Source organism: Strigops habroptila, chromosome 11 (assembly GCF_004027225.2).
Source record: "Strigops habroptila isolate Jane chromosome 11, bStrHab1.2.pri, whole genome shotgun sequence".
In the NCBI taxonomy this organism is placed as follows: Eukaryota; Metazoa; Chordata; class Aves; order Psittaciformes; family Psittacidae; genus Strigops; species Strigops habroptila.
The window spans coordinates 9,956,322-10,010,622 of record NC_046360.1 but is presented as its reverse complement, the minus strand read 5'-3'; the positions used below and the strand labels follow the sequence as shown (position 1 = coordinate 10,010,622).

Genomic DNA, 54,301 nt, shown 5'->3' with positions numbered 1-54,301 from the left:
CTAAGAGACTGTCCCTTTCCTATTGCCTCCTTTGTCACGAAGAGCTTGCATGTCCTCTTCAAAAAAATCTCTTTGTTGTTCCCTGTATATTTCTCAGTCCCATTACATATTCCTTCCACACAGCTGCACAAACCTGTTCCAGCTGCATCCTAGCCCTGGCCTCTAGCTTTATATTCAGGAGCTGTTGTGCAAGAACCACCAGCTGACACCCCCCACCCTCCCCAACAGCAAGTGCTTGCTAGACTGATAAAAAAGTGCAGTGGTTTTTTTTTTGAAGGGGAATAGAACACATCAGTTTTACATAGAATTTAATTATGTTACTGCATGTGTTGGAAAAAATAAATCTCACTCCCATTTACAGTTAAGCCTGCTTTCTGGGAGACAAGGCTTATACAAGCCTAAAACATGCTTCTGACTATTCCCAAGATAGCTAATTTTGTTCAAATGTGGCAGAGATTGATTTCCTGTTTAATGAGACTTGTGATTGCATAGAACTCCATTGGTGTTCCTAGAGAAAGAGGGACCTCCATAAGACAATCTGCCTGGAAGAGACACAGTAGAACCAGGCTTCTCCAGGTCAATGAGATTTTTAACTTGACATCAAATCAATTTGATGAGAACATCTAACCACATACAACTGTCTTTTAAAGTTTGTAGCCATACAACAACTATAAATGTTCTAATTATTAGTGCTGAACCAAGAATTTCTAATTGGTCGAAGAAATGTCAGTACTATTAACCTCCCACCGCTGATGGGATCTGTGGTGCAAGTACAATGCAGAACCTAATTGGAAGCTCCAAGACTTTTAACATTTTCCTCCAAGAACTAGGTGTAATCTTGCTGCAGGTTAAGCTGTTGCTTCCTGCCTTATGCCACTGAGGAAGGAAAGAAATAAAAAAAAATCCCATCTCTTCCATACCAGCCTCCCTCTTCAGCCTTCTCTCCTAGAAGGGCCAGAATGTCTGTTAGTTCTTATAGTCTCTTATTTCTTTAGCCTTTTTCCTTTGATGCATCTCTAACCTGCCTATCTCTTTCTCAAAGCAAAGGGTCTGAGGCTGGATGGAGCAGTCCTGCTGAGGCTTACTTCTTTCTTGTGCACAGCAGAAGTGAAATTGCGCTACTCCCAAGCATTGTTTTAACTCTTATTTGTGTTGTAACCCACAATAGCTCCTCAAATCCTTTGCTCTTTAATGGAATATTCTTTGTCTTTTGTGCAGTTTGACTTACTAAGCAGCTATTGAAAACCAGTGAAAAGCAAGTGTTTCAGAGGCTGAAAGTTATAATGTACCTCTTTATGCAAGTTTTATTTAAAAAGTTTATATGGATGCCTCAATTGTGAGGTATGGAACTCTTTCTGTGGAATAAACCATAACCCCACTAGCACATGTTGTGGAGACCTTTCCTGAACTGTGACTAAGTCATGACAAAGATGCCTTAAAATTAGGGTCTTGATTTTCCACTGTGGTGAGCCCTGGATTCTACAAAGTCAGAGGAGGCTTGTTTTCAACTTGCTCCTTTGTTGTGCAAATAGTCCCATAACAGTCAACAGGATCTCCTGGAAGATAGGAAATCCACAGGCTTTCTAAAATAAGCAGGTTTTATCCAGAGCAGAGGACGTGGCAGACCTGGGTAGGGTCTTACATGAGAGGAGTGATTTAAAGGGGTCATATGGTGTTTGTTGAGGGGGTGTTCGCAGTGAGATGTGTGTGGGGAAAGCTGGTTAAAAATGCTAATGGGGATAAAATAAATGGTTTGTTAATCTCTCCACCATAAAAGTTGCTGTGATTTAAGGGCTTTTCTATTCACGCCATTCCCCAGACTGAGGAAAAGAGGGAGAGCTTTCTATAGCTTGTGCTAAATGCTTGTACTGCAATGGTGTAATTTAAACAGATACTTTTAAATGGTGAGAACCTCTGCATAGACATGCTTAAGTTGATTGTGTGGTGTCTGTTGATTTTAAGTCAGTTTCTTCACTATAGCACCCTTGCTGTAAAAAGTCAGCAAGTAAAAAGTCAGGAGATGAATTACTATATGCCAGTATTCATCGACAGCCCATGTTAGTGGATTACATCTCCTATATCCAAAGATTCTGAAAATAATGAAAATTCTGAAAAAAATCCTGAAATAAAATCTGTACAAACAGCCTTTTCAGGGCATGTTTCCTATGTCAAAGCGTTAAAAACAAACTCAATGGATAGCTCCATCTGTAAGGAGAGGAACTCTTGTTTGTAATATTGATGAACCTTTTCTTTAGAGATTAGTTGAAAGCAGGTGGCATGATCCAAAGCATTTAGTCACAAATCTTACTATACTTGTTAGTGGTAACTTGGAAAAACTTAGACTGTATTTCCAATGAACTTCACAACCTATTTTTTCTGCTGGGTACAAATAATCACTGGTTATTCGCAGCTTGCTTACATAACAAGAAAAACATTTCCAAACCAAACTTTCTTCTCTGAAAACATCTGATGTAATTCCCAGAAGCTGATGTACCAGGTTGGAAATCAGATCCTGAGACACCACAGATGCTCTTGGGAGTGTGCTTTATTTTATGGCAGCTATTTTACTTCTTTTGCATAGAATAATATCTCTATCTGGGAGGTCCTTTTCCCTGACTAGACTTACTAGGAGGTTCTCTACTGAGATTTCCATTACATCTCCAGAAGAATTGTTGCACTGTACAATTTCACTTTCAGTATTTTTTTCTTTTATTATGGCTGGAACCTTTATTCCTAATTTACTGTGCTATGTTTTGACTCCATATCTGCTCAGGTCACAGAAACCACATATCTAACTTTTCCTCTATCAGTCTGCAACTCCATATTTCCCCAGCCTCATGGCTGATGCTCATGTAACCTTCTTAATCCTGCTTTCCCTTGGTTTGTCTTCTTAAATTATTTTACTTGGTCCTTGCATTTCTGATACTCTCCTCTGAGCTATTTGCCAGCAGTTTCCTGATTGTGAGGTGCTTAAAGCCAGAGAGGTCTCATTCAGGAAAGCTCAATAACAAACTGTTTTATCTGTGGCATTGGGCAGTACTCATGGACGAGACCAACGTGGGTCCAGGGCTGTGAGCAGAGCCCTATGTATGTATGTTCTTCTGGCAGGATTTGGGCCCTATGGACTGTTAGCAAAATGTTTTTAAACTTTGCAAGGCAGACTATCAGAAAAGTTTGTTCTGGTCTTTTTTTTGGGTTTTGTTTGCTTGGTTTTTGGTTTGGGTGTTTTGGGTTTTTTTAATAGAAAAAGATCTTCCTATATCTAGTAGGTCTTAAAACTGAGTGGTGAAATCTCCTGTGAAAATGTTTTGGTATTATCAAGAAATAAAACTCTAGCAAAATGAATTTCATAAAAAGAAATAGTAAAAAAGGAGTAAAACACAGAAGAGCTGCAGTCTGGTTTTCATGTTTCTTTTTTAGTTCTATTGCAACAGTGTTTCCTGTGTTTTCTAAGAGAGGCAAATTTCTCCCCTGAACATTCAAAACTTGGTGCTGGACAACTGTTCCTTAGGAAAGTTGCTATCAGTGACTGAGCTTTCTTTTTTCCCAAAGTTCAGCTTGTTGAACTCTGCTTTTATTTCCATGATGGATTTTCCCTTGGTCTCAGGGAGATACAGGTAGATGAAAATTGCTGAGAAAGCAAGGATTCCCAAAAAGATAAGGAAGCAGAAGGGTCCAAGGTTATCCTGCAAGCAGAAATGGGAGACACTGTAGGGAAAATAAGAATCCAATTTCTATTTCACTGCCCTCGAGTGCAAGCCTGTGTCCAACTAATTAAAATTCAAAGGCGTGCTTAATGCAGAGTCCAGGGTGGGTGTCAAACCAGGAGTTTCCATGGGCCACATCTGACCTGAGTCCAATTGCTGCTCCTCTGACAGGCCTGGGGGATTCCTGAGCAGGTTTGGTATTTGGACAGAGCTCTAAGCTTTGCATGTCATTACAATTTATTGCTATTATTTTGCTCTCTGTCAGCACTCAGAAGTGGATTAGCTGGGAGGGAGGGATCCAGTTAGAGCCACTTACAACAACCAGTGGAAAAATCATCCCAAGTACAAACAGTCCCATCCAGTTGATGCAGCCAACAATCAGAAAGGCTGATGGTCTGAAGGACTGGCTGAAGATTTCAACCATGACAGATATAGTAGCTCCAGCTGAAAAAGAAAAGCAAAACACAAACCAGGTATACTTGTTTCCTTGATGCTGCCAAAGCCCCTCACAATGGCAGTGATAGAAAATGACAGACAGGCAGAATAGGTGGCCTGGTGGCAAGTGGCCTTTGCTATGAGAGTGAAAGACCTTGATTCTGGAAAGGGACTACAGCTGCTAATTCAGTTTTCTCTTGTACATACTGGAATCCTTTTCCTGGTGCCAGTGGATCTGTGCAGTTCCATATTGCACTGGTAGCAATTATTGATGTAGTAATTTGTAAAACGAGCTCCCCTTTTGGCTCCTGTGATCAGTTCCACCTGAAGCATGTTGGTAGGCATATAGCTTAACTTGCTAAGTTAATGAAGATGATTACTATAATACACATGGCAATGCCTAGAATCCTGCTTTTAGATGAGTATTTTAAAAAATGGTCAGAAGTTTCTGTCTCAAACCCTCTGGAGAAGATGATACTGTATTTTAAATTATTTAATCTTGTGATCAGAAATAGCATTTGAGGTGTCTGTATCCATTTCCTGTCTCCCACTTGTACAAGTCTGCCCTTTCCTCTTTTAATTTCCAGAACTTTTTACTGTGGGACTAATCTGTTCTTCCTCTCCCAGTTGTGTCACCAACCAATATGATACAAAATTTCCTCCCAGTGTTGCTGTTGATGTACTCACATGGTCCAATTCCATAGAAGGTAACAAACAGGAAGATCAAGATAACACTGAAGTAATGCATCCAGAAAAACTGGTGCTAAAAGTGAGAAACCAGTGATATCAAACCATTAGATAAATGTCAGAATAGCAGAGCTCTGTATTTTCTGCCACTCACTCAAGTTTTTCTACATATCATGTGAGCCAAGACGAGAAGCGTGGGCCGATGCTGAATAAGTAGGCAGAAGGCTGTTGCCTCTTTACCTGCAGTGACAGAGTCATGGTGAGGAGTGCTAGCACAGAGCACATCAGTGTGTATCCTCCCCATAGCAGCACCTTCCTGCCAAATCGGTCTATGAGAGTGCTCTAAAAAGCAGAAAACACATGTCGTAAATCCCAGTTCTCAAATGAAGTCATTCTTGCTCACTCCATGTGTTCTGTGAAGACTTCACTGAATAATAGCCAGAAATCAATGTCATTTAAAAGTTTCTTAATTCCTAATGAATTTAATCAGCTTCTTCAAAGCTAATTCATTAAACTGTGTTTATTAGTCGACCCTCAGCTGTTGCTAGACAGTTCCCTTTCTTGACTTCTGGTATATATCAAATCATGCACACATACGTACACACACAGATCTAGTACAGAATATCAGAAAAATATTTTACAGAATAAAAATGAGTCGAAAGACATACAGTCATGCAATAATCTGGTGAAAGAGCTGCCTCTTATCCTGCATGCGGTTTTGCAGAAGCAGGAAGATGTGTGTTAGGTTATGCAAATCCGTCCTGAGCACAGTTATAAGTAAGGAAAGTACAATTGTTGACCACATCAAATTTTTCCTTCAGACTCAAGTCTGAAAAGACTTACACACAGTATAGACGATAAGCATTCACACAATCCAACTCCCAAGGACACGTATGGGATAAGGTATTCTTCAAACTTGGCTGTGTGGAATACTTCAAAAGAATAGAAGTATATCTGAAAAATGCAGAGAGGAAATGCACCTGTGAAAAAAGTGTTGCAATTGTAATGCAGTTCTAAGCTGGCGTAATAACATGAATTTGGAGAGGTTCATAACGCTGCCTAGTGTTGTCTCTTGCTCTGGAGATAAAGAGAACACTCAACTGCATTGATTCCACAGAGCTGCAAGGTCGCCATGACAATGATCAAAATGTAAAGTTGCCAGCGCAAAGATCGCTCTTTTATTAATTCGAGGACACGCAAGGTTTTCATGCTCGTCATTGCAACCTTCTCCTTCATAATGTCATCAATTTCTGCTTGATGGTCTCCTTCCCCCCAGAGCTTCCTGATGGCTGTTGGGTAGAAAAAAGGGAGCATATTATTCTACCAGTATAGCTCCATCACAAGTGGTTACATTAAACGCTTTAATCTGCCTGTCTGTTGGCATAGGTGGTGGGTTGGTACTGTCTGCTTCTGGAGAAGCAGGAAAAAGGAAGAATTTTGTTTCACTGGGTTTTGGTATAACATATCTTTCTAATTTGAGTTGACTTCATGTTGTGATTTAACCCCAACTGCAACCAAGTACCATCTATCTGCTCACTTCCTGCTCCTCAGTGGGATGGGAAGGAGAATCAGAAAAAGGTAAAACCCATGGGTTGAGTAAAGAACAGTTTAATAGTTGAAATAAAGTAAAATATAATGATGAGGATAATAATAATAATTTTTTTTTTTTTTTAATAAAAAGAGAGAGGAATAAACCACAAGAAACACAAGTGATGCACAATACAATTGCTCACCATCCGCTGACTGATGCCCAGCCCATCCCCAAGCACTGATCTGTGGCTCCTGGCCAACTACCCCCAGTTTATATATGGAGTGTGATGTTCTATGGTATAGAATATCCCTTTGGCTAACTTGGGTCAGCTGTCCTGGCTATGGTCCCTCCCAGCATCTTGTGCATCTGCTCACTGGCAGAGCATGGGAAACTGAAAAGTTCTTGATTTAGAGTAAACACTGCTCAGCAACAACTAAAACATCAGTGAGTTATCAACATTATTCTCAGACTAAATACGAAACACCATTATACCAGCTACTAGGAAGAAAATTAACTCTATCCCAGCCAAAACCAGGAGACATAATTGTAAACAAAGTAAACATTTAAGTGGATTTTATTTAATAAAAAAAGAGCTGTCTAAACCCTTTCCTTTAAAAAAACAAAGTAGTGCCCACCAAAGTGGGACATGTTAAACATGCCAGTACATTCCTATCTTTCCTGTCTTAACTGATTCAATTAGTGTGAGTGAGGACCCAGGTTAATACAGTGTATTGCCATAGGTATCTCAGCTGTTTTATTTAGAGCTACCTCTATTACTCCATGGCACTGCACTGTGCTGTACATCTCTGCCCTTCTTTCTTGTCTTCTGCGGAGGCTGTCATTCTAACATATCAAATAAGGTGAAGTAAGTGAGGGAAGTAGGCACTCTACCTTTCCTGCAGGCTTCCTCATTACCCTTCTGTATCAGGAGGTAGGATGGTGAATCAGGGAAAAATGGGAGGGCAGCCAGTTGAACCAATGCTGAAATTCCACTAGATGCTAACAACCACGGCCACAAAGCTTCGCTTCCTAAAATATCCCTGGAAAGTGTATGTGAAACAAAATTATGCTGAAAAAATGGAATGAATGTTCAGGAAGTTTTTCTGAGTGATGAAGATTGCTTAGATTCCATTCAAGGGTGCAGTGGAGCAAAACCACAAATTGATAATTTGGCAAATTTCACGAATTTGGCTATTTTTATTTCTGACAATCTTAAAGGAATTATCTGGCATTTTAAAAAACTTGCTAAATACCATCAGGATCCAATAGAACATCTAGAGGGCTGCTGAGACATATTTGACCACTGTTTGAGCACAGGACCAGAACATCTTGCTAAGACTTTTCATGTAAATGTAGTACATTTTGAATGAGAAATCCCCTAGTAGAAAGGTTGTGGAGATAAGAAGAAATCAGATTCTGAGTAATTAATTTTCTGTCTCCTATATGTATAACTTTATGTTTGCATCAAATATGATCAAGACTTTTCTTCTGACATAAGCTAAGGCCTGTTTTGGGGAAAGTGAGAGAGTTTCTTAGGCGGAGATTAGGTTAGAGGGTGGAATTATAGAAAGGTTTCAATTACTTTTAGAGTAACCTGAGAGAAAGATTGGAGAATTTACCGTAGTCCGATAACCTGTCCCATGAATTTTCCCAGTGTCAGAAAAACAGCAACTGTGGAGTTGGTAAATCCACGCAGCTTCTTGGGTGAAATCTCTCCTACATACTGAGGATGTATAGTGAGAGAAAAACCTTAAACACAGAAAAGGATAAATGATCATTAAAAGATTTAGAAAAGCATAACTTTCTGACTCCATCCTCTTACCCTGTTCCCGTTCACTCTGACATTTGGATTACAATTTCTTGCAAGGGGGATGATGCCTTTAATTTATATTGGGTGTCTAGTGTATTTGCTTTAAAAATCATTCTCCAAGAATGGCAACATCTGTGGAGACAACCCTGGGACAGCAAGGATGCTTGCACTCCACAGTGGCACGAGCACATACCTGTACCAATGCCATAGAGAAAACGTCCAACCAGGATCATCTCAAAGGATTTGGCTGTTTTACTGAAGGCCATGAAAAGTGCAGCTATCAGCATGATCAGGTTGGTGCACATTTGGCACTTTTTTCTGGGGAAAAAAACCAAAGAAGCCCATGAGACATTAGTGTGAAATGAGAACCTCTTTTACTCTTTTGACTGATCTTGCTGTGAGAGGAAGCATAGTACAGCCATTGCTGGTTTGAGCAACGGCTGAAATAATTTTGACTTTGAGTAGTCAAAATGGCTCCTTAAAATTTCTGGATCATTTAGATTTGAATTCATTAATATTTTTTAGCTTAGAATTTAAACATCTGGAACACTCCATCAGCATTTCCACAGTACGAATAGGGAAAGAGATCAAAGAATTGGCCCAGCGTGTCACCAAGATTTTTGAATGGCTGGAACTCCTTATAAAATGCCAGGTTGTTCCCTAGAAATAACCTGAGTCAATGGCTCCCATTCTAGAATGGCTCATATTAAAGACAGTTTTGGCTAAATGGAAGTGATAGAAAGTGTTTTTAAAGACGTATTTCAAAAGGCACTCTGTGTGAATCATGGGCTGGGATGTTCACAGCCCTGTGTATCAGGCTCACAGTCTTTTGCACTCACTTGTTTTGCCATGATGCTTGCTAGACAAGAGTCCTCTTTCACACATTAAGGATTCACAGACATCCTGTCTTTGGAAGACCATGATTCAGCAATTAGGTTACCAGGTGTTAAATAACCTATGGTAGAAGTGCGTGACCATGTTTCCAGTCTTGGGAGGCCCTCTGAGTGTGGGATGAGGCAGTGTCCCACAAGAAATTTCTTGGGGGCACTTACCTGATAAGAATGAACACAATTGCAGGCAGGCTAAGATGGTTTGTTGAGACCCATGAGGGGCCTCTGGATCAGTGGGTTGTGGAGCACATCTTTAAGTGGGTCACACCAAGTAGATATGTTTGCCAATTTCTCTGCAAATGAAATTAGTGGTGTTACACACAAAGCACTGAGAACAGAGCAGACTGGTAGGAATCCTTTCTCCATCCAGTGGGAAAGATAGTTTGGAATTGACTTTCAGTAAAATGGACTGCGAAGAAGAGAGATGTCTCTTGGAGAATTTATGTTGGCGCCAATTGTATCTTTACAGCATAGTTACAGGCAATTCATTTTTTCCTATTCTGTTCACATTTTCATCAGATTAGATCTGAATATTTAATATAATTCCATCACCCCAAAATGAGTGTATTTAAATGGAAATCTGGCTTTTCTTTGACACTTAAGGATATCTTCCACACAGTGATTTCCAGGTGGTTAGAGTAACTATATTATGTGTTGCAAAACAAGGCACACAGCTCCTTTTTGGGGGTTTGTAAAGCTTGGGAGATCTTTGCGAGAGTCATAGGGGATCTTGAAGAGAACATGAGGCAGGTATACTGTTCTGCTACTCCCAGAGGCACTGATCCAGTGATGTGATGGTGAATGCAGCCTTTACAGAAACATAGTTCACTGGGGAGGCAGATGCAGAAGCAAGACTGCTTACCACTTGAAAGAGGTGGGTGTGCTAACAAACCCAATCAGTTGTCTTCTATCAGGCTGCTTCAACCAAAAAGAAGAGTTTTATGTGTTCACCTGGTATTTCCCTGTACTTTCTGGCTATTGAGCTGTACAAGAAGCACTTACTTCCTGTATCTTGTAGTCAGGTAGCCACAGCAGAGGCTCCCCAGGAGTCCTCCAACCCCATAAACAGACACAATGAAGGACCACAACAGCATGATTGTCTCAGGATGGAGGGGAGAGCCATGTCGCTCTATCCAGGTTTCATTAATAAACTTCCTGATGTGCTGAAAAAGAAAATGAGATTTGACTGGATAATGGGTATAAAATCCCATTATTAGTCTTATTTGGCTGTTGTACTTCAGGTGTAGCCTGTGCTTCTAATATTGAACTTATTTTGAGACTAACTTTCTTAGTAAAACTAGTTAGCTGAGATCCCAGTGCAAAACCTCAACTTTGTATCAGCCAGGAAGCTTCCTGGGAAGCATGCTAAAAGCACATTTGCTGCCTTCCTTTGGAGGCTTGAATGCTGCATGGTAAGAAGGTATTTAAAACAGAAAATGCTTGAAGAAGAAAAGGTTCTCTACATGTTTGATGTTACTGTTAGCCAAAGAAAAGGCATTGATATATCAGCTGAATGGTCAGTAAATTTGAGTTTTTTGTGAGCCTGAAGAGCTCAGGCTTTCCATTTTGTGTTTTCAAATGTAGCGAGATGGCTACTTACCACAGAAGGATAGTTGATGACAGAAATGTGAAATCCATATGGGAAACTACCACCAATTCCCAGCACTAAGATCATTTGAGCTAGTCCCTGGAACTGAACCTGCAAAGCAAAAATGAAATGCTCCATCAGCTTCTCATTAGTTTTCTTGAGGTACGTGATACCACTGGTCATCCCTCCTGTTTCCAAGTGCCTGCAAGGCTAGGTGGAGTTATCCTCGAACAGTTAAGCCTGTACCTAGCAAACCAAACCCAGGACAATTGTGATTTTAGCCCCATCAGGATCTGTGCAGGGTTCTTTGGGGTTCAACTGTCTCTCCCTTTTTATTCAGCACATCACAGACCAGGACAGTAACATCATCTCTGTAGAGAGGAGAGTGTATTCTGTGTTCTTTTCATGTCACATATTAACTTCATGAGCTCACAGCTTTTTGGAGATCAGTGCCTGGATGAAGAGAAGCTGCTAAAAAGTGCGATCAGGCAGGAACAAAGTAATGCAAATGTGAATAGTGCTGGACTTGGAGATACTTAGAAAAACACTCCTTTAGTTATTCTTAGGTCCATATTTCAAAAGCCTGTGACTTAACTAGTCCACAGCTGGATTCCAAAAGTTATCACATGACAAGAATCAAGAAGGTGTGGACCAGAAGACTCTGAATTTCCTTATAGCTCCTGTCCCAAATACAGTGGATTTCCTAATTGGCAAAAGCATCAAACAAATGAAGAACTCACCCTCTTACTTTTCTTTTTCTAGTTTTATTTTTTTTTAATAGACTTACAAATTAACAATTTTAATACTTAAAAAGGAAAGTAAAATAGCTTCTTGCTGGCAATTGAGAAATAGAGCAAGAAATACTTGTCACTACTTCCCTTTTTAAGACTTGGTGAATGATACTAATTATCTTTGTATGAAATGAGGGAAGTCAATTATGTTAATGTGTATGTCATGATTTCTTAGCCTTTTGCAGTACAGTTAATCTATTCCTTACTTTGGGAAGTTATCAGAACGCTTAATAATTAGTATTGTTTTCAGTAATTCACAAGACAAAAGTAAAGTAGCATTGTGAGTGCTGCAACTGCCAGCAATTCTATTCTATTCTATTCTATTCTGTTCTGTTCTGTTCTGTTCTGATTCATGGAACAGACCATGCAACGTAATTTTCATGGCCCCAAGCCCCATTGTTCTTGGTGATGTTTAAATGCAGAAAAGAAAGATGTTCTCTGTGCCAAAAGAACTTACAATCTATAAGTAATCTGGATTTTTAGAGTGATGTTAGTTTTGTCTTTTCTAAGTCAGAGCACTGAGAAAAAGTGAGCAGATAGATACTCACCAGCTCAGAGAAGAAGGTGGCCATCTCCTATGGAAGAGCTGATTCCTGCTGCTCACTAGTACCTGCTAAAAGAACCAAATGTGCACATTATACAATAGCAGTGTCAGTGTACTAGTCCCATGTTATTGAAGTTAAATTTTACTTCAGAGGTTTTTGAGTTAATGATACATATTTCAGCTGTTGTACAAAGTTTAGAATTGTTGGATTAAATATTTCAACCAATGGTTGTGTCCAGCCCAGTAAACAAAATGGTTTCCCTTGTGGGGAACCTGTATCCTTCATGAACTCTGTCTTGTGCTAGGGACCAGGGAACTGAAACACCAATTCTAAACAGGATGCCAATGATCATAACTTGCTTAGTTTCCAGTATAAGCTGAGAAGCATAAAGGCAAAGTTAACTGTTGGGAATTTAGATAGGGCTTGGACAGTGAACTATAGGACTTTGACATATAATAGGAAAGAGTATTCTCCCTTCATGTGACAGCAACTGGAGCACATGGTAACTTAATCATTACTTAAAGGAATTTAAATGCTCCATCATTTTGGAATGAGATGCAATATGAACAATTATGCAGTGGCACACTAGGCTTGAGCAGCTACGTATTTAATAGTAGCTGATTTTCCTTTGCTAGGAGAGAAAGATTCAACCTCATGCGGTTTTGTCTGGCATTTCTGTTAGCCAGTGTCTGTGAAGAAAAAAAGAAATGCTTTGAAACTGTCCTGTAACCTCCATAGCTGGATTGATGTGCCTCCCTTCAGACAGAAAATTCCCAAGCTTTAACTTAATTTATTGCCAAATTAGGAGGGGTGTGTATGTATTAAGTTGGTAAATGGCTTATTTATCATTTGCAATTTATGCTTCAGTTAAAGAAAAGGATGAAGAAATCATAAAGAGCTTATTGGATGCCAGCAGCTGTGTTTGATAGAAAATACATGACATGCAAAGAATTCTGTAGCTAATGTCTGAAGTGTAGCAGGTAGCACCACCTGGCCACTTGTCCCATCATTATGTGGTCCTTACCATGAAGCTGACTTTGTTGTTAATGTGTGCTGAGGGTTCATAGCATTATCTTTTTCCAGATTAGGTTCTTCAGCAGATAAGGTGTTGTTAGAGCACAAATAAGACTGTAGACTGTCCCTCTGATGCTAAGAATTAATTTCCTTTTCTGTAAAGTCATACAAAGTTGAAACAACAAAATGTGCATCTGACAAAGGAAGGAAATGCTATGCTATGTTAGCTGCTAGTGTCTGCCTTGCTTGTATGATATTGGGGAAAGACACAAACAGGCAATAATATGTAGGTACCAGCGTGGGTCATTCCTTTGAAAAATGCCACCTCTTGCACATATTTCATTATGTTCTACTTAACCTACTTCTACTTGGTATACTTTATGCATATAGTTCCTTTCATTCTTTGCTCTTGTACCTTAATTTAGGATTCCTATTTTGGTAGATTAAGAGTCTTCCTCCGGTAATGCCCTTCGTGCGTAATGTCTTTTGCATTTGTGTTGATTGGTTACTGTACTGCTTCTGTGCTCTTATTGCACTGTGCTGAGGTCACCTTTATTAGATATGCAATTTCATAGCTAGTGCTAACAAGTAGTTAACAGATATCTTACAGATACCCTTTAGTTATAATTGTGATCAGGATAGGAAATCTCACAACATCAGGTAATTTATCTTGCAGTTTTACAGTCACATGTAACACATGTGCAAAGCTGTGCTAAGCCTTCCTTAACACAGACCAGCTAGACCAGATATATGGTTTTTGTGTCTAGCTGACAGCAGATCCAGTTTGTAAGTGTTTATATCTGCCCCAATTAGAGCCAGTATTTGAGATGTATCTGACCTATCAGCGAATATCTCTGGAAGAAAATGTACATGTAGCATTCCTGAAGCTCCTGAATGGCTGTGCTCTTTGTCACCTCCCGTGTATAGTTGAACTGTACCTTTTTGCTCTTTCATTCCTTGATCAGGCTGTTACCAGAATACAGCTCTTGCTCCACTGAGCACAGGCGAAGGCTGACCTGTGCTCCAAATAGCTGTTCCACTTCGTTGTCACATTAATGTTCCATAGGGCATCTGCTCGCTTCCTGTGAAGATCTTATGGGAAAGGCTTTCCTAATAACATCTAATGAATAACTGAGATCAGAGAAGTGTCTCACTAGAGAGTCACACCAGCAGTGCTATACAATGGCACTCTGCTTACATTTCCAAAGAATTCAGGTGCTGTTGTAATGGAAGGAAGGATGTTTTCAGCATGACTGGTTAGGAAAAGGGAATTCTGTTCTGCAAATGTTGAGATTTCCTTTTGATATTAGCAATTGTCTCCAAATGGCTGTCATGTTTTTATCATGTTATATGTGTACGGAACACTACAAAGTTATTGAGCTTTTCTGACTTTAAGGACACTTCATGTTTTGTAGATGATTATCTTGTAGTGAGAAGTCTTAAGTGCCCCTCAATCCTAAAGACAAAGGAATAATGAAAAACCCCAGTCATGGGAGGATAAGCACACCAGTAACTTTTTAGTAGTCGGCTGTCCCTAAGGGAGATCCTGATGTTAGGAAGGAAATATTTATGGAGGCCAGAAGTTTTATCACAAGGCAATATGTGCCATCTTTATTATGTTTAACATTTCCAGTTCAAAATAACCAACAGTTAAGATGAACAATTGAATTAATATTTTGAATTGCTTTATTGCAGTTGAAGTAAATATGTCGGTCAAAGCAATAGCAGAGATTTTAAATTGTAGTGTGCTCCACTATGAGCCTTAGTTTTGTTCGTGTTCTTCTGAAGAGTATAGCTTTGCTACTAGGACTGTGTGAGGGAAATGCATGCAATATTAGACACTTTATAAAGAAAAGAAAAGTCCCATGAGTTTAAATATTAAAAAAAAAATAAAAATCTGGTGAAATGAATCCCTGTGGTACTTTAAAAGGTCACTCTATCCTGTAAGGCTTACAAACTCTTTTGTCTTGAACTATGTATAGCAGGAAGAAGAATTAGGAGCTCACTAGCACATTGCTTTGCAGATTATTCACAGTTTGAAAGCCTGCAGTATGTGAACTCAAGCATGGATGTTGATTATAGATCAGTGTAGAAAATTATATTGCAGCCATTCCTACAACAGAGATCATTGGGAATGGTATATCACACTAAACTGTTAAGTTAGAAAACTTGCATATGATGTGTTGTAATATAGTCTCTCACTTTGTTTCCTTATCTTTGTGCACACTACATGCTTCTAAAAATCGGCAAAACTCCTATGAGAAACTGTAAATCAAACCATAAATTATTGGAAATAAGCTTAAGTGAACGCCTTAGAAGTTCATACGTTAGAACAACATTTTCCACTTTTACTGTAAATCTTGTAAAGCCATATGAGTACAACAAAATGTTCAAGGCATAAAATATTTAGAGTCATCTCTGTAGCCGTCAGTCAGCACCTACACTTGCAGTGAGAATAACTGAAGAGTCTGTCCTGATTTCACATCCCTGAACTATGAGTATGTGTAATCACTTCTTAGTCATGGTAGAGAAATACACCTTTGGCAGGAGCCCTGCACGGATCCAAGAGCTGGAGGACATGACTGAGCTTTTGCTGACAGTCTGCTGCACATACATTACAGCAACTGTACAGATGTTTTTAGGAGAAACTGTAAAGCAACAGGTATTCTGTTACAGCCAAGAGGTTCAGTCTGAGGCGGTTCTGGCAGAATTTGGGCTCAGCTAGCTGGAAGTCACACAAAGCAAAGTAGCAGATAATTGCCCTAGGATTCGTAGTTCATGAGATATCTGTGGGAACTCTGATCCTGGAAGAGGAGCTACAGGTTCAAGATGACAATGGTGATGGGCAAGATAGCACAGAGTATCTAAAATGGCTCTAGGTGCTTGTGTTTTATGGTGACTGGATTCCGCTCATAAGTCCTTTAGCTGTATTGACACTGAAAGACACTGTTCCTTGTGAAGAGTTGTAAAGGAATTTTTCCCCCATACTTTTTCATGAACAAGTCTGGGCTTATAATCAAATGGCTGATTTTTTTGTTTTAAGCAAAAAACCAAAATTTAAGTTGAAGAAGGGGTGGCTGCTGACATGAAAAACTTCAATCCAGAGGGTTGAAGTCTGTCAGGCTATGTACAAAACAGAGACAACATGGCATTATGCATGGAAACCTGGCACAATTTGATTATTCAGTTGAGTGTAGAGAAACAAGGAATTTCTCTCCTACTCCACTGAGCTTTCTCTTGAATCTGTACCTTAGCCAGAGATGGCAAGCCAGGAACATCACTATTCTGATTTCAGGGCTGTAAAAACACTGAGACATCAGAGGGAGAGACTGGGGATCACAGGTATTCATTTTCTCTGTGGTCAACAGAGTGTTTATCAATTCTACATGTACTTTCTGTGTGTATGAGTTGCTGTCTTCACAAGAGATTTACACATCAGCATGTCAAGCCAAAATGCTTGTAATTCATGTGAGTCTATCCTGTTAATGTCAGCCATCATCCCTTTTCTAAGCTGCCCGGCGTGGAGTGCTTGAGAAAGGTGCTGGTTGGGCAAAATGGGAACCTTATAAGTGATAGATGCAAAAGGTGACGGTTCACTTGGACAAACTTCTAGCCAGAAAACAATTGTCTTTTTTTTTCCTTCCTTATCAGAAAGCCTGACTGCCCCTAATGGCTGGTCAGAGCCTGGTGCAGAAGGTGTAGTCCTCTGTGACATGGTTTGGAGTTGTTGGAGTTGTTGGAATACACTTCTTTCTAAAGTTTAGCTTACTAAATTCTTCTGTGATTTCCACGATTGATTTCCCTTTTGTTTCTGGAAGGAACAGGTGGATAATTATCCCTGAAGTGAAGATTACTACCATAAAGATGAGGAAGCAGAAGTGCTTGAGTTTTTCCTGCAGGGAAGAGCAAAGTAAGAAAGAGAGCAAGATGAGCTTGTAGTGTACTTTCTTGGCACGGTGTTTGTATTTGGGTCCTGAAGTACTTTGAATTGGACAAGGAGCTCTTTGCATTTTGACCTTTGACAAATATTTCAGTCTGAATAAGTATCTTGGCCATATCAGAACCCTTCCATTGCAAAAGTGGACTTGGGAGAGCAGATGCCAAGACCACTCTAGACTGACATGGCACTGGCATTTCATGCTGCTCTTCTTCCTGCTGCCGGGGCCAACTCAAGCTTAGTGCCTATTGGGAGTGTCCCAGGGAAAGTGACTCACCACAATGAAGGGAAAGGTTGTTCCGATCACAAAGACGCCCAACCAGTTGAGAATGGCGCCGATCACAAAGGCAGATGGTCTGCATGAGAACTTGACAATTTCAACCCTAACGGAAACTGTGGCACCAGCTGAAAGACAAAGCACAATAAGAATGATGTATGTTGCTCTTTTTTAGAAAAGAAAATGTTTGTGTCATCATAAACTGCTAAACATCAAGTTTGTAAAGTGGTCAAATGTTCAAATACATTTCTTGTAGATATTCAAGAATGAAGTAGTTAACACTTAAGAAAGTCTGACATATTCTCATGAAAGAAGCTGTGTAAGGATGGAATTCCTATTATTTCTAACAAGAATTCCCAGGATGATACTGCTAGATCACCAATGAGTGATCTTCCAAGATTCACTTCCTGGTTATTTCAGTCATGTTTTGAAGTCACAGGACATTGACAGCTTTCAGTTAAGAAAAGAATTCAACCCTCCCATATGGGAAAGCAAATATTTTGAAAGTGAATAGGCTTTTAATAACATTTTTAAAGAGGAGCAGGTACTGCTGTCTATGTGGGACAAGATGTAATATTATAGAACACTGGATTTTAAAGAACTCTTGCTTTTCTTTTTCTCTTTCTTTTTTCTTGGTATTAAAAAACCCCAAACAAACACATCTGCTTTTGCTCTATTTTCGCTGTATTTCTCCACTGAGTACTTTCTGCTGTGTTCTTTTCCTCTTGTTAGCAAAACCCAAATCTGATGGCATTGAAATTTATGGCCAGTGATTGGACCTATAATGTTTAAATGACTACAAGATGAGGGTAAATTAATTTACTTATGCTAAATATTATGCAATATTATGCAGGATTTTCTTAGCCATTTTAATAACTCCCGCGACTTTATTCCTTTATTTCTTCTGAATGAGCACTTACCTGGCCCAACTCCAAAGACAACTGCAAACAAGATAATCAGACAAAGGCTGCAGTATGGCATCCAGAAATACCAGTCCTGGGGAAAAAACCCAAAACATAACAAACTTCTGAGTGAAATCTGTTAATAGGTGAAAAATGCTGCTTGTTTTCCAACACTGTAACCACAAGAGAAAACATACAGTGTGTGGGAAGTGGCAGAGAAATGTGAGTGATTTTTCCTGTGGATGGAGCAGTGAGGTTTTTGTTAGGTGAGCAGAGAAGCAGGTTTGCTAGTGCAGAGCAGCTGTTCAGCTTGGAAGTTTTCAATTAAGTCTGAATAGTACTTTTCCACTCTGTCTTCCTTTCTTCTTGACCCCACAGAACTCTTCCCAAGCCTTAGAGATATGGGAAGGCCAAATCATATCTTTCTTCGCTTTCGTTAACGATAGGTCCAATAACTGGTACTGAAAAGGGACTTCGCTGGATCTTAGGCTTGAATATATAAGACCTCAGTGCTTTAGGAAAAAAGATTTTGCTCTCCTCTGTTTGAGATCCTTCATGAATGAAACAAAAATGGGAGTCTGCTGCCACCTTGCTTCAAGGCTAGTCTTACAGTACTACCTATAGAGTAGCTCTTGGATGAATACTGGTAACCCGGGAGATTTGCTTATGAAGAAGCTACAGCAATGACAGAGTGTTACAGAGGTGAACCAGTTTCCAGTCTGTGAACAGATATGTGCATTCCCAGTATCTTCTGCAGCAATGTTAAATTTCAAATTAACTGATGCAAAGAGCTTGGGTGTTTGCTGTTACTCATTAGAAACTGTGTGACTAGAAAGGGCCATTTTCCTAGGGCTGTCTTTTGCTCTATGCTGGCCAGTGTTTCGTGCTTGCAGTCCGATGAATTCAGGAATCAGTGCTAGTCTCCCAGTGTTTTATGTGCTCCTTGCTGCACTTGTGAGATCACACTGGAAGGTGGGAGTGCAAGAGAGTACTTGCTGAGAGATGGTTTGATCTTATAGACAAGCTTGATCTTTAGGATATTCCCCTCCCAGAGGGTAAGCTGTTAACACAGAAGTTATTTTGGCACTTCTAAGCCTCACTTTCCTTTCTCAGTAGCATAGTCCTGCCTGTGAGCAGAAGTTAGAAATAGAATAATCTGTCATGAGAAGAGTTTCCTTACCTGTAGTGAGAGAGTCACGGTGATAGCAGCTAGCAGTGAGCCCATGATAAAATAACCTCCACTTAGAAGCGCTTTCCTGCCCAGTCGCTCAATGATGGAGCTCTGAAGGACAGAATCACACTGGTATCAGTATCAGAAGAGCAATTTGTGACTCATTCCCATAGTAATGTGACTTACACAGACTGCAGTAGCTACGACTTCAGAGAGTCCAACAGAGAGGGTCATATAGGAGATCATTCTTTCATCAAAGCCAGCTGCCTGGAGGACTTCAAAAGTATAAAAATAAATCTGGAAGAAAACCCCATAAAACAGTAAGAGAAGAAATTAATTGATTTCTTACCCGTACCTATGCGACACTGCCCTGGTCAAGAGCTGCTAACCAAGCAGCATTCAGCTCTGCTTTGGAATGATCTAGAGTTCTGCACTCTTTTTGATAGTATTCACTTCATTGGCAGACAAAACCATTAAAAAATGTAATTAATTAATTCATTTAATAAAGATGAAATGCTGGGCTAGAAGGACCTGCAGCTGCTGCAATGTACTTAGGTTTGCAGAGTCCTCCTTTAGGAGCTTTCAGAAACAGCCAAGTATATCGTCCCTTCTGGAGCCCATCCAAAATGATATCTGTAGGATATTCTCAAGAGAAGAGTGTGGGTTATGGAATTGTGAGGAGCCTGATGTCCCCTTTAGGTCAATACGTGTTTTGAGACTTTAAGGGGGAAATACACTCAACTGCATTGATGCCACATAGCTGAACTGTGGCGGTCAGAACAGCTATCATGTACAGCTGCCAACGGAAAGCTGGTTCTTTCATTAGCTCCAGGACACTCAAGATCTTGGTGTTTTTCATTGTTGCCTTCTCTTTCATGAAGTCATCAATCTCTGCTTGATGATGGCCTTCACCCCAAAGCTGCCTTATGGCTGTGGAGGAGAAGGAGAGCGAGATCTGCCATGTTAATTCGTCTCTGTTGTTTGCTGCCTAAGGAATTTGGTGAGTAAGTGATTCAAGAGTCTGGCAGCACAGCATGCATGGGCTGTGGCTGTGCTGCAAAGCGGAGATGTCCTATAGGGTCTTCCAGAGCCCTGATCCTCTCCTGCACAGAGGGACCGGTTGTGACAGAGGGGCTAGTGGGGTGCACAATGACTCCCTGCCTGCCCAGGGGTCCAATTTTCTCCCTTCCTCTTTCTCTCAGGGTATGAACAGGGTACACAGCAAACAACCAAAGCTAAGGGGTGCTCTGTGGAGCCCTTCAGTGCAAACAGCCATTTGCCATTTACCATTTATCATTTATCATAATTTGTCATCAGACTGGTAGCACAGGTGGTGTCAGCTGAATGCCAAAGGTTTTGTAATACAGAACTGTAGAGGGAGGTAGTTTCATGTTCTATGTGGGGACTATAACAAAAATACACTTAGTAGGTGTCCACAGAGTTGTCTTGGAAATGAGCAGGGAGAAACTTTGTCCTGTTTGATTTTTCCTTATCAGGAGAGCAAGCACCACAAAACAATTGAAAGTCAAGTGAGGAACTGGAGCCCTTGGTTACCTTTTTTGCAGCCTTCCTGGTCTCCTTTATGCATGAGGAGGTATGCTGGGGACTCAGGGAAGAAGGGCAGAGTGACCAACTGGACCAGTGCTGGAAATCCGCAGGAGGCCAGCAGCATGGGCCACAGGTACTGGCTGCCTAGTAGCTCCCTGGTGGGAATATAAGTTCATTGCATTGGTTTTGAGGAAAGGAATGGGTGGAAAAGCAGAGGAAGAAGCAAAAGGTAGAGGGGGTCCAGAAATTAAGTGGGTACAAAATCAACTGTATTATACCTTTGTCCTGAAATCTGCCCTATAGCTTTTCCCAGAGACCAAAAGAAAGAGGAAGTAGAGTTTACAAATCCACGTAGCTTCTTAGGGGAAATTTCTCCAACGTACTGATGATGTAGAGGAATACAAAGACCTTGGGGTGAGGAGAGAATTGTGAGAGAGAAGAAAGAAGACATTCACAACCACTGGAAACAAAATTGCATGTAACTAATGAAGCATTACAGAATATAGCTGCCTCATGCACTGAAGTGTTTCTTATATGTCGACCCATATATGAGATTTTCAGTACTAGATTTTCTAACCCTTTCTACAAAAGGATTTGGTCCTCTTTGCATAGAGTAGATTTCTGATCTTAAGAAATAGACAGTTTTCCCTTTAGGGTAAACTATCATCACAGTATCTTTTGCAACACTCAGCATATTTTAAAGGGGACACAGTATGCAAGTGCTAAATAACTAAACATCCTGTAGTAATATTTAATATGCTTGTTGTTAACCCACATCATCTCAACCTTTTCTGACATAATGCTGTATAATAGCTGTAAGGTAGATCCATAGCAGATTAAAATATGCAGTGCTATACTCAACATTGATTTGTACATGATTTAGGGGAGACACAAGTATTCCTTTCCCACTGTCCAGCAATAATTTTGATGATTTCAGGCAGAGTTGGTGTTTCCAGCTATATGTAAAGTACTTAATAACTCAGACATGCTGAAAACTAGTCTGGGAACAAGAGGTTTTTCCTAATACGGTGGTCACAGCTCCTTTTGTGTGTTTTGAAAGCAACATGTTCTCTTGGGTTTATCTCATGGCAAAGCAATGCAGATGTCCAATCTCTTTAACAAAAATGAGGTTTTTGCATGAGGCACCATACAGATTCTAGCGTAAGTAGCTCTCAAAATACAACTCTAGTTCTTCAATACAACTGTATGTCAGAGAAACAATGTACGCAATATGGTTATTTGAAAAATAGACATTAATTTCTACTGAAAGAAGTTAAAATAGGCACCCCTGTGAATATCCAAACTGAATGGGGAAGTATCTTTTTGTGCAGGAGACAAATACAAGGCATACTGATACCAGCACAGGGTGTTTTTGCTGCATGTGGAGTTAACTCCTGGCAAGAGTTATTTTGCTTGATTATGCCCAGCTCTTTGTACTAACCCCAAGGAATTACTGCTTGGAAGCAGGTTGAATACCCTTGTAGAACATTCCTGAAATATGTTAGAGTCAAAATTGAGTGGCTGTGGCCTTGAACAGGCTGGTTCTCTGGAGCCTTATGGGAATACCAGATTTAAACCGTATACCATATAATTTCAGGTCTGTTAACTAAAATTCAGATAATATTACACATATTTCTCCATCAGTAAAAAACCCCTTTGTTTCATATTGTATCAAAACATTCCTGATAGCTCTGAATATTTATACACTTGGCAAAGCTGAATTTCATTTAGTATTAGTGAAATTAGTAGTAATTATGCTCTTCATTGCTGGGTGTTATAGAAGATCTTCTGCCAAGGGGTCACTGCCTTTAATATTTTATTTTCTTAGTGCAGGGTTATTGTGTTCTCTGAATAAAGATGTAAAATGTGGTGAGATCCTGCTGACCTGTGGGAGAAATCACTTACCGACGCTTACTCCACACAGGAAGCGTCCAATCAGGATCATCTCAAAGGACTGGGCTATTTTACTGCAGCCCATGATAGATGCTGCTGTTATCATGAGCACATTGGTGCACAGGAGACATTTCTTTCTGTAAGTGCAAGAAAGAAAAAAGAGTTTTCATAAATCAGAAGGGAAATGACACTTAAGCTCCTGGCACACAGGATGTCTTGGGTGAAATTGGCTTGCTAGTTTTGTGACATGTGTGGTCTAGGACAAAATAAGCCCATCCACACTATTGGCACTAGATACTCTGGACTCACCGTGTGCCTTGGCACATGGCTAGACCTGGGAATTTGGGAATGCTTCTAGGTTGTGCAGCCAAGAAAAGTCTTAAAGCTTTTCTGCATGTGAAAATCCATTATGGAACACATTGATACAGCACTTACGAGCGTCTCAATGCTGCTGCATCTTCAGCCAGGGGGCTGCCTTTCCTCCATGCAGAGGCTAACCCAACCCGAGTAACTGTGTCTGGTGTGACAGGTTGGCAGCACAGTTGGTTAGCCCATGCCACAGGACAAGGGCAAGAAGAAACAAAGTCTGTTGACACCACTGCTAAAGCTGCTGCATGTCTACAGGCATGTCTAAGCCCAATAGTCTGTCTCATGTTTAAAACCTCAACTGTCATTTCCTTAAGAAAGATTCAATTGACAAATTTGTCTTTAAACATACATACTTGCCATACTTGACCATCAGGTATCTAGTTCCTGAAGAACCCAAGAGACCTCCTATACCATAGATGGACACGGTGATAGACCACAGGAACAAGAGGTTATCCTCATGGATGGGGTAGCCATATCGCTCCAGCCAGGTTTCATTAATGAAAGCCTTAACATGCTGAGGCACAAAAAAGAATTTTCATTAACAATACCTGTGACTCCAGTGCATGGATTATATTTAGAACATAATTTTGTTGCTTCAGCTAAAGTAACTTTTCATATAGACTCTAAAAGCATAGCTAATAGACATAGTGTAGTGGAGTATGCTATGTTAATTTTGCCATGAAAAGGAGTTAATTCTTTGGGTGTTTTTGTCCTTGAAATCTGACAAGCTGAGGCACAGACTTGTGAAGAACAGTGTGAACAGCCCTGTATGTAAATTCTGCAAATGTATGATGGGTTTGCTCTCACATACATGCCAATAATACCAGGTTACACAGCGACTGTTCAGTGCAGTTCCTAAATACTTTCTCAGTCTGAACTTAGTGTTCTGAAGCCGGAAAATAACACTTTTCCCATAAAGTAATCTCTACAACATAGTCATGTCTCCCCTTTAGACCCTAGTATCTCAAAAGTTCTATCTGTGTTCAGTGGAGAGAAGCACACACTTTCCTAGAGCATGGTTCACTTGATCTGTTCTGTTTGTCTGTGAAGATGGGTGACTATAACATTATCAAATAGAATCACTGGAGTAGGTTTATACCTACATGTAAAATACAAATGTGCTGTAGGTTTATAGGAGAGACAGATGCCACCCCAGTCAATGTGTGTCTTCTGAGGAATAGTTCTATTAACAGCAACTTGCAGATGTCTCTCTTTTTTCCTGTCTTCAAGTTTGACACGTTCTGCTTTACATGATAGCATAACAGTGGGAATGAAGCATGAGAGGAGAATGCTGTGATTAAACCCTTGCTGACTGCCAAAGAGGAGCATCCTCAAGCAGCAATGTAGACTCCGTGCTGCTGTTAACCAGTGTGCCATGTGCGTTTTTGCCTACCTGAGACATGTAGGTGATTGTAGAAATTTGAAAGCCAATTTGGAATGTCCCACCGATCCCGAGGATGATGAGCATCTGAAAGAGCCCTTGGTACTGTACCTGCAGAAGTAGAACAAAATTTTAAGCTTGTAGCTACATCAGACTGTTCTTGCAATGTGTTCTTCACTCTCCAGCAGCATCTCATTTGCTCAAGGGGCTTGCAGGTCGGAAAGTTCCCTCTGCTTGTCCTGCTGGGAGGTGTACATCTTCCTGTGATTTCCCTAAATCCAATTCTAGGAAATGCAGCCTTTAGCTATGGAAACCATTAACATTTCCCTCCCCTCCTCTATCATTAGTCAACAGAGTAGCAAAGTCATTCCACACTCCAGGGCTAATACATGTGAGAGTGGTTTTAGGGAGGGAATTCTTATTTCCTCTCTGCTATCTGGATAGTGGCCAGGCTACCTGTGCCCACAGCAGTGACTGGGCCATCTGTACCCAGATCTTTTCTGCCTTACCTGACACAGCAGCTGCTGTGCCAGATACTTTTTAGGCCCTTGAATAGTGGACAGTGTTTCCTCTATTCAAGTTTTGTGGCAAAGCTGTCATCAGTTCTGGACTCTTGCCCCACCTGCCTGTCTCAAACCGCATGGTCATGTTAATCTTTTGGAAGCTTTGAGAACAGGCATCCCACTTCAGTTTTCTTTTTCTAGTTGATTACGGATCTGAGAAAACACAACTAGCACTGCTCTTAGGTTTACCCTACAGCAGCCTTTGCAGAAGCACACAGTGAATATGCTGTGAATGAATGAAAAATGGACTGCCTTTCAGAGGAGCCATATTCCTCTTTCCTGCACGAGAGGTTAAGTGTGCCCAGCAGGAGCTGAGAGCTATTTCTCGAAGAGACTTTGTCCTACTTGGAAGGGCCTCACTGATGTATGAGGCAGCAACCGGTTCAAGGTTCAGCCATAGCCAGGATACAAATGTTGCAGACTCCCACAAACATCCCTGTTAAGATGCCCCAGCTGCTGATGTCCTGTCCAGTTTCCTGCCTTTCAAAACGTCTGCCTGCCATCTCCTGGGCTAAATAATTAGTGCTATGTCTTACAAAATTCTTTTTTCAGCAGGTAAGCAAAGCAAATTATGTTTGAAGGTAAGCAAAGATTTTCCAGTGAATGAAAACATTGAAGAAACATTAACATATTGATGAAAATGTGACAAAGATGGATGGCGGAGCATATGGAGTGCATTAATACCTCAAAACAGTGGGCAGAACCACTTCCAAGATGATTTTAGTGAATAGGAACCTTGTTGGTTTTACTGAAATACTGATTTTGTTTTCTTTGAAACATCAGTAGCATACAAAAATGTCCCGCATGTAAATACCCCATCAAGCACTTACCAGGTCTGATAGGAAGCTGGTCATCTCTGTCTAGGGGCTGGTTGTCCAGTGTGTGATGTGTCTTTGTCATGACAAGCTCCTGCGTCTGCCTCCTGCCTGCTGGTGTGGCAGTGGGCATTTGGCTTCAGGGACCAGAGTTAAATTTTTACTATTTCCTCTTCACTCACTTACTTTTACTTCAACTGGCCAAAGTTAACACTGATGGATTAAATATTTTGGGAAATAATTGCATCTAGTCCAGTCCGCAGGGGGAAAGTTTCAGAAGGCAGGAAGTTTTGCAGCTGGGGGGTTGTGAGGTTTTTGGAAAGGGAAAGGAGAACAATCCAGGCAAAAAATCTAAACAGTTTTCCAGGAACAGTAAAATACTTTACTTCTATGGTACAGACCAATGAGTATATCTGCTATAACCTGCACAAAGCAAAAAGCAGCTGGCACAAGATTTAGATACTGCTATTTATTAGTAAGTAAAGTATGTGATGTTCTGTTTCAGATTAATTAGTATAGTAAATATAATTTATTAGATGAAAACGAGGCAAATTTCAAAGCCTAATTCTGCTGTTATGGCTTTCTGTTCCAGTTAGTTAGACTGTACTGAGGAAGAGTTTCTTCTCTGATGTTTATAGGGATGTTTGTCAGGCAGGTGTGGTGAAAAGGCAGTAAGAGATATTGTGCCCTGGCAGGGGCTTTTGGAATAGAGTGTCTGGTCATGAGGGCTCTGCTTGAAGCAGTCAGTAACTAAGACCCATTTACTCATGACAGTAATCGAAGAAGGTAAAAATTCCTTAATGAGTTAGGATGGGACAACTGGGATCTTAATCCCTCAGGTTTCAGCTTTCACACAGACAACTCCCAAATCAATGTTGCAGCCACTGAAAAGTCACCTTTGGTTCCCAGTGGTTCCTCTCTTGTGAGGTGAAGCTCAAACTGTAGCTCTGCATGGCTTCTGCTAGAGACAGCACTTGGAAGAAAGAGATTTGCCCAGAGCTTTCATGTGTGGTTGATGCCCTGAGCCGTTCAGAGGCTTCTGCTTGCTCTTACTCATGCCAGAGGACTTTCCTCTGCCCCCAAGGTTTGGGGGGAGAGCAGATGGGGCAATGGGGTTGTACCGAAGCCCTCAGTAAATGCTCAAGCTCATTCTCAGGACTTGTATCTTCCGTTCTTGTAACACAGAATGCAATTATTTACAGAGGGTTTACTGCAAATACTGTGAGTCTAAAGAAATGAGAAAAAACCTGTGTTAATAATAAAACCTTGGTGACTTGTGTAATTCCAACTATTGCCTATATAACTGCATAGCAACTGCTGTTTATCCTGGCTTGCAATAACATTTAGAATGATTTGGCATTTTTGTAAGTATTTTCTCTTGAACACCAGTGATTGTAACAGTTGGATTGTACAAAAATTAGTCAATAGCATAATTATTGACCATTTATTTTTTCAAAACGTTAATGATCCCTTTTTACTACATATTTTTTCTCAGATTATGGGGGTTATGTCAGAAAACACAGTGGAATAAAAAAATTGCATTGGAAGCAATGGTCTGCATGTGTGATCCCACCTCTAATTTCAGCACTGGTTAGCAAGCCACTGGGGTACACTTCTGCCAGTGCCTTGTCCTGTTTGCTGATTGTTGAGAAAATACTTCTTTTCAAGAATGCGTTAGAAATAGAAAATGTCCTTTTAAAAGCATTTCATGTGCTTTTAATAGCAAGAAACTGCTATCGTTTTAGTTTCCATCCTGGACATCATCTCATGCAAGTAAGCTGTGGTCCAGAAAAAGAAGAGATAGACCTTTCATCATCATTTAGTGTTGGACCTACAGAAGTGAAAATGGAGGTGTTCATGCTGGGTGAATTTACTGAGAGAGATGAAGGAATTCACATGAAGCTTTTTGCTTTCTCTTTCACTATCGCTAAATCTATTTTAGCCCCAATGTGTCCAGGCAGGCGCAAGAAAAGAGACAAAAATATGGGATAAGATGCCCTCTAGCCAGTTTTATTAGCTCATCTGACAACAGCTACCAAAGCCATAATATTTACAGAACATAATCTCCTTTAGGCAGGTACAAGCATAACTCTGACACACTAATGGCAATGCCACTGCTTGTATTCAGTTCTGTCAGATGCCAGATGCAGCCTCATAACAGTGAGTTGGCCTGTACTGAAACAAGTAAGGCCAGATGGCACCTGAATTTCCAACTTCTTAAAGATGTTGGTCACAGCAATGACACTGAAGTAGTAGTACAAAGATGAGAAAGCTAAAAGAAAAAAGCTTAGATTAATTGTTTTATTTCTCTTTTTGAGTTAAATATAGGGAGGGTGGGTAGTCGAAAGAATTGGAAATGTCACTTGGAGAAGTATGAGAAAGAAAAGCCTTGGCATGGGGTTAAAACAATGTGCAAACATTAATAGTGTCAGGTTAATCATATACTCTCTGGTTTACCAGTACCTGTAAGAGATGCAGCAGTAGTAAGCGTTTGGGAGAACAGGCCTCCTGATGTTTGGCACATTGGATTTGTTCAGCCTGGGAAGATGAATGCTTGGGATGGAAAGGTTTGTTAAAGCCGTGAAGGAGTAAAGGTGCCCAGCAAGACTACCTGTGAAGGACTGACTTCTTGCAGGAGACACTGGAGCTGTATCAATCAGAGGCAGCATGGCTGGACTTTGTAAGAGAGGGACAGAGGAATCCAAGTCTTGTGCTTTTAAACCTGACATGGTGCTGGGTGACAGGGATGAACAGTGCCTCTGCAGTGTTCCAGCTGTGCTTCTGCAGAGACCAGTTCCTTCAAAAGCACCAGCAAAGACAAAGGGACACTGACCAACATTACAAGAGAAAATTCTCTCTTCTGTATGTGCAGGAAGGTTGGGACTCCTAATAAGAAGATATGAAAAAGAGAAAGAGGAAAGTAAAATCAGAGAGAAGGAACTGACAGGTGAAAGTGGAAGTTACCACAACAGAGCACACTATTGATCTGGTACAGTATCAATAGTGAGCACTGATCATGTTTTTCCATATGTCTATTTACTTAGCTAAAGCTCCATGGCTTTAATGTCTGTTCAGCACAGTTCGGAAGTACTACCACTTGCAAGTGCACCATCTTGTGAAATTTGTGCCAACTGGGAAAGAACAACATGGAAGAAGAGAAATGTTAGATTTGCGTTCTGTTCAGTCTCATGCTGGTCTTATTTTCAAACAGGCAACTCGGGCATTAGAAATTCCCCTTTACAACATTGTCAGGGAAGCTGCAAGCTGTATGGCAGCACTGCCACAGAGGGGGTGGGGAAAGATGGCATGGTGGCAACAAAAAGCATAAGATTTCATCCTGTATACAGGCAGCACCTCGTTAGTCATTTTGGAATCAATTATATGGTGGGTCACAGGAGCTGTTGTGGGCAGGTTAACAAACATGAGCCAGTCTGTCCCAGTGTTGTGTTATTGCAGAATAGCTGTCCATAATTCAGAGCTTCTTTAATAACATGATGCATTTATACAGCACTTTGCCAGCTGAGTGAAGCTCTCTCTTTTTCTGTTAGGTAGGTAGATATATAGTGAACACCACTTTTCCAAATAAAGAGTGGTAGATGGACAGGCAAAAACATCCAAAGTCAAATCAGCAGCCAGTTGACGGCCAAGAGGAAATCTCATGACTTTCCTGCACCTTCTGCTTAAGTAACCATCTGACTCTGAGGTTAATGTTTACTTCATATGATTTCTATTGATTTATGGTTTTTGCAGCAATTGGTCAGTGCTTAGAATGGGTGGATTAAATATTTCAATGACTCAATGGGAGAGGTCTCTCTGAATGGAAACATTGGGTAGTGTGAGTGCTCCATATTTTGATACAGGGAGTGAAACTAGACCAAATATAAAATGAAACCAGGTTCTGGTTGCTGGACACACACTAGCATTTTAATATCAGAGCTTCTTCTGTGGCTATTTCTTTAGAAGTAGCAAGCACACTATTTGACATTTTTAAATAGAAAAATCCCTAAAACCCTATCCTGTTTCAGTGCTCCAGCACAAGGTTAATCAATATGAATGATTAAACTGCAGAAAGATAGAACTTACAGTCTTACTAAACAGGAGGCATGGTATAGCATTTGTAACTGTGATGGGAAATAGAAAAACAATTGATTGTCCTATATGAAGGTAGAAGAGTTTGGGGAGGGAAGTGACTAAATGGTGCAGTGGTGTCGTGGTTTAAGCTCAGCTGGTAACTCAGAACCACGCAGCCACTCACTCACTCCCCCACTTCTTCCTCTCCCTGCTTCCAGAGGGATGGGGAGGAGAATTGAAAGAATGTAAATCCCACGGGTTGAGATAAGAGCAGTCCAGTAACTAAGGTATAATACAAAACCACTGCTGCTACCATCAATAATAATAATGATAAGGGAAATAACAAGGGGAGAGGATACAATTGCTCACCACCTGCCGACCGATACCCAGCCCGACCCGAGCAGCGATCTGGGCCTTCCAGGTAACTCCCCCCAGTTTATATACTGGGCATGATGTGCTGTGGTATGGAATACCCCTTTGGCCAGTTTGGGTCAGGTGTCCTGTCTCTGCTTCCTCCCAGCTTCCCCTCCTCCCTGGCAAAGCATGAGACTGAGAAAGTCCTTGGTCGGAGTAAACATTACTTAGCAACAACTAAAAACATCGGTGCTATCAGCACTGTTCCCAGACTAAAGTTGACAACACAGCACTGCACCAGCTACGAAGAAGGAGAAAAATGATTGCTACCGCTGAACCTACGACAAGTGGTCAGCAGGGTTAACAGCTCTTGAAAAGCAGCAGTACATGGGTGCTGTGGAGCATAGCAGTGGTAAAAGCATAGTATTGTAAGCTGATGTGACACTGGTGGAGTGCAATGTGTCCTAGGCCATTACACAGCCAGCACACATTGCCGGTCACAGCTTCTGCTTTATTTATTTATTTTAGCAGTTAATTATTTATAAAATGGACTGAATTTCCAAAGTGTCTACTCTCTGTACTCTCTCCGTACTCTCTCAGTACTCTCTGAAAGTGTCTCACTCCCTGTTTCACTCCAGGGCTCCGGTCCTCTAGCTCTCAGCTCTGCCTGTATGTTTGTTAACCCTTGTGCCATCCATCAGATACCCAGAATAAGGCCGAGAGCGCTGCTTACACTACAAAAACTTCCTCCAGATTTTGCTACAACTCATACACATGGAAAGTGCAGTCATTTTGCTCCAGAGGATGCAGGTGAGAGTTCTTTGGCACCAACCCAGGGATTAAGGCTGATCTCTGACAGTCATTATAGAGACAATCAGGACATACAGTTACTTGATGTCAGCTCAAGAGAAGAGAAAAAAATTGAGTTCTCTTTGTTATTCTGCCTGGCCTTTGTTCATGTGCAGTGTTCATGATCAAGGTCCTTTACAGTGTGATATCATAAAGAGATCACATGAAAATAATTTTCAAGAACTATGTTTATGTTTCATCTTCTCTTCATGCTGCTCTTAATCCTGAGCAGAGCTTTCTTACAAAGTAACACAGAGACAAATCCTGCTTCTTTAAAATGACAGCATACGAGAAAGACTTGAAATAAAATTGATGTGTTACGCCTGAAAATGTTTTCCATGTGCCAGTTCTGTGAAGTGTCTGTAGTTATTAATGTCTTCCTGCCTGTTCCTAGCTATTCTAGGAAAGAGCCATTGTCTCTCACCATGAAAAGCAAAGACAAAGGTAAACGTAAAATAGGACTACTTGGATTAATGACAAGCTATCTCTGGATTACTTTTTGCATTACATTTTATTGAGAAAAGTCCATGTTACGGTTTAATTTTCAGTTTGATTTTGAGACAGGGTTTTTTGTCAGTGGGAGTTGCTTGGTGGCCTATCAGAGCTTGGTGCAGAATGTCTTCTCTTCAGTAGCATTCTTCTCCACAGTCTGACGACGTTTCTTCTTAAACTGGCACTTTTTGAATTCCCCTGTGATTTCAGAGGTTGATTTCCCTTTTGTTTCTGGGAGGAACAGGTAGATGAGAACCGCTGAAATGACCAGGACAGCAATAAAGATGAGGAAGCAAAAAGGACCAAGGAAAATCTAGAGATAAAAATAGAACAAGATGAATGATTTCCCTGACAACACTTTGCCTCTAAAGATTCTTGAACACTGTTGATTTGCCCCTGTGAAATGAGGAATAAGTTGGTTTTACAAAAGGAATATTTATTTATCTTTTTAATCTAGTCTTGAGGCAGCAGATGATGTCTGAAGTTGAGGAAAGTGTTTTACATAAATGGCCTCCAAATGCCAGTAAGAATAAGGGATTCACAGCTTTGATCATCTACAAGGCATTTCATCCTACTCCCTGTCCAGAGCAGCCTAGAAAACCAGTTCAAATTGATAGAGTCAAAGAGAAGATTTTAATCAATTTACATACGACAGCAAAGGGGAAAATCATTCCTGTGAAAGTGAGGCCTAGCCAGATGATGATTCCACCAATTACAAAAGCAGAGGACCTTGTCGAGAGGGTGAAGATTTCATTCATGACAGACATGACGGCTCCAGCTGAGGAAAAGACATAAAAAAGCAATAGAAACGTTGTAGTTAACCGTTTTCCTCAAAGTGAATGAACTGGTGTCACTGGTCAAACATAGCCCCAGTAAGTCAGACTACTCTGAGATCATCTACATTTGGGCAGCACAGCCATCTCTATCTGAATTCCCCTAGAGACTTCTCTTGTGGTCCATGGAGAGAGACAGGTACCCCTGAAGTGCAGTTTCTATCCACCTAACATGTATAAAATATAGACATGAATGGCCCTAATGGCTTATTCTCTCCATTGCCTGCAGGAGACACCTGGGTTCTGCTACCACGGGAATTCTGTTAGGTTTTCAGATGTTCGTGGTCCTCATAGACAATAATACAATAATAATAAAGTCTTAATAATAATAAAGGCTTAATTAAAGGTAATTTTTACAATAATAAAGGCTGCCATTTGAATTTGGAGACTGTGATAACTTAAAGTTGTGTTTAATCAGGGACCTTTCAGAGTAGATATTGGTCTTAGGTGAGTGAGGTCCTAGTAGAGAGCTGTAAGTTTGGATCTGGCATTTACTGGTATAGGTGATTCAGGGTGACATTAAAGGGGGATGAGAAAGGACTGAGCAATGCAGAGAGACTGCATGTGCTATCAGGTGTCATTCTTTAATAGAGTAGGATTTTACAGGTAAGTTGAGAAAACTCTGATACTTTAGAAGGGGCTATCTCTGCCACAGGCAAAGACAGAGGATGGACCAGTTGAGCCTGTGTGCACTGAACAGCATTGACACCCTTCAACACAAGTCTCAGTGAATTGATTAACAAGGGGTTTGTTTTGGCTTGAACCTGTAATTCAGTGAGAGGAAACAGGGTTCTCATCCATCCGAGTCTCAATAATTTAAAATAATTTGTTAAAGAAATTGTTTCTTGGATCATAAATTCATCAAAAATTGGGACTCCCACCATTTCAGTACAAACTAAGCTGTTGATTTTCAAAGATATATTCACACAGTCTAATTCTACTTCCATACATTCATGGCTTGTGCTTATCCATGTGGTCCAAGGTCGTTGCTTTTTTTGTTGTACTCACCTGGTCCTAATCCATAGGCAATGACGAATAAAAAGATAAGAATAACACTGCAGTACCGCATCCAGAGGAACTGATCCTAGACAAAGGCAACAGGATGGAAGTGAATGAAAATTGACATTATAGCTGCAGCATGGCTGATCCAAACATACAGGAGAAGCAATTATTTATATAAAAGCCCATGACACTGAGCTCTGCAGTAGGTGCTCACTAGAGCTACTTGTCTTTCTGTACTGAATGCAGTGAAAGGCCAGAAGTAGCCTGCAGTGTCATACCTACAGAGGTGAGCTGAACTGCACCCGTCTGAAAACAAGTAACAAATTCCAAGCTAATTACAATATGGGGAGAATTGTTACTGGTTTAACCTGATTATCTTACTGAATTAGACAATCTCAGAGAAATGTTTAAGTCTCCCGTGAACCAGAAGATATCTGTGAAGCAGAAAGAAGCCGAAAGCTTATGGGCTGAGACCACAATTGCAGCGCAGTGCAAACACTGGTGCTACTGGAGCCACGACACTGGGTTCCTCACTACTTTCCACCATCCCAACTAGAAGTAGCTAGTAAGCTGCAATATGTAGCGGGATCACTTGTGTCAAGGGTGGAAATTGGTGGGTTTTGGAAGCGCCAGTATGCACTGCTTCTGCTGCAGGAGGCATGGGGTAGCACATGTGAAAGGTGGTAGCACGAATGCTCATCTAGGGATTCAAAAGACAGCAGAACAAGACATGAAAGGTTTGCAGAGATCAGAGCTGGAGGAAAGCTCTGCCAGGCCAACGGCTTTACAAAATGTTTCTCACTGACTGTTTGAAAGCCTGATTAAAAAAGATGAACTACAATGCAGGTCCACAAAACCCTTGCAGAGAGGCAGAGTTTGTATTCAGAAGATATCCTGACCTGCTATTTTAGACATGAAAGATAAGGCTGCTTATCTGCCACCCTGCACAAGGAATTCTGATGGAGCTCCACTCCCAGAGAGACATTTACTTACGCTCAGTAGAAGGCTTATTTCAAGCAACATGAGTATCAGTGCCATCAGCAAATAACCACCCCACAGGAGTATCCGGCGTCCAAAGCGATCGATAATGGAACTCTGAGAAGTAGAAAAAACTTGCATCTCACTGGCAGCATGGCAAAATCCAGCTGTCAGACATCCAACAACTCAAGCATTCTTCTTGAGTTCTTTTTTACTTTAGAGAACACAAATCTTATTGGTACAATGTTTGTTATTTTATTGAATTCCTTCCAGCCTCTCTAATGCTATGAATTACCATCACTGCCCAGCGCTGCAGTTACTTCTTCATAAATACCGTATACAGTGGAAGCATGACTCCATTCAAATAGATAAATATACACAAATATATGGAAATAAGTACACATATTTATGTTTGAATTATATTTCATTTATATCTGTATGAAAAAGAGATGATGGAGAATGAAGATGGAAAGAAATATGTAAAAGGTGGGACAAAATTTGGAGTGAATGGTAACAATCACTGGTTTATGCAGTATCACATAAAAATTCTTTAGTTCATAAGGAGAAGATTCATTTTCTTTAAAGAAGAATAGAGTCAACTCACATGTACTTTGACATTTAAAGCCCCAGAGAGGTCTGACTTACACAGAAGACGAGAGAGATGAGCTCAGAAATTGCAACTCCTAGAGATACATATGGGATTATGCTTTCCTGCAGGTTGGCTGTCTGAAAAATTTCTGAGGTGTAAAATGTGATCTGGGAAATAAGAAACAATTCCAAAATGAAGCATAGTCAATAGATGTGATATGTGCTTACCTAGCATCACTTAGAATGAGACTTGTCATCACTGCAAAAGCAGCAGTACATTGTTGGGGCTTAGTGGAGGGAACATACCCGCCTGAGATGTGAAAAATCAAGAAGGTAATGGAGATGAAGAAAAGGGATTTGAAAGGCCAGGGGAAAAAATAACCCAACCAACACAGACGTGCCTCCTCTGCCCACAGTGCTGGCAACTGTAATGAACAAGCTCCAGCAGAGTGCAATGTTTCTGGAGAAAGACCCATAGGTGAGTGATAAAAATGACAGCAGGGGAATGACTCTTAGCTTGGGCTGTACTAGGCACAGCCACCTTTATGTGGAAACAACTGAAAGGAAATTACTGAAAGGATAAATCTCCTTTATCAAATGGAATGACAATTGGATAGCAATAGCTGGCCATCTATTACTGCAGAGGTCAAAGAAAGTGGAGCTGGAAGTCTAGATAAATAGATCTCTGGGTTGTAGCAAGCCTTAGGGTATTTATAACCCCTTCTGCAGAATCTTTGGTAGTACCACCAAGGGAATGAACACAACAGTGCCCTTGCAGGAATTTATGCTGAGTTGGATCTCTTGTATTCCCACCTGAGAAGCTCGCTTAAAGTGTGAAGAATACTAGTGATGATACCACAGATCTTCACAGACAGTGGGCTCTGTGTGAGGGGGAATAAAGTAGATTCAGAGGAAAATGAGAAGCTGGAATTGTGGTGCTTCAGTTACTTAGTAGTAGATCTAAGCATGGAAATAGTGTATACTCAACTGCACTCAAGCCACAGAGCTGTAGACTCAGTAAAATGAGGAGCATGGTGCTCAGCTGTGGATACACAGATGGTTCCTTCAGCATCTCTAGGACATTCATGATTTTGGTGCCTTTTGTTATAGCCTTTTCCTTCATCATGTCATCAAATTCTGTGAGGTAATTCTCTTCTCCCCAGAGTTGCTTCATGGCTAAAGAAGAGACAGAATGAAGTAAAGTCCCCATCATCTGATCCACTCAGAGTTCTGTATTTTTCAAATTTTAATAACATTAAACGTTTGCAGTTCAGTCTGTGTTTTGATTCATCAATCCCTGAGCAAAGGACTAGAATATTGCTTACTTGAACATGCTGAGACTTCCCTGGAAATGGCTTTTAACTTGCTGTAGTATTTAGGGGTAGATCTTAAATATTTCTGATGACTCCACTTAGTCTAGAGGAATTCAATAATGTAATTATGAAGAAATCTGTAGTTGGCTATTAGAACAGCTGACCCCCTCTGTTAGTTTCACTTTACTGAGAGTTATGGTTTAGCTCATTAAGGATCTAAAGTTTTATGTTACCTTTCAAGCAACCAGCTTTGTCTCCTTTTTGCATCAAGAGATAGGGAGGGGACTCAGGAAAGAATGGCAAAAAGACCAGCTGAATCAATGCCACCAACCCAGAGAAGGACAATAGCACATTCCACATGTCTTCAGTTCCTAAAAGATCTCTATGGAAGCATGTTAGAGTGTATTTATAGTCCTGTAAAATTACAATCCATAACTAGTTTGGTATTTTCCTAGATCTTACGTTAGCTAAAGACACACAATGTACATACAGATCTTGGGAAGATCAATTGAAATAGAAGATGCTTAGGCTGGGAAAGGAAAACAGACTCATACTTTCTACTGCAGGACTGAGATTTTTTATGTAATCTGACTATTTTGTAAAGATCAGTGGAGTCTGAATATCCTACAACAGCCTTCTGAAGCAATACTGCATTTCTGAGTGAGGGTATCAAGTACTCAGCAGGATTTTAGATCCCAAGAGTTTACTAAGCATGTTTACATACAATCTTTTCTTATTAACTTCAGCAGAGAGACCGCACCTCCAGAGATGGATTCATTCTTTCTCAAGAGAAAGGCCTTTCTTTCCCCAGTGACATGGAAACCTCAGTGAATGGTATGAGGTAAATGCATCCTTTCTTACAGCTGTATTTAAGCAAAGTAAAACCCCACCCTTAGTGCATATCCATTTCTAGGACTGGGAGAACAACACTTCCCTAGCATACAGAAGACAAATAAATAGAAAACAGGATGAGAAGGAGTAGCACAAGTACCTTAATCCAAGAATTCTTGCTACAGCTTTTCCTAGTGCAAGAAACACAGAGCAGCTCACATTTACAAACCCACGCAACCTCTTCGGTGAGATCTCTCCAGCATATTGAACGTGGGCATTCAAGTGTATTCCTGAAATGAAGAAGAGGCAGGAGAGCTAAAGCTATAGAAAGCAAGAGAGAAGGTCCCTTTTCACCTTCACCTCAAGGTAGCTCTCTCGTTTCTCTTCTGAACTGTTTGCTCTATATCCTCCACAATTATAGGCTGAAAATGTACCTTTTCCTTTAAGCAAGATGTTTAGCTGATCCACCAGATCTCTCTCAAGACCTCTTGAAGCCAAAGGACAGCTCCTCTTACCTTTTCCCAATCTGTTCCTTGTTCCACTGGGATCACTGTGCATGCCTGGGTACTCCCAGCAGGAAGATTTCTGTATCCACCCCAAAGCAGTCACATTAACATGGAGTAGTGGGGAGTCCTACCAGCACCGATGCCCTCAAGGAAGCGCCCAATCAGGATCATCTCAAAAGATTTGGCTCTCCTACTGAAGCCAGTATGCAGTGTGGCTATTATGAGGACCACGTCATTGAACAGCAGACATTTCTTCCTGCAATAGCAAACAACATGTGGGTGTGATCCATGTTTTACTTTTTCATCTTTAGCTGATATCTGCCTGTTATCCTCTGCATTTACAGACCAAGTTTAAACCAATGCTTACAGGACAACCATATCTGATTAGGAAAGGCATGATGTCTTTGCAGGGAAGTGGAAAGGAAGAAATCATATTCCTCTTTTCCATGCTAACACTATGTGAGCACACCATGAAGATGAAGGAAATTCCTGCAGGATAAATACTGATAAGGAATGGTCTTTCTCACTTCTTTACTGTGGATAAGGCTCCCATCTCAAACACTGTGCCTGTCTCCAGAACAGGGCAAAGTCAGCCTCGTGGAGAACATGCTTCACTGTCCGTCCACCTCAAGCTAGAGAGTTCTGGCTTTGTGCTTTATGGCCACCCTCAAAGAGAGGGTTCTGAATGTGGCTTGAGGGACTTCTGCTTATCTTTGCTGAAACTCTTATTATTCATACAGAGGAATGAACCTGCACATTTTTTTAAAAGGCCGTGATCAGTAAAAAGGAAAGAAAAACTTTTGCCTACAGAATATCTATGCCCTGCTGCATTATTGCAGTGGTGTTGGGCTCCAGAGGGCATTATTGCCCAATAAAGACATTTCAGAGACTTATTTTTTACCGAAATTTCAGTGAAAATACAGGAATTGTATGGCACCAAAAACTGTGACAAGGGGATTAGAAATGGTGGCATATTCCTGTCTCTCTAATGTACCTAGGGGTAGTTATACACAGAGAGTGGAGCAAATTCTGCACCAGAAGGGGGCAGTGAGAATTCTGTTGTCTGTTATATTAGGTGAGTGACATTTAATTGCTTCCCTTGTTGCAGCCTCTATTAGCTATTGGGAAATATACTTACTTTCCGTATTTTGCTGTCAGGAGCCCACTGCACAGACAGCCTATCATTCCACCTACACAGTACATAGACACGATGAGGGACCACAATAATGTGAGTGTCTCCTGTTGCAGCACAGACCCGTATCGCTCCAGCCAAGTTTCGTTGATAAACTTCTGAATGTACTGGGACAGAAAAAGAGATTTTCACAAACAATAGTTCTTCATAATGTTTACAGCTTTAAAACGTGAATAATAGTCATTGGTAAAAGCATGACTATGGGACACTTTTTTGCAAATTAGGATTGACATTTCCTCTCATACAGACTAACAGTGTAAGAGAATCTTTCAAAAAGCAATTATACACTTTAGTCTGTTGAATCCTGGCACTCCTACACCAAGACAGTGGGACCTTTTATTGACTCTAGTGAAGGGCAATTGCTTCTGTTACAGGTAGCGGTTATAAAGAGAAAAGGGCTGAACTGAAGGTTGAGATTCAATCAGCTAGTTGTTAATCTTTTTTCTCCATGGCATAATCTTTAAAGAGGGTGTTTCAATATGTTGTTCCCGCACAATTTTGTGGTAAGTTATCTTTGGAGCACAGCTCCTAAAAATCGTGCAAAGTCCTTTTGTCCTTTGACAGTGGATAGTACGGCATTGGAAAAAGCTGGGAATAAACTCACATAGCAACACCGGACAGATTTTTTAGAGCATCTTCAAAGAGTAAGGCCATGACGAACAGATACAGATGTGATCTTATGAAGGCTTTGCTTACCGGAGATGTGTAATTGATGACAGACATTTGAAAACCAGACAGGTGGGTTCCCCCAATCCCTAGCACCATAATCATTAGCAATAGCTTCCGGTATTGAACCTGCCAAAGGTGACGAAACACATTGTAAGTTCCTGATACCTTCTGGCTTTAGACCAGGAGATAATTAATGAGATGTTCTGTCTTCACATTTCTATGATTTACTGTAAAATGCAAACACCCATTTTGAATTTTTCAATAATGCTGCTTGTCAGTGAGTAGGGCTAGAAGACAAGAAGTTAGATACTCACCAGGTCTGAGAGGAAACCAGCCATTTGCCCTTGAAAACCTGCCTGCTCTGAGAGCCCTTGTCAAGTCTGTCAGATGAGAGGTATGTTTTCTATGGGTAGATTCTAAGTGGGGATCCCAGCACAGAAGTTAAATTCTAACCATGTGGCTTTTAGTGAATTGTGTCCTCCTCCAGCAGTGACCAGGGCCCCTTTTTGCTGGTTTAATTATTCCAAGACCCAGATATGCCAGGCTGATTACAACACTGGTAAATGTTTATCCTTCTGCTGTTAGGAGTGTTCCCCCTCACTTGTACTGCCAAAGCAACTGCATGTTCCTGTGAGGAGTCAGATGGTGTTCCCATGTTTCTTTCAGGATAGTAGAATTTCTCTTCACCTCTCTGACATGCAGCTTAGGCTGAATGTTTTTCCTTCTCTCAAGTCTTCTACAGAGATCAGCCACTAGTATTTTTAGTATTATTAGCTGAGCTGTAAGGCCTCTTCTCGCGTGCTGTAAGATTTTCAATTGCTTCAATTGCTGAAGTGATTTGAATGATTTTCCAGTTGCAGTACGTGAGTCCATGAATATTGGCATATTGGGTCCTTGCGAACTCCCAGTTCTTTATACAGGGTCGCGCTGTTTCCAGAACCACTCAGAAGCCTCACTCTTGCCTCTGTAACAATGGAGGTGGCTACTGTGTGCCTGAGTGAGATGCTCATTCTGGTCTGGCTTGAGAACTGATTTTTAGAAGTACTTTTCACCTTAAGAAAAATTATTTTAATCAGCTAAAGACTTGACTATTTACAGAGAGTGCAAGTTACTTCTTACTTCCTTCAGGCTTCTATGTGTTTCATGTAAGATTTTGTACTACACTGAATACAATGTAGTTCAGTCTGCACTACAAAGATTTAACTGTCTGTGGTTAGTGCTGAAAGGGGCAGTGAGAAGGTGGGGCTAATGGTTCTGAAAGCAACAGAAGCTTTGCTCAGGAGCGTAGTGGAAGCGCTGACATTCCTCCTACAGTTTGCTTGTCACATTACAGAGACTGACAGCCCCAGGCTGTCCCCTGGGCCGTGTGCCCTGCAGCACAGGGCAAGCTTGCTGAGTCACGCCTTGACCTTTCTCCTGCTGCCTGTCCCAGTAATGCTCTCTCCAAACCCTCTGCCCTGGTGTCTTGCTGCGCATCAGTGCAGTGAAATAATTCAAGTGGAATTCATCTTTTCACCCATTCCATTTTCATCATTCCTGAAATCTTCATTACCTGACATCAGATGTGGTCATGTATTTCATTCCTTCGCGTCTCAGCACAGACTCCTCAAACGCTATCGCTTCCTCTTCTAAAACACCCCAGAATCTATCTTTCTCTTTAATTACTACTGCAAAAATCCCTGTCTTTATTTAGTTTTTTTCTTGCTTCTTACAAATTCCTCCTCTCAGTTTCCAGTCACTTCAACACTGGCCACTGCCCTCTCCTCAGCTAAAGGTTTCGCTGTCACAGGGAAGACTGCAGCCAGATTGTACGGCTGCCTCCTGTCCTCTCTTACCACCACCCCCCACTTTATCTTCAAGGATCAGGCCAGAGCTGCGTCCAGCAGAGCATCCCAGAGCTGTCAGTTGCAAATAATAGTGTTAGGCAAAAGCATAAGAGCAGAGCAAGTGTGTAGTGATGCTTCCCCCGTGTGTTTTCCAGCCCCCAGTGACGAGCAACACAGAGACTTTGTTGGTCAGGATGGTGTCTTTGTATTTGCTCCTTACACCCGTTTACTGATATCCTCTTTGAACTCTTGTAAACTTTTGTTGTTCCCAACTCCTGGGGCAGAAAGGTCAAATGAGATACTTGAACAATCCAGTGTTACTTTTTGCTTTCTGTCAGGACACGCTAAAAGCTACTTTTGAAATAATTAACCCTCTCTTTTGCCATTTCTCTCTTTTTATCTTTCCTTTTAACTTCTTCTGTTTCCTGTGTCAAATTTGAATGTCAGATCTCTGTTTCCAGATTTTTTCATGCTGCACTGTCTCATACAAGTCTGTTTTTATTTTTCTTTTCCCTTTCAGAAGCGTTCTGCCAGTCTAGCAGCAAACCACTTTGCTAGACTCAGACAGCAGGGTTCAAGCATCTTAGAGTGGGGTCATGAGCAGGGAGCCTGAATGAGCTAGAGAGGAAAGGAGGATTTGTTCTTTGAGCTGAGAATGGGAAGCATGGCTGCTGGAAGGAAGGACACACATGGCAGCTGTTGTTCTTTCTGAAGGAGTTTTGAAACACTCTGTCTGTGGCCAGATTTTAAGATCTAGCTGATCAAACAGTCCCTGCAGCACGCTGTTTCTCCTGTCTGTATTTCTCCCAGAATATTCACACTGATATCTCATTTCTATCTGGGTTCACCCTTTTGTTCAGTGCTGTAATATGGAAGAAAAAAAGACTTAAGTGCATAATACAGTTCTTATTTATTTTCATACAGAAGAGGACAGAAGAGTCTTTCCACCTAAGATTTGAACACTACAAGAAATGTACTTATTCCAGACCTGGTGCTTAACTCTCCCAATACCCTTAGCTTGGAGGGATTTTGGTTTCAAAGATGTCATGCATTGCATTTGTGTGATCTTGGAAATCAAACAGATATGCTGCAGATTCACAAGTACCTCCCTAACCTTTATTCCCAATCCATGCTAGTTGATGGCAGTGTTAATGATTTACTGCACTTTCCCGCTTCTGACCCATTTAGTGTCTTGTAAGACACTAAAAACTTCCTCAGTGGCAGCCAGTATGGCTGAGAAAGACCAGAGCAAATAAAGACTTTAGAAAAATCAAGGTCTTACCTAATCCTTTCCTTCTTTCTCTCTCTCTTTTTTTTTTTTTCCTTCTTTCCCCCAGCATTTTTGCCCAGAAGCAGGAATGTGGGTCAGCTCTGCTGTGGTACTGTGGAATCCATGTTCTCTGGCCTTGAAACTATAAACTTTGTCTAGCTTTCTTTTGTAATATGATGATTGTCATAGGAAGGATGGCTGTATTGGAGATGTCTACTGCTCTTGGCATTACCTCTTGGCACTGCTACCATATTGATGTGAAGATAAAATAGTAGTTTTATCTGCACAGACTTAGGGCTGTGAAAGAAACTACCACTCAATAGTCAGGTCCTTTTGCAAATTTTATTGTGCAGCATCTGCAGCAGTCAGTAGCGAAGATCTCATTTCCAGAACAAGACACACACAGTTTTCCTTGACCCCAACAACACAGTCCCAGAATATGGGCTCTCCTCTGAGTCCCTGACTCTTCCATCAATGAAAACCAAATCCAGGCATGATCAGTAGGATGTGTTTTCTTACCCACTGCGTTTTTATTTCCTTATCAGTAAACTGTAAAGCATGAAGAGCAAGAATGTGTCACATCCTACATCAATGAATACAAAAAGTGAAGCCTTTGTTATCATGTTTTGTCATTAAAATGTGGAGTATTCAGAGGTCTGAAAAGAGAAGCAAACACTCAGACATACAGACTAGGTTCTCCTGAAGGAGCACCACTCTTTTTTGCCTCATCAGTACCAGGTACTCTCGGGAACGCAATCCCATTGAAACTCAGTGTTCCTCCTCTCTGACATGAAATAGCTCCAGGCTGAAGACACGCTACATAGTTATTGATGATGAAGGAGAACTTGACAAGTCTGGATTAGCCCACTTATGATTTCCTGCAGCTCTACTTTCTTTGGTCTTGCTTTTTCCAGTGCTGGCATATCCCTGTTTGTCCCAATAGGAGAATCTCCAAAATCTAGGCAATGTACCTGATTACCAAGCAAGAGGTTTGACTTGAGGCAACAGGTTATGCTTGGATACTGTTCTAGCATAGTGTCTCCTTTACACCAGGACCTTTTATCTCCTTCACACCTTTTTTCTTCAGACATAGCAATGACTTCCCCCCTCCTCGAAATAAAAAAAAATTAAAAGGGATGAAGACCATGCTGCAAGTCACAGAAGTGTGGTCATAAGCTCCTCAAGAAAATCATAGTTGCCCTCGTACCTTGTACTTGCTCTCAAGTCTAATTGTAAGAAGGGGAAACATTGCATACCAATTCTGCCTACTGACAGGCAGGGTACTCTTCTTCCACTGGATTAAAGAGCTAAATGCTTCTTTTCATGTGGACTGAAGTTCCTTCTCTGGGAAAGCTCAGCAGCACTGGCTTGTTCATAGGAGCAGATAAATGCAGTGTGAAAGCTCTGTCTTCTCTTTCTCTGTTTCACAAGTATGCTGTACATCTGAACCTTCCACACTCACTTCCTCCAGTAACTGTGGAGTCCTTGTTTTGGTAAGGAAAGTAGGAGGTCCTGTGCTCTCAGTTACACAGCTGCTAACTTGCAGGGACTGACAAAGATCTTATTTCTTTCTAGACTGTGTGTAATTTTTTTCTGCAGAGGATTGAATTCAGCTCATATTCCAGCAGTTGGAGAGAGCCACCAAATTCATCCTGCACTGCAAGTGATTATTTTTAAAATACACTTTTGTGCTGTTTGTGGAGAGACAGATTCTCTCTTGTTTAGTGAGGCTTCTGGGCACTACAGTAATAAGAGTGGAGAGTTTGTTATTAAAGTCTAGTAACAGTCACCACTGAGCAGTTACTCTGCTCTAGGATTGTCTGTTTCTTCTTTCCACGGTAGTTCAGGCAGTTGAACTCCTCCATGACCTGCAGAATGGTCTTTCCTTTGGTCTCTGGCATCACCAGGAAGACAAAGATAGCCATGGACAAACAGTATGTCAAGAAAATGATGAAACAGAAACTACCAAGACCTTCCTATAGGAAAAGAAAGAGACAAAATGTGTTCATACCAATCGATCTAGATTTCTTTCTCTTATGATACAGAGTTTCTGGTTTTCTATTTGTTAAAAAAGTTGGTCAGGGACTCAATGTAAATCCTGCTTGCTGCCACCTGGGAAATGGCACAGAGTAGTAAGATGAACTAATTCTCCTTTCCTGTTTTAAGGAGGAAAGCTCTATGCTCAGCAGAAATTGAATGTCATTGCTTGACAATCTAGAGAAGTGCTGAGCTTCAGTAACTCTTCTGTCTGCTCTGTCCTTAGTCTGTGCTAGACTGGGGAAGGTAGGCAGCGTGTCAGTTCTGTCCTTCCTTGCACAGTCCAGAACTGCAAAGGCTTTTGTTTCCTGCTACGTACAAGTGCAGGGAGAGATCTCTGAAACTGCCCATTTTCCAAATTAACCCCAAAGGAGATGAACACATAGGAGAGGGGTGAAAAAGAAGGGATCCCCTCATGACATTCAAGTAACTTGGGATAGTTGTTTGCGCCTCTGTCATTGCTTCAGTGTTTGTCAGTATCACACTCTAACTGTGCATATAGTATTAGCAGCATTTATCTAGAGTTTATCTAGCACTTTCACTAGGTATCTGGGTAAGAAGAAAAAGGCATCAGAACTGCAATTAGTTTGAGCTGTCCTGCATGTGAAGTATTGAAAAAGAGAAGCATGCTTTGGATTCAAGAAAGGTCTTATCTCCTCTGAACTGAAACAAAACACCCTGCTTTACTTACCACAATGAAAGGGAACAAAAGTCCAAGGATGAAAAGTTGGATCCAGTTTATACTACCATTGAAAACATAAGCGGCTGGTCTGTATGACTGAATGAATATTTCTGTGGGCAAGGAGCATAACACTCCAGCTGAAAAAAACCCATGTTGGAGAAAAAAGGAAGTTTAGAAATTTTGGAAGATGCTTCTGCAACTTGCACTTGATATATTGCCATGTAAGTTAATAATTTTAACTGACCTGGAAGTGTTTGAGGTGCTGCTTGGCTCTTCAGGAGGAAGGCATGTAGGAATGCAATATGAAATGAAGTTTTACCTCCTACCACAGTGTGGAGGGGAACATCTACCCCTGCGCTGAATCAGGAGTAGGGATTCACACTAACTGTGGAACAGCTACACCTGGGACCTCTCCTAAAGGCTGAAGTGAGGAAGGAATGAGTATACGAAACCATTCCAGTAGAAAATACCAACCTGGCCCAATGCCAAAGCTCATGATGAAAATAAAGATGAGCACAACAGAGCAGTATGGTACCCAGAAAAAGGAATCCTATGGTAGGAAATGAAAAGCAAATAATATCAGAAATTAAAATTGTATTTATCCAGCTCCATTAAAAACGTTCATCACTGCTAACTATGTCTATGTTACACATACATCTGTTTCCTCTACTTCCAGAAACTTCAGGAGGAGGTAATCTTGACAGTGATCATGGTTGTATAACGCCATTGGCTTTAATCTGCATGTACATGGGCGGGAACAGCCCTGTTAGAATGATGGTTAGCCCCAAAAATACTTCTACTCTGACTAAAAAGCTACTTGTGGTAAGGGAAATGGTGATGATATCTGCCATATAATAAAACATCAAGACCTGACACAGCTCTATAATGCGTAAGTAGAGTCTTACCTGCAGCGAAAGTGTGACTGTGAGGAGCCCTAAAGCTAAGGCCATAACAGCGTAGCTTTTCCACAGCAGCGTCTTCCTTCCTGCACGCTCAATTAGGAAACTCTGCAACCGGAAGGGCATGCTGTCAGCTCCACAGGACACAGGACAGACCTTAAGGACAGGCACTGGTGAGCTGATCCGGTAGCTGCTTTCGCCAGATACGCAGGGAACCTCTGAAGAGACTGCTATGTAGTACCTCCTCTGGGAGAGTGAGTGAGGGCACCTGGGGGGACTGAGCACGACCAGGAACTGCAGGGACAGGGGGAAGGTGGAGAGGTGCAGGGCTGCAGGGAGCATTGCCTGGGCAGAGGAGATCTGAGGTGGCACTCTGGTGGCAAAGGATAGCCAGGGAGCTCAGCAAAGTGGGAATGCTTGCAGTGTTAATTGCCATGAATCCTACAGCCTCCCAACAAGCAGACACAGTGTCCTACCAACAAGTAGACACAGGGACTGTCATCTGCCTTTCCTACAGAGGGGAACTGGGACTCCCAAGGATGGCTGAGGCTGGGTCACGATTTTGAGAGAAAATCCTTTCCTCCCATAAATTGCATATGCCCATGTTTGCAGGGTGTGTGGAGAGGATTTTGTGTGATCAGTGCAAATACCACAGTTGATTTGTTGCAGAACTTTTGATCCTTGAGTCTCCTTTTACAGTAGTTCTAAAGATTGAAGTGAACCATGCATTACAGCAGAATGAAATTCAGCTGAAGGGCCACTTACACACATCAGTGTGGTGAGGACCTCGGTGATCCCAACTCCAAGGGAGACATAGCGGGTTTGAGCAGGGGAGATTCCAGCATTTATAAAGACACTGTATGCATAAAAGTAGACCTGGGAAGAACAGAAAGGTGTGAAGGCTGTACTCATGTGCTCATGTTTACAGTATCTTCTGTCTTTTTTGACAGAAAATAACTAATCAGATCTTAACAAAAGAGAAAATCTTCATTTCAGTAACTAATCCTCAATGTTTTCATGAGGCTTACTTGTGCAGAACAGCTTTTACAAGCACCTCTGTCTTGAACTCAGTAAGAAATACAGCCTTTTTCTTCTCTTTTTGCTTTTAGCACTACCTTTGTCTTATGTTACAGGTTATAATTCTGACATCTTTCACGTTTCAGTGTTTTGTGTACTTTGGATGAGAAGCATACAGAAATGTGGACAGTACATAAGCAAATGGTTTAAATTCTCTTTCTACATAATCTTGAAGATTTTGATAGATGTAAGCACTCATAAAGCATAATAAATTCCACTGTTAATACGCTCAGCTTCTGCTGGTCCTCTGTGGTATAGTTACTGCAGCACTAGTCAGGGTAGAAAGGGGTCTTACTAATCTTGAAGTCTTTCTGAATTTGCAAAATTAATCTGGATTTTGAAACTTTTATGCTTTCACTATAAGCTCATTTTATACAATAACTATTCTCATACTCAATACTATCTACTGAATAGAGATATTTCCAGAAAAAAAAAAAAGATATAACAGAATATATATCAGTAACTGTTACATATATTACTGGAATGTTGTAATTGTCTATAATCAAAAAAAAGTGCACAGTTAAAGGATTTAGAAAGAAACCCAAAGAGGTAGGAGTATGGAAATGCTCTTGCCAGCCTAACTCAGTTTGTACTGAGATGCCTGAACAGTTTTGGGCAGTGCCTTCTGGAGTTCAGAAACCCAGAGAGGGTTATGCTGTTCTTTACTTGTTTGGTATTTGTGATTTTATTTTATCCCCTTCCATTCTCTTATCATAACAGGGTAATTCATAGAGATGTCTTCACATGACAGTTGCTAAAAGAAAGTTCTCAACTTATCCCAGGTCCCAGACTTCTGTGGTAAAAGACTATAGTAAGCAGCAAAAGCAGAGAAAAGTAGCACACATACCACATTGGAGCCAATTAGCTGCGTGCAGGAGCAGACAAGGAAAAGAGTGATGAACTGCCAGCGGACAGGTCTGTCGCGAAAAAGATCACACATGCTCTTAGCCTTCTCCTCACGGGTGGCTTCTTGCTCTGCCATCATGTCATCTATTTCAGCCATATGGTCACCATCTCCCCAGAGCCACTTCACAGCTGGAAGGAGAGGAAGAGAGATGACTCCTGGTCCAAGCTCACCAGCACAGACATGAATTCAGAGGGTTACTTCCTGCCTTGCAGAGTGTCTTAGTTGAGCTTCAGGTTCTTTGCTTGTGTGAATTTTCTAGAGATCTGGGTTTAGATTAGACACAGATCCAGTTAATTTCTGTCTATTTTTACCCATAAGTCTTAATCACAACCTCACCTTTGGCCAATAGCTGCTTACTGTGTTTCAATGTAAATCACTTACCAATCCTCCCCTGAATACCCTCCTGCTAAAGGTGCAATTCTAAGGTATACACCAAAACACAGACAAGGAAAAGTGACTCCTACTTTATAAAATAAGTCTACATCCAAGAGTTCTCTCTTTTGACACCTAAAAACCCGCAATGGTTGTTCCTCTGTTTATGTCAGTAGTTGGTGTTAGGGTTATTGAAGAACTGGAATGCTTACAGATAAGACATGACAGTAAAGAGCATCCCTTTCTTACACAGAGCCAGAAGGTACGATATCCACAGCCTGACTATTCAGGGCAGAATCTGTACTGATGGAAATACAAGCTGTGTGTGATCACATCCCTCAGAGGATCCTGGCAGAGGGTAAGGGAAATACTAGTGCCAAGAGAACGCTAATACCAAACCAGGGGTGACTGTCTTTCATTAAAGCTGAAGGTGGTTCCAAAGCCAAAAGACCAAGAGTCTTTTTCCCAGCTGTACTCTCTTCCAGGCTCATGTGGTGCTTTACTGTATTCTCCACTTTTTGTTGAAATGGTTGCTTTTTGCCCTATTTCCTTACCTTTGATGCACCCCTCCTTGTCCTTTTTGTCAATGAGCAGGTAGCGGGGGGAGTCTGGGAAGAAGGGGAGGGTGAGAAGGTGAACGAGGGCAGGAAGTGCATTGACTGCCATGAGAATTGGCCAGAGAGCATCTACTCCGAGAACTTCTCTGAAACAGAACCAGCAGAATGAGAGGAGCTGAGCAACCCACAGCAAATGTGAGCACACACAGACACAGCGTGGTCCCTCGGCTCTGCTGCGGGTGTCCTTGAAGCTCTCACCCAGCAGTCTCCAGCATTCCTCAGCCCATGAAAACCTCAATGGGAGGTGGAAGGGGAGAGCAGCGTGCTGCTGCCAGCAGCACACCAGTTACACAGTGTTGCCCCCTGTTGCACAGTGGTGAGTGCAGCACTGCTGACTGCACCCTCCTGCACAGCTGGAGCCCACAGGGGTGAACCGTGTCCTGGCACAAGCACTGAGGAAAGAACTTGCCCTGGCTTATCCCTCTGCTACTGATCCCAAGAGCCTCAAGTTACAAGACAGGATCATTGGGTTATCAGCCTGGTGCTGACTGCCCCGTGTAGCAGCTGCTGGGTTTCCTGGTTTTTTGAGAATATTGTGGCCAGAAAGACACTTGCCAGGGGAACAGGACAGACCATTTTTGGCACAGGACAAGCAGAGGAGCCTGTGCAGGGGGGAATGAATCCACCACAGTTTTCTGGTTTCATGGGTGTGCTGGTTTATGTGTATTTTCAATTAAGTTGGGATGGATCTGATATTCCCTGCTCCTTCTAAAAAAAATTAAAAGTAAAGGTCAGTTCTTACAAAAGATGGATTTCTTTCAAAACCCATTTGAATCTGGTAAAGGTTTTTATTATCAGTATTTTTATCTGTCTTTGCTAGGAAGCAACATCATTGTTCAGGATTAAATATTTTGCATGATTTCTGTTTCCCATTGACTTAAGTCAGAAATTCAGAATGAGCTAATTCAGTCTGGCTGCATAGGGTACCCTGAAAACATGTCTAAAAATAGTTGCTGATTTGCCTATTGGTAGGCTTACATGAACATATGCATGTATTTTAATAACAGAAGAAATGAAATAGGTCTCAGACCCCCTTACCTGAGACCCAGAGCAAATCCTACAAATTTTCCCGTGGCGATGGCAGTAGAAGCGGTTACAGCAACCAGCCCACGGACATGCCGCGGGGCACTTTCCCCGGCATACATGAGATGGATGTTCAGAGCTGAACCTGCAATTACAAGTGTTTGTCAGGGCAATTCGAACTCCCAAAGGTCTGGTGTTCTGGAGTGGACCATTATGGGCAAAGCATATAGGGTGAGGCTCCAGGATAACTTTTCACCACGCGGAGCATTCTGCATGACATGAAGCATGTTCCTGGTACCGTGGCCTTGTGTCTTTCCTAAAACTTTCACTAAGCAAGTGTGTTCCCCTGGGGAAATCTGCTCTCCAGCAGGCTGGCCTTCTCCTACAGTGTTTCCCACAGCCACATAGAGGGTGTTGCTGTTGCTCCCTTTAATCTTAAATTGTATATTTCAGTGCCTACTCAGGATGCTATGTGCCTTAATGTGTGCTTCAAACCAGCAAGTTAACAAATGCTCTATATTCCATTTGCTCAGTTATCCTTTCTCAATTATTTTTGCTGGTTAGTATTATCTGTATCCAACTGCTCAGGGATTGAAAACACGGACACAATGTAACCTTCTGAGGCACCTGGAAACTAGAATTGCCCAGCTTGAAAACCATCCTCTTGTTTGTAATATGGGATTCAGTATCACCCACAACAAGCAGCCACAGAAATAAGAGGTCAGCTTTCTATTGGCTGAGCATGCTCCTCTGAATTATTGCGTGCGTTGGCTTTTTCACAGGTTGGCAGTACTTTCTGTCTGGATTGGATATAAAGATAAAAGAATGAGGAATGGAGATGTCACACATGATTAATTTAATGATGTTGGTGTTTTATTATTTAGTTAAAAATGCATTCAGAAAGCAGATCCTCTGCAGAATTTAGTAAAAATCTGTGATGTGTATACTCAAACTGGTAAATCCTTGTGTCCCTCAGTCACTGCTCTCCCAACTATTTAATGCCATAGGTAGGAATGCTGATTTACCTCCACACACTCCAGCAAATAATCTTCCAACAAGAATCATCTCAAAGGATCCACACAGCTGGCTGAGTCCCATCAGAGCCGCACTCAGCAGGGAAGGGATATCGGCAAACAGCATGGCCTTCTTCCTGGAGTTCATTTAAATTCATATGAGCATAAATAGTGTCCCTGTGTCATTCACAGCCTTACAGAAGTTGTGTAAGTTGTACCCAGTTGAAGACTCTGTGCTGGCTTTTGAGATTAGCTGCAGTGAAGTAAATGGGAAATGGGAATGGGAAAAATTTGTCGTGGACTGGTAAACTAGTTTGATGCCTCTAGTGGAGCCAGTATCTACACTGAGGAAGAGGCTTTGTGAGTGGTCATCTGTGAAATTCACTTTAAAATGCATTTACTCCTCATGTGACTTCTCTGGACTGGATTTGCTTTGGAATTTATAAGGGAGAGGGTACAATTTTCTTTGTGGTCATTGGCAGATTTTGCCATTCTGTTTCTTCATCTGAAGCAGCTCTGGGCTGCTCACAGTGCCACTTCACAAGCAGTGTTTCTCCCATGAGAGTTGTGGCTGTAAACAGAAAGACTAACGTAATCATCATTCCTACCTTCCAAATCTAACAGACAAATATCCGGCAGACAAGGACCCCAGAAGCCCACCAATGCTGTAAATGGACACAATGAAGGACCACATCAAAGTAATCATCTCTTCACTGGGAGAAGAGCCATATCTCCTCAGACAGGTCTCACGAATGAAACTTTTGATGTACTTTAACACAAGAACAGAAAACAATGGACTCAGTCAACACATTTTTGCATAACTGCACCACTTTTTTACTTCTCTTACCTACTTACTGGTCTTTTTGATCCATTTCTATTGACACCTTGGTTGTAATCTTAGCCCCAGTGAAATCTAAGGGAATTCTGCCACTAACATCACATGTGTTAATGATTTAGCAACAAGGTGCAGTGAATAAGTACATCAACTGTGAGTGCCACTAAGAGAGTGGCTTTGGCACCATTCAGGATAAAAAATACCTCCCCTGATTTTGCTTTTCCAGCTGTAGGTATTAGAGCTGACCGCAGTTCTAGAGCTACAGTCCATCCCTGTCCTTTTTCACCTTACAGACCTAGTGTGTGTGGCCAAGCAAATGGTACAAAGGACTCCCTGAGCACTGGAAAGAGGAGAATGTCCTGTGAGCAGTCCAGTTCAGTAAGGGGAAAATGGCTGACTCTATAAATATCACTCATCCTTCCCTTTCTCAGTTCTGTCACACCAGACAGATGTTAAAAACCCATGAAACACAAGAGCAATAGCAGCTGCTCTTAGAAGCAAGAAACCACAGTTAGTTTTGAGAGCAGAAGTGACGAAGTTAGTGCTTGCATGTAGAGGCAGGAACACATAAGAACATTGAAGTTCATGCTGGTAGCTCAATCCATGAGCTGTCCATGCTTACCTCAGCAGGAGAATTGATGATGGAGATCTGCAACCCATATTGGAAAGCTCCACCAATACCCAGGACAAAAGCCAGGAGGAAGAGATTGTAGCTCATTTTCTGGCAGGAAATAAAAGCAGCAAACAAAGCTGGTACAGCCATTCAGACATGTCCCCACTGTCCTGTTCACCTCCACAACTCCAACAGCCTGAGCAATGCCACACACCTGCATCCCCTGACACCAAGGAGCCAGTGCAGAGTGCAATAGAAGACCACAGCTACTAAAGCACAGGACAGTGAGGAATTTGAGGAGAGGCAAAGCTTGTAGCTGCCTCCCAGAACCCAGTTACACACTTCAGTGCTTCTGTCTCCAGTTTTGGCTGCCTTAAGCTGCACTATCATAGAGCAGCTTCTAGTGGGAGATGGAGCAATGTGCATGATTTCCATCTACTTGTCCTTCCTCCTGCTCCTTTACTAATTGTTATCTCACCCAAATGAATATTTTGCTCAGTGACTTGGCTGAGACTAGATAAACATTTGGGGATTGAAGGGCATTCCTGGTTTAATAGTTTATTCAACCTTTCTTGGAACTATATCTGATAGGAGGCTTAAGAATACAATACAGTACTGTGATACATGCATACCCCATCCCTCCCACTCATAACTCTTTCATTGTGGAGGACTTTTTCAGTCTTCCTGCCCTCCTCCATCTACCAAACCATGGTTTGGTTTTTTTTTGGTTGCTGTGCTCTGAACTCCCTTGGTTTGTTTGAACTCCCTGTTCTGTATCAAACATTAAATAGAAATGTGCTTTTAAATCCAGTTTTCTTTGCTTTTAAGAAAACAGCTCCTTGCAAGACATTTCATATCTTTCAGATATGACCTTGTGCTATTATTTGAACCACATCTGATTCAGATTTATTTTTCTTTCTGTACTCAATTTATGCAACAGGTCTTTTAGAATAACAGTAAGGAAAAAAATACATACTGCCCAAATTCTATTTGGGAAAGAAAAAGAAGATAACCATATACCAATTTGCATGCAAAGGTAGTCTTCTCTTCTTACAGCCTAGGTCTTTCCTAACACTTTCTTTGGTTACTTTGGAGAAAGTCACTCTGTATATAGAGAAAGAGGAGCCTGAGATAATATTTCAACATGTCATTTCATTCTTTCATGGTGTTTACACTCCATTTAGTTTGTCATGAAGTTCTTGCTATTTGATTTGTCATTATTGAATCGGTTACTGATGAAACTGCAGATAGTTTTGGCATGCTGTGCATTCATGCCAGGTCACTAGGGAAGAGAAGCCCCAGCAGCAACTAACAGACAACTAGAGTTGCAGGAGATGAGTAAAGGACCATAAAAAAAGCACTGATGGAAGCCAAAGTCCAGGGACTCGCGCAAACTAGAGTGGACTGGCCTGGACTGACCAAGTCATGGGTTGGGTAATCAGTTATCTCGTTTAAAGGAAAAGTTCCTGACTGCTGCATTGAACCTCAATACAGCAAAGCCTTCTGAAGCCTGACTTAGGCAAGGCTGGCTAAGCCTGTCCATTCAACTCTTGAATTATGGGATTAGATAACACTGTAAGAGTAATGGTCATTGTCTA

General features: G+C 41.3%; 4 protein-coding genes across 9 annotated transcripts; all 4 read right to left on the bottom strand.

Annotated features, from left to right (window-relative positions):
* Positions 1-2,527: 2,527 nt before the first annotated feature.
* On the bottom strand, positions 2,528-12,053 carry LOC115614065 (solute carrier family 2, facilitated glucose transporter member 11-like). 3 transcript variants are annotated; one of them, XM_030500318.1, is made up of 12 exons: positions 11,988-12,053; positions 10,661-10,759; positions 10,063-10,223; positions 8,364-8,488; positions 7,980-8,109; positions 7,252-7,400; positions 5,931-6,118; positions 5,673-5,783; positions 5,070-5,171; positions 4,830-4,905; positions 4,024-4,151; positions 3,398-3,686 (listed from the first exon to the last, which is right to left on the bottom strand). In XM_030500318.1, exons 1-12 carry the CDS (start codon positions 12,009-12,011, stop codon positions 3,480-3,482), a joined length of 1,500 nt encoding a protein of 499 aa, XP_030356178.1. In that variant the 5' UTR covers positions 12,012-12,053; the 3' UTR covers positions 3,398-3,479. The 3 variants fall into 3 exon arrangements, with proteins under 3 accessions (XP_030356177.1, XP_030356178.1, XP_030356180.1); XM_030500317.1 differs by lacking the exon at positions 11,988-12,053 and having other exon boundaries at positions 2,528-3,686; positions 10,661-10,786; XM_030500320.1 differs by lacking the exons at positions 10,661-10,759; positions 11,988-12,053 and adding an exon at positions 9,223-9,353 and having other exon boundaries at positions 10,063-10,131.
* Positions 12,054-14,581: 2,528 nt separating this feature from the next.
* Positions 14,582-25,965, bottom strand: LOC115614064 (solute carrier family 2, facilitated glucose transporter member 11-like). The gene is made up of 12 exons (XM_030500316.1): positions 25,870-25,965; positions 24,489-24,587; positions 23,449-23,609; positions 22,739-22,863; positions 21,112-21,241; positions 20,840-20,988; positions 20,028-20,215; positions 19,472-19,582; positions 19,295-19,396; positions 18,133-18,208; positions 17,213-17,340; positions 14,582-16,891 (listed from the first exon to the last, which is right to left on the bottom strand). The coding sequence occupies exons 1-12, from the start codon at positions 25,891-25,893 to the stop codon at positions 16,676-16,678; spliced, it is 1,509 nt and encodes a 502-aa protein (XP_030356176.1). The 5' UTR covers positions 25,894-25,965; the 3' UTR covers positions 14,582-16,675.
* A 5,655-nt stretch (positions 25,966-31,620) lies between these two features.
* On the bottom strand, positions 31,621-40,018 carry LOC115614066 (solute carrier family 2, facilitated glucose transporter member 11-like). Of its 4 annotated transcripts, none has more exons than XM_030500322.1 (12): positions 39,847-40,018; positions 39,560-39,658; positions 38,810-38,970; positions 37,803-37,927; positions 37,326-37,455; positions 36,568-36,716; positions 36,010-36,197; positions 35,079-35,189; positions 34,449-34,550; positions 33,462-33,537; positions 32,271-32,398; positions 31,621-31,878 (listed from the first exon to the last, which is right to left on the bottom strand). In XM_030500322.1, exons 1-12 carry the CDS (start codon positions 39,868-39,870, stop codon positions 31,702-31,704), a joined length of 1,470 nt encoding a protein of 489 aa, XP_030356182.1. In that variant the 5' UTR covers positions 39,871-40,018; the 3' UTR covers positions 31,621-31,701. The 4 variants fall into 4 exon arrangements, with proteins under 4 accessions (XP_030356182.1, XP_030356181.1, XP_030356183.1 ...); XM_030500321.1 differs by having other exon boundaries at positions 31,621-31,933; positions 39,847-40,014; XM_030500323.1 differs by lacking the exon at positions 35,079-35,189 and having other exon boundaries at positions 31,621-31,933; positions 39,847-40,015.
* A 2,933-nt stretch (positions 40,019-42,951) lies between these two features.
* Positions 42,952-53,025, bottom strand: LOC115614067 (solute carrier family 2, facilitated glucose transporter member 5-like). The gene is made up of 12 exons (XM_030500325.1): positions 52,918-53,025; positions 52,713-52,811; positions 51,864-52,024; positions 51,268-51,392; positions 50,258-50,387; positions 49,157-49,305; positions 48,171-48,358; positions 47,012-47,122; positions 46,253-46,354; positions 45,822-45,897; positions 45,357-45,484; positions 42,952-44,604 (listed from the first exon to the last, which is right to left on the bottom strand). The coding sequence occupies exons 1-12, from the start codon at positions 52,921-52,923 to the stop codon at positions 44,398-44,400; spliced, it is 1,482 nt and encodes a 493-aa protein (XP_030356185.1). The 5' UTR covers positions 52,924-53,025; the 3' UTR covers positions 42,952-44,397.
* Between the last annotated feature and the right edge of the window lie 1,276 nt (positions 53,026-54,301).

Excerpts from the sequence above, each read along its gene's own strand:
- LOC115614064 (XM_030500316.1), bottom strand. The coding sequence starts at position 25,893 with ATGACCAGCTTCCTATCAGACCTG. Across the intron at positions 22,864-23,448 it reads CTGATGGTCAAGTATGGCAA|AAAGAAATGTCTCCTGTGCA; the intron begins GTATGTATGTTT and ends TTGCACTTACAG. Across the intron at positions 20,216-20,839 it reads CCAGGAAGGCTGCAAAAAAG|CCATAAGGCAGCTTTGGGGT; the intron begins GTAACCAAGGGC and ends TCTCCTCCACAG.
- LOC115614067 (XM_030500325.1), bottom strand. Across the intron at positions 51,393-51,863 it reads TTGTCTGTTAGATTTGGAAG|GAAGAAGGCCATGCTGTTTG; the intron begins GTAGGAATGATG and ends AATGAACTCCAG. Across the intron at positions 49,306-50,257 it reads GGATTTGCTCTGGGTCTCAG|AGAAGTTCTCGGAGTAGATG; the intron begins GTAAGGGGGTCT and ends GTTCTGTTTCAG.
- LOC115614066 (XM_030500321.1), bottom strand. The coding sequence starts at position 39,870 with ATGGCTGGTTTCCTCTCAGACCTG. Across the intron at positions 37,928-38,809 it reads CTGACAGCAAAATACGGAAA|GAAGAAATGTCTGCTGTTCA; the intron begins GTAAGTATATTT and ends TTGCTATTGCAG. Across the intron at positions 35,190-36,009 it reads AGCTCTGTGGCTTGAGTGCA|ATCACATTTTACACCTCAGA; the intron begins GTTGAGTATACA and ends CTTATTTCCCAG.
- LOC115614065 (XM_030500317.1), bottom strand. The coding sequence starts at position 10,786 with ATGGAGCATTTCATTTTTGCTTTGCAGGTTCAGTTCCAGGGACTAGCT. Across the intron at positions 6,119-7,251 it reads TGAGGAAGCCTGCAGGAAAG|CCATCAGGAAGCTCTGGGGG; the intron begins GTAGAGTGCCTA and ends TCTACCCAACAG. Across the intron at positions 3,687-4,023 it reads TGATTTTTCCACTGGTTGTT|GATAACCTTGGACCCTTCTG; the intron begins GTAAGTGGCTCT and ends TTCTGCTTGCAG.